Source organism: Myodes glareolus, chromosome 4 (genome assembly GCF_982192425.1).
Source record: "Myodes glareolus chromosome 4, mMyoGla1.1, whole genome shotgun sequence".
Classification (NCBI taxonomy): domain Eukaryota; kingdom Metazoa; phylum Chordata; class Mammalia; order Rodentia; family Cricetidae; genus Myodes; species Myodes glareolus.
Window position 1 is genome coordinate 120,632,482 of NC_142029.1, and position 72,089 is coordinate 120,704,570.

A 72,089-nucleotide genomic window follows, 5' to 3' on the forward strand; every position below is an offset into this window, starting at 1 on the left:
GATGTAGGGAGCCGCCTGGATGTGGCCTTGGCCAGATAGTGCCAGCATTCCTACAGCCTGGAGGTATACATATCCTTTGATGTTGCCGCCTTAGGCCGGTGTGCTGGAGCCTTGTTTTGCATTTTAAGAGACTCGGTCTCCTGACCTGTCCCGTGGCCTTGGATCCTAGTAGAATGGCATCAACCAATCAGCATTCGAGCCTCTCACCCTAGAAAAGCGGCTGTCTTTGGATTTTTCGCTCTCTCTCGTCATCCCTGTTCCCCATTCCCCCATTCAAGCAAGGAGCTCTAATAAATTGTGATTGAGAAGGATTCTTGATTTTGTGACCGTCCATTCCTGCTGGTCAGGGAGCGCGTCGCATTTTGGTGCCGAAACCCGGGAATAGCTATAGCAGCTTCCCCCAGAGAAAGGATTTCTCTTGCACTCTTTACACTTAATTTTTTAATTCAAAATATTGCTGGAAAAACAGCAGCAGACAGGCATGCCCTGTTTGAAAGCTCTACAGAGCGAGATTTGGTCATGTGGAAGGATGTATTGATTAATAAATGGTGTGGACCGGATCAGGTAATTACCAGATCCAGGGGAGCAATTTGCATTTTCCCTCAGAATCGTGAAGATCCAATCTGGGTGCCAACGAGACTGACAAGAGAAATAAAGAAGAAAGATGATCCAGTGGATGCTGAGTGTCCTGCTGTGGAAGATTCGTGCGGAGGCAGCAGTGATGACCCTCTGGGCGGTGTCAAGAGCAACTGTTTCACGTTATCACCTTGAGCAGCACCCTGTGCAACCTCTTATCTCTTAACAATTTTCTGACTGACTCTATTCTGCCTTTCTCCCTCCTTGGGGATGGGTGGGAGCAGAGATATCCTTGGCATGCTGTGTCTAGGTGGAAGTGCTGTATGTCTTTGATTAGTGTGCTACCTGCTAGCCCAAGTGAGGAGGGACAAGGTCTTTGTGGCACAAGCCTTGGCAGTCTTGGAATGTGTATCCTCACCCCAGGTTTGGCTCTCAGCCTCAAAAGAGCTCACAGGCAATTAGCCATGCATAGCCTTTGCACCCTCTAGGGACCAGATAGTCCCACGGCACAGAGGAAGGTATGCATAGGCGGAGGGTGTGCAGACACAGCCCTAGCACTCCCAGGGAAGTAATTGTCCCATTGCACGGGAAGGGTGTGTCTTGCTTTTCTTTTCTTTAATCAGTCCACACATCATGAGGTGGGGACCAGATTGGAAAATAGTTTTGCCTTATTGCTCTAAAAGACAATAAAAGGAGGAGCTGTAGGGAGCCGCCTGGATGTGGCCTTGGCCAGATAGTGCCAGCACTCCTACAGCCTGGAGGTATACATATCCTTTGATGTTGCCGCCTTAGGCCGGTGTGCTGGAGCCTTGTTTTGCATTTCAAGAGACTCGGTCTCCTGACCTGTCCCGTGGCCTTGGATCCTAGTAGAATGGCATCAACCAATCAGCATTCGAGCCTCTCACCCTAGAAAAGCGGCTGTCTTTGGATTTTTCGCTCTCTCTCGTCATCCCTGTTCCCCATTCCCCCATTCAAGCAAGGAGCTCTAATAAATTGTGATTGAGAAGGATTCTTGATTTTGTGACCGTCCATTCCTGCTGGTCAGGGAGCGCGTCGCATTCAGAGACTTTCAGAATATGGCATTTAAAATGTTTTACAAGCTTAGGACTTTTTATGACTGTGAGACATGTCTGCTTCTGGCATCAGCAATCTACTTCAAGAGGATGATGGACATCCTCTTGTTAGTCATTTAGACAAGAAACTGGTGTTCCCTGGACTGTTTGATGCTATGCTGTGTGAATTGGAAATGCAGGACCCACAAAAAAATGATTGCTCAAGTTGCCAAAAGAAGGTGAGACATTCCTTTAGGGTTCTTGTTTCATGAAAAAGTCTGCCAGACTTTCTGCAGGATATAGAAGAAAGCAACTTTGCCATTACAAGGTAGAACAGATGTTTAAATTTCCTGCTTCATGGGAACATCTGCCAGATACTATGGGCCTGTGGTCTGAAGACTGGATGCCCCAACAATACAGAGGAACCTTGAGCAACTATTCAGGCAGCCAGATGTATCTGTCAATTCTATAGTTTTGGAAGTTGCCTGCAATGTACTTTCTGTTTACTTAGGTAATATTATATCCTTCTGGTGTCTTTGATAAAGTTGAAGAACAGATAGTTATAATTATAGTTTTCCTTAGTTATGATAAAAGATAAAGTAGATATACATGTTGTATCTGTAATTCTTGCTTGATAACTGTTTTGTTATATATAATGTTACTATGTTAAAGATAAAACATTTCTTTTTATTTAAATCAAAAAGGGGAAATAATGTGGGAAATCCTTCTGTATATGTGTTGCTTTTATTGGTTAATGAATAAAGAAAGTGCTTTGGCCTGTGGTAGGGCAGAATAGAGCTAGGCAGGAAAAATTAAACTGAATGCTGAGAGAAAGGAGGCAGATATTAAGGAAGCCATGTAGCTGCCACTATAGAAAGATTCACAGGAAACTTGCTGGTAAGCCACAGCCATGTGGTGATACACAGTTTAATAGAAATGGGTTAATTTAAGATGTGAGAGCTAGCTAGAAATAAGCCTAAGCTACTTTCCAAACAGTATTGCAAAATAATAGTTTCTGTGTGATTATTTTGAGAGTTTGAGCTGCTGGGAAATACAAATAGTCTCTCTCAGCATAACATCTTGCCTCTCATTGATTCTTCCTTTGGGTCAGAATATATGGTCAAGTCTTAGAGGTATTCCCCAAGTGTCTTAGTGTGTTGAGTGTAGGTTTCTTTCTCATGTAATATGTATGCAGTTCGTTGTGTAGTTCTATCAATGGCTTATTGTACAATCAAATGATGTTAATGGCTATATATACTATTTGTTTTTAATAGTGTATGGTATTACTTTGTGCCATTTTGGGACACATACACACACATATTTGAGACAAAATTTTACTGTATATCCCTGGGTGGCCTGAAACTCATAGGCTAGAAGGGAACTCATAGATTAGGCTGGCATCAAGTTCACAGAGAACTACCCTTCTCTGCTTCCTAAGAACTAGAAATAAAGGCATGTAGTACCACATCCTTTTTTAAAAAAGTAAATATTTACTTACTTTTTATGTATATGAGTATTTTGACTGTATGCATGTGTGTGTACTATATGCACAATCTGCTGCCTAAGAAGGCCAGAAAAGGGGTTATATCCCATTCAACTGGAGTTGGATCTCCTCTTACTTCAACATATGGTTGTGAGATGCCACATGAGTGCTGAAATTAAACCTGGGTACCCTACAAGAGCAGCTAGTGTTCTTAACTGCTAAATAATTTCTCTCTCTTTTACTTTAAATTTTTTTCCTCCCATCTATTATATATGACTTCAGTTTCCCTTCCATATCTTCCCCTCAGTCTCTCTCACCTCCACACTCCCCTCAGCCAAGAACAGGAATCCTAGGAATAGCAACCAAACATGGTATAACAAGCTACAATAAGACTGGGCAGATACCACCACATCTAGGCTAGAAGAGGCAATCCAGTAAGAATAAATAGGCAAAAGAGCCAGAACCAGTCCCTGCTTCCACTGTTAGGAATACTACAAGAACACCAAACTACTCAGACATAACACATGCAGAGAACCTAGGTCAAGCTCTACAGGCTTCCTGATCTTTGTGAGCACCCATGTTTCTTTGGGCCATGTTCTTGTGGCATCTCTTATCCCTCTTGTTTTTCTCACGCCTCCTTCGCAGGACACCTGGTTATCCACCTAATGTTTGGCAGTGGGATTCTGCATCTGCTCCCATTAGCTGCTGGATGAAGTATCTCTGGTATACCTGATGATGATTGTTAGGCTCCAGTCCCAGGATACTGCAGGCAGGACCAATGGTAGGTTTTGTGACTGGATTGATAGCCCAAAATCCCACTTAAGGCCATGTTTGATTACAAAAGATGGCCAATTCAGACTCCATGTCCCTCATTACTTGGAGTCTTTGCAAAAGTTACTCTTGTAGGTTCCACAGAGTTTGCATTGCAAGAGATTTCTATCTCCCATTCTTAAATGTCCCCAATTCCAGTTGTTCTGAGCCATTTCTTTAGCCTAGATTTTCTCATATTTTGTTATTATGTTTGCTTTTTTCTGTTTCATATTTTTTGATAATTAAAAGAAGTTCAGTCCAGTACTTGGCTGTTTATCTCTGCACCTGGGTCTACCAGTTGCTGGATGAAGCTTCTATGATGTCAATTAGGGCAGTCAACAATGTGATTACCAGAGGAGGCTGGTTCATTCACCTTTTCCACTATTGCTAGGAGTCTTAGGAAGGGTCATCCTTTGGATTCCTGGGAAGTTCCTTAGCACTAAGTTTCTTCCTAACCCCATAATGGGCCCCTCTATCAACTTATCTCTTCTACTTTTCTCCCTCTCCATCTTTCCTCCAACTCGACCATCTGTTTCCCCATGTTCTCATTCCCCATCCCTGTCCCTTCTTTCTCTCACCTCCAGTTTATCCAAGAGTTTTCCCCTTCTCAGGGTGATTCATGTCTGACCCTCTTAGGGTCCTTCTTATTACCTAGCTTCTATGTGGTAATGGATTGTAGCCTTATTATCTTTTGCCTTACATCTAATATCCACTTATCATGCCATGTTTGTCTTTCTGGATGGGGTTATCTCACTCAGGATATTTTTTTTTCTAGTTTTATCCTTTGTCTGCAAATTCCATGATTTCATTGTATTTTACAGCTGAGTGATAAGCCATTGTGTAAATGTACCACATTTTCTGTATCCATTGGTTAGGTGCAGGCCATCTAGGTTGTTTCCAGATTCTGTCTATTACAAATAATGCTGCTGTGAACATAGTTGAGCAAGTGTCCCTTTGATATGATTGCACATCCTTTGGCTATATGCCCAAGAGTGCTATTGCTGGGTCTTGAGGTAGATTGATTCTGAATTTTTTGAGAAAATGTCAAACTGATTTTCAAACTGGCTGTATAAGTTTGGACTCTGAGCAGCAGTGAAGTTGTGTCCCCTTTACTCCACATCTTCTCCAAGATAAGCTGTCATCAATGTTTTGATGTTAGACATTCTTACAGATGTAAGATGGAATCTCAGAGATGCTTTGATTTACATTTCCCTGGTGACTAGGGATTTTGAGCAATTCCTTAATTGTCTTTTGGTCATTTGAGATTCTTCTGTTGAGAATTCTATGTTTAGATCTGTACCCCATTTTTAATTGGATTGTTTGGTATTTTGGTGTCCATCTTCATGAGTTTATATATTATATATTATATCAGTCCTCAGTCATGTGTAGGGTTGGTAAAAATCTTTTCCCATTCTGTAGGGTGCTGTTTTGTCTTATTTACCATGTCCTTTGCCTTACAGAAGCATATCAGTTTCAGGAGGTCTCAGTTTCAGGCTGGTCTCAGTGTCTGTGCTACTGGCATTATAGTTAGGAAATGGTCTCCTGTGCCAGTGCGTTCAAGGTTGCTTTCCTACTTCCTCTTCTATTAGGTTCAGTATAACTGGGTTTATGTTGAGGAATTTAATTCACCTTGACTTGAGTTCTGTGCATGGCAATAGATATGCATCTATTTGCATTTTTCTACATGTTGACCTCCAGTTATGCCAGCACTACTTGAGGGTTTCTTTATTCCATTGTAAAATTTTGGTTTCTTTCTCAAAAATAAGGTGTCTATAGGTGTGTGAATTAATGTCACAGTCATCAATTTGATTCCATTGATCCATATGTCTTTTTCATACCAATGCTAAGCTGGTTTATTACTATAGCTCTATGGTAGAGTTTGATTTAAGGGATGGTGATGCTTTTGGAAGTTCCTTTATTGTATAGAATTGTTTTGGCTATCCTGTGGCATGATTAATAAAAACCCAGAAGTAGAAATTGGGGTTCAGCCTGAAGATTAGAAAAGAAAAACAGCCAAGCATTAGCTTTTACCTCTACCTCTGTCCAAAATGGTGATCCTGTCTCCAGGAATCTCAGAATAAGACTGTCTGTGAGAGCTGTCTCCTGCTGTATCTATTCCTCTCTAGTGCTGGGATTTAAGGTGTGTACCACTACTGCCCAGTTTCTTTAGCAAACTATTGTGGTTACTGGGATTAAAGGTGTGTGTCACCACTGTCTGCTCTGTATTGCTGTTTTTCTCTCTGAACTTCAGTTAGGCTTTATTTATTAAAATACAAATGAAATATCACTGCATTATTTTTGCTTTTGTTTTTCTATATGAAGTTGAGTATTGTTTTTTTGAGGTCTGTTGTAACATGAGGGGCCGGCTTGTTGGGGTATCTGTCCAACCCAGTACCCCACAGCCAGCAAGCCCCAAAGAAAATCACACACAGGACTCCATAAGATTATAAACTGATTGGCCCATTAGCTCAGGCTTCTTGTTAACTCTTATAGCTTATATTAACCCATTATTCTCATCTATGTTAGCCACATTTTCCAGTGGGGAAGGTTACATCTTGCTTCTCTGTGGTCTGGACAGGAATGGAGGAATGGGCTTCCTCCTTCCTAGCCTTCTCCTGTTCTCATTGCCCCGCCTCTACTTCCTGTCTGGTTTACCCACCTATACTTCCTGCTTGGCCAATCAACGTTTTATTAAAATACATGATTGACAGAATATAGATAATTCTCCTGCACCACACTTCCCCCTCTTTAAAAAATAGGAAAATATACATAGTCCATTTTTTTGGGAATCTGGGTATAGTGTTCCAAGCTACTTCCTGCTGACTGGGGACACTGATAATCTTATGGGGACCTAAAGAAAATTTAGAGTTATAATCAAGTCCTGACTGGAGTATCATGTGAGACCTGATCTCAGGCAGCATCTTGAATCTGTTCTGGATGTAGAACTCAGATATCTGGGCCATCTTTTCCTATCAGAGATTTCTCAGGTGGTCTTCCTTGATCAAATTATATTTTTTTTTAACTCAGAATGAATCCACAGCCTCTCATCTTCTGTGGAAACAAAAGCAAAATCTCTTCTCCAAAGTAACAAACCTTTTGACTTCAGTTTTGAAGCCAAGGTATTTTCAAAATACCTATCTTGGGTTAGTTCAGCAGCATTTATAAATAAAAGTCTCTTCAAGGTGTCCCAGATTTCTAGGATGCTTGTTTTAGATTTTTTTTGGAATTAATGTTTCTTTAACCAATGAATCTATTTCCTCTATCGTATCTTCAATACCTCAGATTTTTTCTTTCATCTCTTGCATTCTGTTGGTTATGCTTACGTCTTTAGTCCCTGAATGTTTACTCAGATTTTCCATTTTCAGAGGTCCCTCAGGTTGTTTTCTTAATAACCTCTATGTCAACTGTTAAGTCTTCAACTATTTTCTTTACCTGCTTTATTGTTTTTTCTTGAATTTTTTAAAGGGATTTATTAATATCTTCCAATTTTTTGTTTGTCTTTCCCTCCATTTCTTTTTTTTTAGGTAATTTTATTAAATTATAAAAAGTTTCCATTTACGCCCCTCCTCCCAATGCCCTCCCACTCCCCCCTCCCTCTCCTCCTCCCTCTTTGTCCCCAAGGGAAGTCAGGGTCTCCTGCCCTGTGGGAAGTCCAAGTTCCTCCCCCCTCACTCCAGGTCCAGGAAGGTGAGCATCCAAACAGACTGGATCCCAAAAATCCAGTATATGCAGAGGAAACCAGTCCCAGTGTCATTGTCAATGGCTTCTCGGAAAGACTGCAGGCCAGCCACATTCAGAAAATCCGGCCACATTCAGAGAATCTGGTTGGATCACATGCTCGTTCAGTCACGGTCCATCTGGCCATGGTAAACTCTCATTAGATCCGACCCCTTGTATCAGTGGGTGATAGTATTCCTCGTAGTCCTTCGTCATTTTCTTCCTCCTTCTGCTCCTCATTTGGATCTTGGGGGGCTCAGTTCGGTGCTCCAACGCGGGCCTCCATCTGTATCGTCATCCAACGCCAGATGAGGGATCTATGGTGATAAGCAAAATATTCATCAGTATGGTCACGGGCCAAGGCCGGTTCAGGCACCCCCTCCTCTGTCCAGAGAACAATCTGGGGATCTCTCCTTGGACCTGGGATCCCATATATAATCAAGTTTCCTGTAAACTCTAATATGACTCCCTTAGTTGAAATATATTCTTCCCTGATCCCACATTCATCCTTCCTCCCTTCCCCCCATCCCGGTCAACCGAGCTTTCTCCATTCCTCCCCTACTCCCTTCTCTCTAACCCTCTCCCCTTCCAACAACCCTCCCACCCCCCCCATGCACCCAAGGTTACCTGGGACTCTTGACTATTTCCTACCTCCTGGCGGATAGGTAAATAATCTTCATCAGGGTCGTCTTCTTATTTAGCTTCTCTAGGATCACGAATAATAGGCTCAAAGACCTTTAATTATGGTTAGAATCCACTTATGAGTGAATACATACCGTGTTCCTCTTTTTGGGTCTGGCTTACCTCACTCAGTAAAGCGTTTTCTATGTCCATCCATTTGCATGCAAAATTCAAGATGTCATTATTTTTTACCGCTGAGTAAAACTCTAATGTGTATATGTTCCACACCTTTTTTAACCATTCTTCTATTGAGGGGCACCTAGGCTGTTTCCAGGTTCTGGCTATTACAAATAGTGCTGCTATGAACATAGTTGAACAAACGCTTTTGTAGTATGTTTGGGCATCTCTAGGGTATATTCCCAAGAGAGGAATTGCTGGGTCCTGAGGGAGGTTGACTCCCAGTTTCCTGAGAAACCGCCACACTGATTTCCACAGTGGCTGCACAAGTTTGCATTCCCACCAACAATGGATGAGTGTTCCCCTCATTCCACATCCTCTCCAGCATAGGCTATCATTGGTGTTTTTAACTTTAGCTATTCTGACAGGTGTAAGATGGTATCTCAAAGTGGTTTTGATTTGCATTTCCCTGATCGCTAAGGAGGTTGAGCATGACCTTAAGTGTCTTCTGGCCATTCGAAGTTCATCTGTTGTGAATTCTCTGTTCAGATCAGTACCCCATTTTTTAATTGGGTTAATTAGAGTTTTAGTGTCTAGTTTCTTGAGTTCTTTGTATATTCTGGAGATCAGACCTTTGTCTGATGAGAGGTTGGTGAAGATCTTCTCCCAGTCAGAAGGCAGCCTTTTTGTCTTACTGACAGTGTCCTTTGCTTTACAGAAGCTTCTCAGTTTCAGGAGTTCCCATTTGTTTATTGTTTCTCTTATTGTCTGTGCTACTGGGGTCCTACTTAGGAAGTGGCCTCCTGTGCCTATATCTTGTAGACTACTTCCCACTTTCTCTTCTATCAGGTTCAAAGTGGACAGATTGATGTTGATGTCTTTAATCCATTTGGACTTGAGTTTTGTGCATGGTGATAGATATGGATCTATTTTCATTCTTCTACAGGTTGACATCCAGTTATGCCAGCACCATTTGTTAAAGACGCTTTCCTTCTTCCATTGTATACCTTTAGCTCCCTTGTCAAAAATTAGGTGTTCGTAGGTTTGAGGGTTAGTATCTGGGTCTTCTATTCGATTCCATAGGTCGACTTCTCTGTTCTTATGCCAATACCAAGCTGTTTTCAATACTGTAGCTCTGTAATAGAGTTTGAAGTCAGGGATAGTAATGCCTCCAGAAGTTCCTTTATTGTATAAGATTGTTTTGGCTATCCTGGGTTTTTTGTTTTTCCATATAAACTTGATTATTGTTCTCTCAAGGTCTGAGAAGAAGTTTGATGGGATTTTGATGGGGATTGCATTGAATCTGTAGATTGCTTTTGGTAGAATTGCCATTTTTACTATGTTGATTCTCCCAATCCAAGAGCAGGGGAGGTCTTTCTATTTTCTGGTATCCTCCTCAATTTCTCTTTTCAAAGGCTTAAAGTTCTTGTCAAATAGGTCTTTCACATCCTTGGTTAGAGTAACCCCAAGATATTTTATGGTGTTTGTGGCTATCGTGAAAGGTGATGTTTCTCTGATTTCCCTCTCCGTTTCTTTATCCTTTGTGTATAGGAGTGCCACTGATTTTTTGGAGTTGATCTTGTATCCTGCCACGTTACTAAAGGTGTTTATCAGCTGTAGGAGTTCTTTGGTAGAGTTTTTGGGGTCGCTTATGTACACTATCATATCGTCTGCAAATAACGAAAGTTTCACTTCATCCTTTCCAATTCGAATCCCCTTGATCCCCTTCTGTTGTCTTATTGCTATTGCTAGAACTTCAAGCACTATATTGAAGAGGTATGGAGAGAGTGGACAGCCTTGTCGTGTTCCTGATTTTAGTGGAAAGGCTTTGAGTTTCTCTCCATTCAATTTGATGTTAGCTGTCGGCTTGCTGTATATTGCTTTTATTATATTTAGGTATGATCCTTATATCCCCAGTCTCTCCAACACCTTTATCATAAAAGGGTGTTGAATTTTGTCAAACGCTTTTTCAGCATCCAATGAAATGATCATATGATTTTTTTCTTTCCGTTTATTTATATGATGGATTACATTGATAGATTTGCGTATGTTGAACCATCCCTGCATCTCTGGGATGAAGCCTACTTGATCATAATGGATGATTTTTCTACTGTGTTCTTGGATTCGGTTTGCCAGTATTTTATTGAGAATTTTCGCATCGATGTTCATGAGTGAGATTGGCCTGTAATTCTCTTTCTTGGTTGTGTCTTTGTGTGGTTTTGGTATTAGGGTGACTGTAGCTTCATAAAAGGAGTTTGGCAGTGACTTTTCTTTTTCTATATTGTGGAATACATTAAGGAGTATAGGTATTAGCTCTTCCTGGAAGTTCTGGTAGAATTCTGCATTGAAACCATCTGGTCCTGGGCTTTTTTTGGTAGGGAGATTTTTGATAACAGCTTCTAGTTCTTCACGACTAACAGGTCTATTTAGATTGTTCACCTGGTCTTGGTTCAACTTTGGTATATGGTACTTATCTAAAAAAATGTCCATTTCTTTTACATTTTCCAACTTTGTGGCATATAAACTTTCGTAGTAAGATCTAATGATTCTCTGTATTTCCTCTGTGTCTGTGGTTATGTCCCCCTTTTCATTTCTGATCCTATTAATTTGCAAGTTCTCTCTCTGCCGTTTGATTAGTTTGAATAGGGGTTTGTCAATCTTGTTAATTTTCTCCAAGAACCAGCTTTTTGCTTCATTGATTCTTTGAATTGTTTTCTGTATTTCTATTTTGTTGATTTCAGCCCTCAGTTTGATTATTTCCAGTCTTCTACTCCTCCTGGGTGAATCAGCTTCTTTTTTTTCTAGAGCTTTCATGTGTGTTGTTAAGTCTCCAATGTGTGCTTTCTCTGTTTTCTTTAGGTGGGCACTTAGTGCTATGAACTTTCCTCTTAGCACTGCTTTCATTGTGTCCCATAGGTTTGAATACGTTTTGTCTTTGTTTTCATTATATTCAAGGAAGACTTTAATTTCTTTCTTTATTTCTTCCTTGACCCAGGGGTGATTTAGTAGTTGACTGTTCAACTTCCATGAGTTTGTTGGCTTCATGGGGGTACCATTGTTGTTGAATTCTAATTTTAATCCATGGTGATCTGACAAGACACAGGTGGTCACTAATATTTTTTTGTATCTGTGGAAGTTTGCTTTGTTACCAAGTATGTGGTCAATTTTCGAGAAGGTTCCATGAGCTGCAGAGAAGAAGGTATACTCTTTCCTATTTGGGTGGAGTGATCTATAGATGTCTGTTAAGTCCATTTGATTCAGTACCTCCAGTAAATCTCTTATTTCTCTGTTAGGTTTCTGTCTGATTGACCTGTCCATTGGTGAGAGAGGAGTGTTGAAGTCTCCTACTATTAGTGTGTGTGGTTTGATGACTGCCTTGAGTTCTAGAAGAGTTTCTTTTACATATGTGGGTGCCTTTATATTAGGGGCATAGATATTCAAGATTGAGACTTCTTCCTGATGAATTGTTCCTGTTATGAGTATGAAATGTCCATCTCCATCTCTTCTGATTGATTTTAGTTTGAAGTTGATTTTGTTAGATATTAGAATGGACACACCCACTTGTTTCTTAGGTCCATTTGCTTGGAAAACCTTTTCCCAACCCTTTACTCTGAGTAGGTGTCTGTCTTTGTGGTTGAGGTGTGTTTCTTGTAGACAGCAGAATGTTGGATCCTGTTTTCGTATCCAATCTCTAAGTCTGTGCCTCTTTATAGGTGAGTTGAGACCATTGATATTAAGTGATATTAATGACCAGTGATCGATGACTCCGGTCATTTTTTGGGGTAGTAGCGTGTATGTGTTTTCCTTCTTTGAGTTGTGCTTGTGGAGGGTCGCTAGATGTCTGAGTTAATGTAGGCAGTGTTGGGAATGTTGGATTCCTTGGGTTGTGATTTTCCTTCTAGTATTCTCTGTAAGGCTGGATTAGTAGCTACGTATTGTTTAAATTTGTTTTTATCCTGGAATATTTTGTTTTCTCCGTTGATAGTGAACAATAGCTTAGCTGGGTAAAGTAGTCTGGGTTTGCATCCATTGTCTCTTAGTTTCTGCAGTACCTCTATCTAGGACCTTCTGGCTTTCATGGTTTCCATAGAGAAGTCTGGTGTAAGTCTGATAGGTTTACCTTTATAAGTTACTTGACCTTTTTCCTTTGCAGCTTTCACTATCCTTTCTTTAGTCTGAATGCTTTGTGTTTTGATTATTATATGACGAGGGGATGTTTTTTTCTGATCCAGTCTATTCGGTGTTCTGTATGCTTCTTGAACCTTCATAGGAATATCGTTCTTTAGGATGGGAAAGTTTTCTTCTATAATTTTGTTGAGTATATTTTCTGGACCTTTGAAATGCAATTCTTCTCCTTCTTCTACTCCTATTATTCTTAGATTTGGTTTTTTTATTGTGTCCCACAGTTCCTGAATGTTTTGTGATGAGAATTTGTTGGATTTGCTGTTTTCTTTGGACAGAGTGTTTAATTTCTCTATGGTGTCCTCAGAGTCTGAGATTCTTTCTTCTATCTCTTGTATTCTATTGGTTAAGCTTGTTTCTGATGTCTCTGTTCGTTTACCCAGATTTTCCATAGCCAGCCGGCCCTCGGTTTGTGATTTCTTCATTGACTCCATTTCAGTTTTCAAATCTTGAACTGTTTCTATTACCTGTTTGATTGTTTTTTCTTGGTTTCCCAGAATTTCATTTACGGATTTACTCATTTCTTCAAACTTTTTGGTATATTTCTCTTCCATTTCTTTACTCATTTCCTCAATTTTTTTGTTATACTTATCTTCCATTTCTTTACGGCTGATTTTTACCTCCTGTTTAAGTTCCTCTATTATTTTCATAAAGAAGCGCTTAGAGTCGATTTCTTCTATTTCTTCTGGCATAGGGTGTTCAATTCTTCTAGTTTCAAGCTCCCTGGATTCTGGCGATGTCATGTTGCCTTTCAGGTTGTTGGAGGAATTCTTGCATTGGCGCCTGCCCATCTCCTCCACTCTGGATGAAACTCCTCAGCACTTTCTGGATAGAACTCCTCAGCACTCTCTGGGTAGGACTTCACAGCACTCTCTGGATAGAGCTCCTCAGCCCTCTCTGGGAAGAACTGCTCAGCAGGGCAACAGGGCTAGCTGGTCTTCCCAGGACTCAGGAGACAAAGGGCCCGCAGGAATCGGGGGAGGGGAGGGGTCCCTTGAAACACCGAAGACCCTGCCGCAGAGCTGGGGGGGGAAGGGCTGTGCTCCTTTCCCGGACAGGCAGGCAGGCTGCCCAGGCTAGCACCCACTCACCTCTCTGGGAAGAACTGCTCAGCAGGGCAACAGGGCTAGCTGGTCTTCCCAGGACTCAGGAGACCCCTCCATTTCTTTAAAGGAATTTTTTATTTCCTCTTTTAGGGCCTCTATCATCTTCAAAAATTTATTTTTAAGGTCTTTTTCTTCTTTCTCATCGGTTTTGGGATGTCCAGGTTTTGCTGTTGTAGAACCACTTGTGTCTGGTGGTGCCATATTGCTCTTTATATTACCAAATATATTCTTACTCTGGCATCTGTTAAGGAGAGGGTCATTGTTCACCACACCTGCCCAGAACTGAAATACTCAAAGAGAAGTAATTAATTAAACCACTGCATGGTCCATGAGCTCTAGCTTCTTATAGGGTAACTTTTACATATGAAGTTAACACATTTATATTAATCTGTGTCTTGCCGCATGGTTGTAGTTTACTGGCTAAAGTTTTGTCTTGCTCCAGTGGGGCTACATGGCTTCTCTTTGACTCTGTCTCCTTTCTTCCAGCATTCTTTTTAGTTTCCCCTGCCTAGCTTTGCTCTGTCCTGACCTGCTATGTGATAATTCATTAATGGTAATCATAGCATACAGAGGAAAATCCCACACCATCCATCTGTTGTGCCCAGATTATGACCCCCAGAGAGACCACCAGAAAGGCCCAGACTATAATAAGCAAGGTTTACTTAGTGTAATATGAACTAGTTTGGAATTTGTCTCCAGTCCCTGCTGCAGTGAGGAAGAGAGGAGTGGAGAATATAAGACTCTCACCCCTTATTCTCAAAGGGGCAAAAAGAAATTTCCTAGCAGAATGTTTTAAAAATAGAAACCCAGACTAGCTTGTTCTCAGGAAGATAGTGGCTTTCCCCCTCCCACCCATGAAATTAAACCTAGTCACCTGGTACAGGTTGATAAAGATGGCCTGACTGAGGAATAGGGTGGCCTTGCTCTAAGAACAAAGTACTTGCTGACACAACAGAATGGGACAGAGAAAAAGAACTTGTGCCCATGCCAAAGCAGCTTCAAAAGGCCTCTTTGTAGTTATACCTGTAAAAGCTTACCCCACAGAGGAGCTCAAATTCCTCTCTACCTCACTGCAGCAGTGGTTGGAGACGAGTTCTGAACTAGTTCATGTTACACTAAATAAACCTTGCTTGTTACAGTCTGGGTCTCTCTGGTGGTCTCTCTGGGTGTTGTAATCTGAGCAGAACAATCTACCCATCTAGGTTTTGGGTAATTCTAATACAGGTGTTTTTCTTCCTCCAGTCAGTACAGGTGGTGCACATGCCTCTGGTCGTCACTCTTCCTAAATTGTTTCAGATGGTGTCTGTGCTTTAGGGCTGTTTTTCCTCTAATCAGTGCAGGTGGTGCCTGAGCCTCTGACAACCTCTTCTGACTGGCTGCTGGTGCTGTGATGGGTGTGGGGGGTGACATGGTATATGCCCTGGAGTCTAGGGCCTAGAGATGGGGCTTTTCAGCTGTGAGATCAGTTGCTTATATCTTCCACCAATCAGGACAGGTGGATTCTGTGCCTCCAGGGGCCTCTGCTGACCAGCTGCTGGGGATCTAATGAGTGGGAGAGGGCCATTGGGGTGTGACCAGGGGTCTATGGCCTAGATACTAGTGCTTTCCAATCAGGAAACTTCCTCCAATCTGTGCAGGTGAAGTCCATGTCAAATAGTCACATCTTAAGGTGATCTGTAATTAGTCATGTCTTAGAGCATGAGAAACAAGAGGATTTTTATCATTTTCATATATTTACTTTTTTGTTCATTTAATGTGAGTGGGAAAAGGTCTTAGATGTGGGGGTTCCTCTGTGTGCTGTAATTACCATTAATGACTAAGTAAACCACCCCTGCCTGTTGATAGGGAAGAACTCAGGCAGGGAAGATGGAACTGAATGCTGGAAGAAAGAAAGACAGAATCTGGGGACGCCATGGAGCTGTAGCCACCAGAGACAGAAGTGCTGAAAATTTGCTGGTAGGCCATGACCTCATGGTGATGCACAGATTAATGGAGATTGGTTAAATTAAGATATAAGAGTTAGCCAGTAAGAAGTTAGAGCTAATGGGCCAACCAGTGTTTTAATCAATATAGTTTCTGTGTGGTTATTTTGGTTCTGGGCAGCCGGGATGAAGAAGTAGCTCCTCCCTGCAATATCTTAGGGGTTTTATTCCTGTGGAGGCACACCATGACTGCAATGACTGTTATGAAAAAGAACATTTAATTGAGGTGTCTCACTTACAGTTTCTGAGGTTCAATCCATTATCATCATGGCAGAGAGCATGGTAGAAGGCATCAAGACATGGTACTGGAGAAGTAAATGAGATTTCTTACATATTGCAAGCAACAAGCAGTCATCTGACTCACTTAGCAGCATCCTTATCATAAGAAACCTAAGAGACAACCTCCACAGTGACACACTTCCTCCAACATATCCACAACTCCTAATAGTGCCACTCCCTATAAGATTATGGGGTGCAATTACATTTAAACTCTCAAAGAGAAGTTCTTATGTTATGACCCTGACTGGCCTAAAACTTTCTATGAAGACCAAGCTGGCCTTAGACTTACAAGATTCAATTGCCTCTGCTTTCTGAGTACTAGGATTAATGTTGTGTATACTTAGCCTTTTACCTATGTATTGAAAACTCAGTTTTTCAATGTTTTTATATTCACTTAATATTCTAAAAATAATATCATTTGTTAATTATTAAAATATTTATTTTTTCTTCTTTTTATTCTATGTGTGTATGCCATGTATGTATTATTGCCCAAAGAGGCTAGAGAAAGGTGTCATATCCCTGGAAGATAGAGTTATAGGTGTTTGTGAGCTGCCTGAAATGGATACTGGATTTGATTCTTCTGGAATAGAAGCAATACGCTCTAAATCACTAAGCCATCTCTCCAACACCTAATAAGTTATTTTTTTTGGGGGGGTGAAGGTGGGGTATGTTTATTATAAAAGAAAAAAACCCAAAACTCCATTGGATTCCTAAGGAGGAAATGAATATTCTGCTGGTAGAGAAGACACTGGGATACAACATGACAAATGTTTTAACTCCAGGCCTGTCCTTAGTTCCTCCAAGAACAAAGTGGAAGGAGACACTGACACAAGCAGGCAATTCTGCAAAGTTAGAAACCCTACCCTACAAAGTTGATTAAAGGCTGAACTTGTTTTGCTTTACAAAATTTAATATATCAAAAAGCCTGCTTTAGTGACAGGCTAGTCCCACCCAAAAATAATTCCCACTCACCCTCATCAGTAACAATGTACAAGTTGACCAGCCAACTTATACTTCTAACTCATGTGTGGATACATATGCATCTTAGCCTGAGCATGGGGACTGGTGGTGGCAAGCACTGGCATCCCACCTGCTACCTATCCAGTATCTGCTCCTGCAGAGTGGACAGGGAAACCCTATGTAGTAACAAAGAAGCTGAGCCCCAGATTACCAACATTCCTAGTACTTCATCCCCATCCCTGCTCAAGAGATCCTTACTTCTAATCAAGATCTTCACTTAAACTTGGCAAACCCAGTGACTAGCGTGTTTTTTTCAATTAGAAATACACATATATCCATATGTGTGTGTGTGTGTGTGTGTGTGTGTGTATATATATATGTACCTTTTTTGTTTTTACATTTAAATATAAAAATACTACTCTGCTCTTTGTTATAAATGGAGGACCAAGAACTAATACCTTTTCTTCTGTTATAGTAGGGCTGTTCATCAAGTGATATGCTGAACTGTCTTCATGAAGGGCATAAACTCCCCCAAGCAAGGGAAACATGGTACAAGGGAACAGTCTCCAACTGCTCCTCACCTAACATCCTTTCAGAATAGAAAGTTGGTTTTACCTGAAGAACTAACAGCTCTCTGCCAACAGGAAATTGTCAATCCAAGTAGTGGACCTGCACTTTCAACTATCCTGAAGAAAAATTCCTCTTCCATAAGTACACCCGCTCTGAGACAGCTATGCATTCTGGACATGCATTCCTGATGAGATGAAGCAGTGGTTACTTTCCCTTCCCCTCTCCCCCACTAAAGCTAGATAGAAAAAATTTGAGGGTTGGATATGCAGAGGTTAAGAACTTGACCCTTCTATTCTGACCAATAAAAACAAGATTAAGTGGACATGAAGAATAAAAATACCTTGATAATCTATCCTTTTAGTTAGAATGGGGACAACTGGGACAGGAAAGAGTTGGAGAGGAATAATTTGGAAGGGCTCAATATCACTCAAAATCTAGTTCACTTAGTTCTTGTATTGGAAGGGCTCATCGCCAGTCTTGTTGAGAAGGCAAGTACGGACAATGGCTTCTGTCACAGCAGAGGGGGTCACAGTTGGCAGAAGGACGATCATCTTCACAGTAGCCCTTCTCCTGGCTGACAGTCTGGGGAATGCGGATGCTGGCACTGCGTTTGGCAACGCCAGCAGAAAAATTGATATTCGAGGATCAAGGAATCCAGTCAGATGCCAGGCATTGTCCAGGACCCTTTAGAGATTCTAGGCCCGAATGTGCTACTGGTGTCGCTTGTTTAGTTTCTCAATGACCGCCTCAAAGTACCTCAGACTGTTCTCCTCCCGCATGGCTTTGGTGCTAAAGTTGGTATGGCAGCCAGCACCATTCCAGTTCCCAGGAATGGGCTTGGGATCAAAGGTTGCTATCACCCGAGTCTTCACATACATGATGCAAGATGAAACGGGCCACCCAGAGGTGATCTCTCGTGTGGATTCCTTCACAGGGTCCTATTTGGAATTTCCACTGGGCAGGCATGACCCAGCATTTGTTCCTGTAATCTTGACTTCAGCATACAAGCAAGTCCAGTAGTGAGCCTCTATGATATCCCTGCCATAGGCTTTGTCTGCTCCCACACCACAGTAGCATGGACCATGGGACCCAGGGAAGCCATTGGGAGGCCAACCGAAAGGGTGTCCATCTTTTCCCATGAGAGTTTATTCCTGATACATTCCAAACCAGGGGTGCTGGTTGCTTGCATGTTCATTATTCATTTACATGTGTATCTTAAATTGGTCTCTGAAGGTTTCCGGTTATTCTTGAAAACTGCAGAATACCAACTTGTTGGGCTCTTTGTGGAAGGGGTACTAAAACATGGCAACAAGGCTGAGATACATATCACTGTTGGAGCCCTCAGACTGAAAGGTGATAAATCCATCAAAATTCCAGTCAGGTAGCTCTTCTATACACTTGAGCTCACAGTCCAGGGTGCAGGTCTTGCAACCATCAACCCAGATATACATGGCCTGAACTTTCTCACCCTGGGGTAGGGACATGTACATTTGCTTGATGCTTTTGTTCAGGTGGGAACTTGCTGAGGTGGCCATGGTGGAAAGTGTTCTGAGCAGTTGCCGGCAGAATAATGGATAGGGTGGACAGGCCACGAGAACAAGGCAAAGAAAGCAGAGAGGAGATTGCTGTGGGAATCAGACAGTGCTCTCTACTCCCATTCTTGAGTCTCACCTAATAAATTATTGTTAATTACAGTATTAATTAACATTATTAAGAATAATATTAATGTATATACATTAATTCTTAATGTATATTAAGAATAATATTGAAGTGGGGTCCAAAGGATCAAGTCACTTTATAGTTTTCAGAGAGGCGATAAGAAAGTGTGAAACTTATTTTTAATAGAAGTGAGATTTTAAAAATCTCACTATCTAATGTCTTAAGAGCTTTAGGTTATTTGTCTTTGTAAGGATGTAGATTAGTGAATTTAGTACACCAATTTGACTGGGTTAGAGTGTTTATAGACCTTTGGACAAATCTTATTCTGGATATGTTGTGTGATGATATTATTGGATGAGATCAACATTTGAATTGATAGACTAAGTCAAACAGATGGTCCTCATACATGTGAGTGCATATGCAGAGACTGCTCGTTCATTTCCCGGATGCCCATACCCAAAACGATCACACAGAAGCTATATCAATCAAAATACTGCTTGGCCAATAGCTTAGGCTTCTTATTAAATAACTCTTACATTTTAAATCAACCCATCTGCATGAATAGTGTATCGCAGAATGCAACCGGTAAGATTCTGTCTTCTTTTCTCCTTTATTTCTGCTTTGAATTCCCACTTTTCTCTGTTCTGCACTGCCAAAGAACCAAAACAGTTTCTTTATTAAGCAATGGTAATAAAACATATTCACAGCATACAGAGGAGAATCCCACATCATGCGTGGTCTTCATCATGTCAACTGAAAATCTGAATACAACAAAAGGTGTGAATCCTGCTTTCAGAAGTCATTCAGCCAAAAGCTTGGCCTTTTTACTTGTCTGTACTAGACACTGATGCATTGAATCTTTCTGAGTCACATGCTGATGACTTTTTAACTGATATAACACCTGGTTTCCTAGGTAGTAATCCTTAGCTTTTAAGACTTGAGATGACACTAAGATGGCCTTACCCAGCCAGGTCTCTAACTCAAGACTTCTCAGATTCAATAATTATATGAACCAATTCCATAGAACATCTCTAAATTTAGAGAAGCTTTGTTAGTCCTCTATAAAAGGCTTAATACCTGTATGTATTGAAAGATGGTAAAATCCTATATAGATATTCTATAATGAATAGGCACATGTAGAAAAACATAAACATTTCAATTAGATTTAAGTTCATCACTTACTATTTATCATTTGGCAAGAAATTTGGATTTGGGGTCCTTTAATTTTCTCATCTGTATAGCAAAACAATTATCACAATGAGCAAATGAAATGAAAAAAGCAAATAAATCCAATATTCAACTTATAGTGTTTAGAGACAGCACATCATATTTAACCAGGGATTACTTTGTAAATTTCCTTGCTTATCTTTATTAACTCTAGGGTCCCATTATTACTCCACCCTACATGTAAGGAAACTGAAGCACCAAGTACTTCACACAAGGTGGCATACCTAGAAACTGGAAGTAATAGAATTTAAACCATAGAGTTCTGAATGTGGAACAGCACTCCTGATACTGTACAGGACTGCTTTCTGCTCAAAGCAAATGCTACCTTCCTTTCCTGTCTTCTCTCATTCTATCTCCAAGCTTTGAAATGCTGCAAAGAGGATAAACACCCCAATCTATTAATCTATTCCCTTTTACATTGCAGCAACAGGCCTAGCCCTTGTGTGTTATCTGACATAAACCAATATGAAGATAGAGATCCAGAGACAATGACATCAAGAAAGAAACAGGAGCCCTACACAACTTCTTTTTCTTGTTAGGTTTGCTTAATGTAGCATCTTGGCAAATATTTACATAATGAAGGAAATTACTTCCTTGAGAAATTGGAATCTGCCCTGCAGCTACTGACCATGTATTTGCTCAATAGGAATTCAGTATTTATTTTTCACTAGCTGAAGATCCACTGTACATAGTACTCAAGTCTTAAATTTTCATAGTGCCTTAGGCAGCTTACTTTTTGGATCAAATCTTAGCCTTGGTACAATTAGAACAAGTGCTTCTATTTTACCATTTTGATTTCCAGAAGATATGTTTTAATTTCATGCATAATGGTAATTTTCCACCTTAAATGTTTTGTTTCATTTTAACAGGAGCCTAAGGTAAATTGTTTGTGAGTTGCAGCATGTTAACTTAATGGGGAAATGGCTCACTTTAAAAGACAATGTAATTGAGTTAATTAGAGTTTTTGTGTCTAGTTTCATGAGTTCTTTGTATATTTTGGAGATAAGACCTTTATCTGATGAGGGGTTGGTGAAGATCTTCTCTCAGTCAGAAGGTAGCCTTTTTGTCTTACTGACAGTGTCCTTTGCATTACAGAAACTTCTCAGTTTAAGGAGGTCCCATTTATTCATTGTTTCTCTTATTATCTGTGCTACTAGGGTTCTACCTAGGAAGTGGTCTCCTGTGTCCATGTCTTGTAGACTACTTCCCACTTTCTCTTCTAGCAGGTTCAATATGATCAGATTAATGTTGAGGTCTTTAATCCATTTGGACTTGAGTTTTGTGCATGGTGATAGGTATGGATCTACTTTCATTCTTCTACAGGTTGACATCCAGTTATGCCAGCACCATTTGTTAAAGATGTTTTTTTCTTCCATTGTATACTTTTAGCTACCTTGTTGAAAATCAGGTGTTCATAGGTTTGTGGATTAATATCTGGGTCTTATATTTGATTCCATAGGTCGACTTCTCTGTTGTTATGCCAATACTAAGCTGTTTTCAATACTGTAGCTCTTTAATAGAGTTTGAAGTCAGGGATGCTAATGCCTCCAGAAGTTCCTTTATTGTATAAGATTGTTTTGGCTATTCTGGGTTTTTTGTTTTTTCATATAAACTTGATTATTATTCTCTCAAGGTCCGTGAAGAATTTTGATGGGGATTGCATTGAATCTATAGATTTCTTTTGGTAGAATTACCATTCTGAACTGAACAGAGAATTCTCAAAAGAAGAACTTCGTATGGCCAAAAGACACTTAAGGTCATGCTCAACCTCCTTAGCAATCATGGAAATGCAAATCAAAACAACTTTGAGATACCATCTTACACCTGTCAAATAGCTAAAATCAAAAACACCAATGATAGCCTATGCTGGAGAGGTTGTGGAGTAAGGGGGACACTCATCAATTGTTGGTGGGAATGCAAACTTGTGCAGCCACTTTGGAAATCAGTGTGGCAGTTTCTCTGGAAACTGGGAGTCAATCTACCTCAGCACCCAGCAATTCCTCTCTTGGGAATATACCCAAGAGATGCCCTATCAAACTACAAAAGCATTTGTTCAACTATGTTCATAGCAGCCTATTTGTAATAGCCAGAACCGGGTAACGGCTAATCAGTCCCACACCAGTTATGTTTTAAGGGGTTATTTATGTTGGCGGGTAAAACTTACATACACCATAAACCGTCAGGATGGAGCCTAGTCGCTGGAGCAGGAGCCGGGAGCAGGAGCCGGGACCAAGAGGCCCGAGCCGAGATCTGTGGCTATTTTAAAAGAGAAATATACCACACCCCAGGGGACTGGTATTTCAGCGGCTATTGACTGACAGAGCAGAAGGTACTCCCGCAACACCTCCCCCTTTTGTTTAAGTAAGAGAGTTCTAAGCCTACTACAAAATTATATACAGTAAGTACAAACCTACACAATTATATACAATAAGTACAAATATCCTATTCTAACTAGCTAAAGTCTTGTATAATAAATAACTTGGCCAAGTCATGAAAGGAAAGTAGCTACATTTATCTAATCTTCAACCCCATAGAAGATCCGAGACGGGAAATAATGTTACCTGAGTAATTAGGAAGTGCAATCAAAGAACTTTAAAAACATGCAACAAATCACAGAGACAAGTGGCTACCTGGGCAATCACCAAAGACCTGTTTGCAGCGTTGAAGCACCCAACTTTGACTAAGACCTAGAATAACTGACAGATTACTTTTAACAGGCAAGAGATTTTTCAAAACCATCTTACCCTGTCTTGGCAACATTTAACAGTTCTGTTTATCCATTTCGGATTTTATCCATTTCCAGATTTTAACAGGCAAGAGATTTTTCAAAACCGTCTTACCCTGTCTTGGCTAGATTTGACAGTTCTGTTTATCCATTTCTGGATACCGTGTATTTTTCAGTAGTTGAGGTATGGGCAGTTCCTTACCCAGAGGCCAGTTTTGTCAAGAAGACAAGCTGCAGGTGGAGTGTCTTTGGTGCTCAACAATCTCTCGAGAATAGGTCGGTGTTGCCAGGAGTGATTGTGTCTCACTACACAGAACTCTAAGATTAAATTAAATGCCATTTTCTACAGCTCTTCAAAGAAGTTGAAGACTATTTATATATAATCTCTATGTATCTAAAGAACCTGATTAGTCTAACCATAAATATGACAGACATAGATGACTATTGATCTACAATTCTTAACATGTATCTAACTTAAAGACTAAGAGAATAAACAACTGTGCAATAAATGAGGACAATAACCTCCAAATGGAAACAATAAGTATCAATACATAAACAATATATGAGTATCTTAATCAGAGGTAGAAATGTACAGTGCAATATGGTATACATATATCAATACAATATTTATCAATACATAAAAATGTTTTAAACAGGTAGAAGCATGCTTACATACAATATTCAATATATGCCGATGTAATTATCTATAAACAATAACTCACAAATACCATTATCATCTATCCAATTATCCCCCCCTTTTTTTTCCCAAAAGATCACTGAGCTTATAAAATTCCTTTCCCAACTCTCAACCATATACTAATTATAATCAATCCCAAAATATTGTTGCTAAACCTGAGGACAAACTTTGCTGAGAGAGGGGATATCGTCCTCTAGAATTACTTTCAGCTGTCATGGGGGTAAGGTTCTTTCTGGAGGATCCTGTGAAACTAAAATAATGGTTAAATTTCAAGGTCAATGTCTTTTAAAATTGCAAATAGTCTTTGAGTATTTGGTGGAGTTCTGGCCAGAATGTTGTACAAGATGTGCACCATTTCAGCTAACCAAGTTGGAATCATCTGTGCAGCTGATACCCGGAGCAGGACTTGTAGTAGCACTATCAGTATCATGACGTCATATCAACCGAGTGGAGTTGTTGTTATGTTGTTATGGGGGTCCCATCTTCTTCCTGGAAACTTCAAATTTCAGTGCAGAAAGAACTCATTGTGGAAAACTTCAACATTAATTATATAGACATATACAAACATATATTCAATGAAAGGTATGATAGACATATTCAATGAAAAGTATGATAGACATATTCAATGAAAAGTATGATAGATATGAAGAAAAGCAAATATGTTTTCTAAACTCATATTTCTTTCTGTCTCATATCATGGCTCTTGACATAAGACAGAAACTCCAAAAACTCTGGGTTTTTCTCCTCACAACAGGCTTGGAATTAGAGAGGGACCGAGCCAAGAGTCCAACTCCAAAACCAGCTCTATAAATTCAGAAATATGATTTAGTATATTCCAGAGCTTCATACTCACAGAACCTATTCAGTTTTCTTGATAATCCATATTGGGTAGTTATTTTTCCATCTGTCAGTATTCAAACATCCAGGGTCCTTTGAATTTTTCAAAGATGAGTGTTTTCCTGTGGAGACAAGAACAGAATCCTGCCCCCATTTTATGTTTTTCTTACCACCTGTATGGTCATCATCATTGTAGAGGCTGTCATTTCTCCGTTCCAAGAGGTTTCTTCTCTTCAGATCTAACCTTTATTAATTTTGATGGTATCCACAATTTTTCTTCTACTGTGGAAACAAGAGCAAAACCCCTTCCCCAATGCAGCACATCTCCTGGCTTCCACTGTGAGGTCAGCACATCCTTGAAATAAATTGGTTGATTTAATTCAGCAGACTTTTCTAATATCCAGTGTCTTTCTGCAACCGTTGTCGCATTCTCATTAGCATTGAGAAAATTCAAGGTTAATAAAGCATTATGTAACCTATTCCTGGGGGTATTTTCCACCCCTTTCTGTTTGTTCAACATAACTTTTATAGTTCGATTTGATCTTTCTATAACTGCTTGACCTGTAGGATTGTATGGTATACCTGTAACATGCTTAATATTACAATAAGCAAAAAATCGTGTCATTTTCCTAGAAACATAAGCTGGACCATTATCCATCTTTATCTGTGTAGGTATACCCATGATGGCCATAACTTCTAATAAATGAGTGATTACTGAATCAGCTTTTTCTGAGCTTAAAGCAGTTGCCCATTGGGAACCTGAGTACGTGTCAATGGTGTGAAGTACATATTTTAATTTGCCAAATTCTGGAAAGTGAAAGACATCCATCTGCCAAACTTCATTCCTTTTAATACCCTTTGGATTAGTCCCTGCAGTCAATGGTGTTTGGTTATAAAAAGAGCAAGTAGGGCATTTCTTTACAATCTCCTTAGCTTGTTGCCATGTAATAGAAAACTCTTTTTTCAAGCCTTTGCTATTGACATGATGTTTTTTATGAAATTCAGATGCCTGCAGCACACTACCAATCAATAATTGATCAATATCTGCATTACCTTGTGCTAGAGGACCTGGCAGACCCGTATGGGATCGGATATGCATTATATACATAGGGCAGAGCCTGTTTCTGATCATGTCTTGTACCTGGATAAACAATGAGGTCAGTTCTGTATCATCAGGTATAAATTCAGCAGTTTCAATATGCAAAATAACTCTTTCTGCATATTGTGAGTCAGTAATAATATTAAGAGGTTCTTTAAAATCCCTAAGCACCATAAGGATGGCATATAATTCTGCCTTCTGGACAGAATCATAAGGACTTTGTTCCACTTTACTCAATTCTTCTGATTTGTAACCTGCTTTCCCTGATTTATTAGCATCAGTATAAAATGTACGGGCTCTGGTTATTGGAGCATCACGGACAATTTGAGGGAGGATCCATGAAGTTCTCTTTATAAAGTTAAGTCTCTTGCTTTTTGGGTAATTGTTATTGATTTCTCCCAAAAAAATAGCACAAGCTCTTTGCCATGGTTCATTGTGTTCCCACAACTTTTTTTTTTATCTCATCAGCAGTGAAAGGCACTAAAATTTCTGCTGGGTGTATACCTGTTAATTGACGAAGTCTCAATTTTCCTTTTATAATGAATTCAGAGACTTTTTCCGCATAAGTTTTAATTTTTTACTTGGTTTGTGTGGTAAAAAGATCCACTCTAAAATAGTATCTTCCCTCTGCATTAAAATTCCCATAGGAGAAATTATGGAAGGCAATATGACTAGAATGCAACTAAGATTTGGATTCACCCTATCTACATGTGCCTCCTGTAATTTTTCCTCAACCATCGTCAGTTCCTTTTCTGCTTCAGCTGTTAACTCTCTGGGACTATTTAAATCTTTGTCACCATCTAAGGTATGGTTTAAATGAATTATTAGATCAGGTGTTTGTAGGGGTCGTCCTTCCACGCCACCCACATCCCACGAGTTCCATATTGTCCTAGGGGTTAAAGCACAAGACCCACACACACAGATACAGAGTTCCAGTCATCCTCAAGAAGAGAATGCCTCTTTATTCAACTAAATCCAGGGTAAAATACCTTTGGCCCCAGTAAGGAAAACTCCTTCCACCCAGAGGGGGCTGGGGAAACTGGCCTCTGTGGGAGTTTTTCCCCAGGCAGGTGGTCGAGGGTTCAAGGCAATGTCAGACAGGATAGATGGGCCTTGGCGCCTGAGCTTCTTTGAGGCAGGTTGAGAAATTACCATTTTAAAGTAAAATAGATCCCTCAGGCTAATGTACCAGGCTGTAGCAGAACCAAGGACGGAACTAGCAGGAAGCTTAGCTGGTTACCGTAAACATTATTTGCAACCAGTATTTTGGTCTCAAGGATCAGGGAGGACAGGGTCCCACAAGTCCCCCTTTTATATAAAATATGATGACTAGCACCTTTTCTTAGGTGGTGATGGCCAGGCAGACTTTTTACCCATCGTGGAAAAAGTATTTCAGGTCAAAATACCTTTCTGTCTTAGGTCAGAGTCCCCTCCCATTCAATCCTTACCCATCTTTGGTTACTAGTCATACATTGAGTCCAGCCAGATTATGCTGAAAGATATTTTGAGGCGAATGCCAAAAGGACTTGACCTGAGTAGTCCTGACTCCAGCTTCATGAGATCATGAATGGAATGTCATGCTCCAGCATATACAAGCATTCCCAAAGGAGATTGTGCTTTGGCACAATCCTGAAAACTCTGCTCAGAATAGAGCCCCTTTAAGTAAGGTCTCAATAGCACTGGTGTAAGGTCCCTGGAAAGCTAACTAGAATAAATGACAGCCAATTAGTAAATTTTGTATTTCAGGGACCATGAAAAACAGTAAAAATCCTATTCTGTGACCAGCAAAGATCAAAAAACCATATCTAATCTGTCAAGATTAAAATCAGTATCCAATTCTTAATTTGAACAACCATGGCATTTAGCAACCTGCCTTGAAGATACCCATAGTGCTCAGCAGAAATAGCTGACAGGATAAGAAAAACTGATAGCAAGCAATAACTGACAAATCAAGGGGAAATCCAGCAGTACAGCAATTGTACAGCAATAACAATATAGCAATGTACAGCAATAACAGTACAGTAATAACTGATAGAACAAAGGTAGGAGCTGGATCATTTTTCAGGAACCCGCCAGCTCCGCAGCAATCAGGTTAGACAGCTCCATAGCAGAAGCTTTGTCCTCAGGCCTCTGGACAGATGAATCCACATCATGAACAGTACCCAGATGCATGTCAGCATTCCTAGAAAAAACATAAACAAAACTCTTCTCCCAAATTAACATTTAAGAGTACTAAAAAACTCAGTGTAAAAATTCAGCACAGTCAGTACTGGAAGTAGGCTGGTCTTGAACTTAGAGACCTGAAGGTCTCTGCTCCAAAGAGCAAATTCTATTGGCCTGTGCCATAGCAACCGGCATAAATATTGGCCTGAATTAGCCAACCTTAAAACATCATTTTTTATTGGCCTGCACCATCATAGCAGGTCTTGAACTGGGCTGAATGGTCAGCCTCAAAACATCTTTTAGAATTAGTTCTGCCTGGAACTTTTCCAGGGGCAGAAAATAATTTTCTGATCCAGTACATGAGCACTTACACAACTGGACAGAATTATAAAAATTGTTACCTTAATGGGGGCACATTGCCTCCCGCCAACATTAGAGAAATAATAGGATCGACATATCTGGCTACAGATTTGGAAATCTTTGTCAGTCATCAATCCATATAAAAAATATTAGGACTCCATAAATTAGTCCTCCAAAGAGCAATTAATCAAATAAAAATATATGTAACAAACCTAAACTGAAAACTCTCAATAGACAAACTTAAAATGACTGAAAGACATTTAAAAAATAACATCTTTAATCATAGGAGAAGTGTGAATCAAAATAACTCTTGACTCTATCTTATCCCTAAAACATGATTAAGATCAAATACTGTCCATAACTTTTACTTAAGAGAAACTTCTCCACCACTGGTGGAAATGCAAACTGGCACAGTTTGGATTTTTAGAAAATTAGGCAACAAACCATCCCAAGATTTAGCTAACCTCTTTTGGGTCTGTAAAACCTTTGAATCTATTACAGTCTCCACTTTAAACTGCTGAAGCTGCGCTGCACAGAGGGGGGGTGGGACACAGACCCCTTTGCTCTATTTGCAAACTGTCACCTGAGTTTAGGCGGGCGGATTTTAACTATTCTTTGTACCACCAAGGCCTGGCTATTGTCGCTTTTCGTGGGCTGTGTGCCCATGTCTCTCCGCCCTCCTCTTGGGGCACGTGTCCAGCGCTCCCCTTTCTGCGTTGCCGCTTGGCTAGTGCAAGTTCATCGCGCCCCCATCACCGTCGGCTGCCTCGGCCGCTGTGAGAGCCCGTGCACTGTTCTGTGACCTGCATTCAAACATGCATGGGAGCTTTTAAATCTCCCTGAAAGACAAGCTCTGTGAAGCTGTTCTTTTGTTACTCAAAAACTTTTAATAGAACTCATAAACATATCTTTTGAATCCTCTCTCAGCCCGTTCTCCTCAACCAAAATTAAAGCCCTGTGCTAGCAAAGCCAGGGATTGAATTCTATCATAAAAATCAGGCAAAATATCACCTCAAGAAGCAAACTGTCTTAATGAACTCTCATGTGGTGCCGTCTACCTTAAAATATTGGTGCTTCTCCAAAAGCACTGTCAATTGACCTCAATAGGCCTCCCAGTTCCGAACAAGAACAGAGATACTTACATTTCAAAATCCCAATACACCCTTCTGGCTAACCTTTTTCCTTTCAGGGTGACCCCATAGGTTTACCTTTCCAGAAACTCGTGACTGCTTCTTCTTCGTATCCCAGCGGGGTCTCCATCTGTAGGGGTCGTCCTTCCATGCCACCCACATCCCACGAGTTCCATATTGTCCTAGGGGTTAAAGCACAAGACGCACACACACAGATACAGAGTTCCAGTCATCCTCAAGAAGAGAATGCCCCTTTATTCAACTAAATCCAGGGTAAAATACCTTTGGCCCCAGTAAGGAAAACTCCACCCACCCAGAGGGGGCTGGGGAAACTGGCCTCTGTGGGAGTTTTTCCCCAGGCAGGTGGTCGAGGGTTCAAGGCAATGTCAGACAGGTTAGATGGGCCTTGGCTCCTGAGCTTCTTTGAGGCAGGTTGAGAAATTACCATTTTAAAGTAAAATAGATCCCTCAGGCTAATGTACCAGGCTGTAGCAGAACCAAGGACGGAACTAGCAGGAAGTTTAGCTGGTTACCGTAAACATTATTTGCATCCAGTATTTTGGTCTCAAGGATCAGGGAGGACAGGGTCCCACAGGTGTTATCCCAACAGCTGGTCATAGACTGGAAATGTCTCCTAAAAATCTTTGAAAGTCATTAAGGGTTCGTAACTGGTTTCCCCTAATTTGTGCCTTTTGAGTTTTAATTCTTTGTAAACCTATTTTATAACCAAAATAATTAACAGAATCTCCTCTCTGAATCTTTTCAGGAGCAATTTGCAATCCCCACCCATTTAGGTAATACTATTTTTACTTCTTCAAACAGCCTTTCTAAAGTGTCTTTGTTTTGATCAGATATCAGGATATCATCCATATAGTGGTATATTATGGACTTAGGAAATTGTTTGCGTATAATTTTCAATGGTTGGCTTACAAAATATTGGCAGAGGGTGGGAGAGTTTAACATTCCCTGTGGGAGGATAGTCCACTGGTACCTCCTTGCAGGCTGAGAGTTATTATAGGTAGGCACTGTGAAGGCAAACTTTTCTCTATCTTTTTCTTGTAATGGTATAGTGAAGAAACAATCTTTCAGATCAATAACTATCAAAGGCCATCCCTTTGGTAACAGGGAGGGAAGAGGAATTCCAGATTGCAGAGGGCACATAGGTTGAATAACCTTGTTGATAACTCTAAGATCTGTCACCATTCCCCATTTACCAGATTTTTTCTTAATAACAAATACAGGAGAGTTCCAAAGGCTGGCAGATTCTTCTATATGTCTAGCATCTAATTGCTCTTGTACCAGCTGTTCTAAAGCCTGTAACTTTTCCTCAGCTAAAGGCCACTGTTTAGTCCATATTGGTTTCTCAGTCAACCATTGTAGAGGCCTGGCTGTTGGTACCTCTGAAGGGCCATCAATTGTGTTGTGTTCTTGTATAGCTCTAATGGCTGGTTTCCACCATCTGTAATATCTTGTAATATTGTCCTTAGAAATATAGGCTCTGGAAGCAGCAGGAATGTTAATTTGGGTATTCCATTGCTGCAATAGGTCACAGCCCCATAAATTCACTGCAATATTTGCTACATATGGCCTTAGTTTTCCTATTTGTCTGTCAGGACCTATACAGTTGACTCATCTCGTGCTTTGTCTTACTCGAGACAGGGTTCCAATTCCTAAGAACTGAATATCTACCTCCTGAAGAGGCCAATGCAGATGCCAAGATTCTGGAGTAATGATACTTACATCCGCACCTGTGTCCAATAAGCCAGTAATAAATTTGCCATTTACACATACTCTTAGTTGTGGTCTTTGTTCATTTATAGAGGTCTGTTAGAATATGCGTTTACTTTGTCCTCTTAGATTTCTTGATTTATTCACCACATTTAACTCATCCTTCAGGCCGTTATTGCTTTTAACAGCAGGCATGGGGCATTCTAATTTCCCTGAAGAGGCATGTTCTCTGCAGTGATCGGAAATGACTGGACCACATATGCCATGGGGGCCTGTGTGAGGCCCCTCATTGAGTTTCCCAATGGCAACGGGTTGCCCTGTTTATCTCTTGTTGACCTACAGTCATTCGTCCAATGCCTGCCCTTTCCACATCTCCTACATAAACCTGAAGCCTGAGTCCTCCTATTCCTGTTATTCCTAGAAGAGGCATTATTCCTGGAAATCCATTATCTACAGTCCCTTTTCCTGTGTCCCATTTTGCCACAATGAAAGCATTTTGTAATCTGATGTCTCCTTTTACCTTTGGAAATTGCTTCTTGTACCCATGTTTCATTGCCATAATCAAATGTATCAACATTCATTGTATGTAAAACCCATTCATCCAAAGGTGCTGATCTGATCTTTAAAGGCCCCATGATCCTTTTGCATTCTACATTGGCATTCTCATAAGCCAAAGACTCAATTACTATATTTCTTGCTTCTGGATCAGGTATCCCTATTTGTACAGCCTTAGTTAGTCTTTGTAAAAAGTCACTAAAGGGTTCTCTCTGACCCTGTTTGACCCTGATATACGATTCTACTCTCTGACCTGAGTCTTGAACCCTGTCCCAGGCCCTTAGCGCTGCTGTAGCACATATGGATAAAATGTTTTCATCATAAAGAGCTTGTTCCTGAGGATCAGAGTAAAGTCCTTCCCCTAGAATTTGATCTAGAGAAACCTCAATTCCTTTCGCTGATTCTTGTTGTAAAAGTCTGGCCTCTTGTTTGAATAGGCATTTGAAATGCCATAAAGGTCCGTTCTTGAAGACAGCTGACATTAATTGATTCCAATCTTGAGGGGGGCCCTGCTGCTCACAGCCCAGGATTTTAACATCTACCTGACAAAGGATGAATGTAGTCCATAATTCACAATTGCTTGTTTAAATTCTTTCAGATCATTCATATGTATAGGCTCCCATGTATGTTCTTTAATGACCTTAGGGTTTTTTGAGCTGGTTATCTTTTCTGATGTCATTACTGGAAAGGCAGGTATAACTCTATGTAGACTGAGAGTTTTTTAGGTGAATGTTGCCTTTCTACCTTTTGCTCCTGTTCATCAGAGTCTATGATTTCCTCAATCTTATTAAATCTGCTCACCATTGCCTTCTGTAAGTCCTGAATCTCCTGTCCAGTATTATGCTCCAAAGCCTTCATTAACGATTCTTAGGCATGGAGCTTGTCTGTCAGAGACACCATTTCCTCCTTGGACACAATCCTCATGGCATGTACTGTGCCTTCTTGTATGGAAATCCTGTCAATTAATCTATCATACCCTTTTGACAAAGTCCGATTTTCACATTCAATGGTTATAATCCTCTCAGCTAATGTTTCAGCACTTACAGTCATGGACTGGAGATTACAAGTCATTTTAGTTGTCCCCTCCTCCAGAGCAGTGAAGCTCCCTTCTAAAGAAGCAATATCAGACTGTACCTTCTTGATATTTTGATCAGTCGACTGAGTCATATCAGACAAAGATCTAGTCTCCTGCTTGAAAACTCCGAACTCTGATCTAGTCTCCTGCTTGAAAACTCCAAACTCTGATCTATTCTCCTGCTTGAAAACTCCAAACTCTGATCTAGTTTCCTCCTTGAAATCTCCAAACTCTTTTTTGAGGAGGTTGGTATCAGTCTGAATTGTTCTTAAGGTTTTAATCTCTGCCCTCAGCATTGTAGATTCAGTCTGTAAGAACTGTATCTTTCTTATAAAATAGCCAAACACCAGAAAAGCAACAGATCCCAGGAATAACAAAGTAAGAGGAATATCAGAGACATCCTTCAGAATATCCTCCATAGTGCAATTAAAAAAACCATTGAACTTTTGGATAGTAATATTTTCTGACATTTTCAATCAAAAGAAATTGTACTTGTTTGTATGTATGTATTTTCAACCGAAAAGAAAAATCTTACCTGTAATGACCGTTGCCTGCCAGTAGGAGGTGGGGCGCACCTGAATCCACGTGGCAATGACATTGATTCAGGAAGTAAACTCTAGAATATATACGCTCACATCCAGAGATTAAATTCACAGATCACAAAAGGTCAGAGAGGTTCTAGTGTACAATAAACAAGGCAGCCTGGCCTACCCTGACCGGGCTCTCTTGCCCTGCCACTCTGTTCAACCCGATGCAGAGGGTCGTGACACAGCCACTGCGCTGTTGCTAAAGAGGCCTAGTGCTTTGGGCCCCGTGTCCCTGTGCTGGGATTAAGGGTCAAGCTGCTTGCAGCACTCCCAATCAGTTATGGCGGATGGCAGGGGTTTCAAACAGCTTGCTGGAACTTCAAAGGGAGCTTGTGCTGTGAGCTCTTTGACTCACATTGCAAGGAAAAATTTAAAAATCCATCCAGAACAGGGCAAAGTAGGCTGGCAGAGACTGTCTGGACCTGTGTATCCTGGGAGGCGTGAAGGTTATGGCTGAGGGAGGGTTAGTGCCAAGCCGAGCTGGAAAAGCAGAGCTGGCGGCAGTTAGACAAGCCAGAGGCTGAACTTGGGGTGGGGGGATGGGGTGGTTCTTCAATCAAATGCTGGGCGCCAAATAATGGCGAATCAATCCCACACCAGTTATGTTTTAAGGGGTTATTTGTTTTTGGGGGTAAAACTTACATACACCGTAAACCGTCAGGAAGGGAGCCTAGTCGCTGGAGCAGGAGCCGGGAGCAGGAGCCAGGACCAAGCGCCAGAACCAAGAGGCCCGAGCTGAGATCTGTGGCTCTTTTTAAAAGAGAAATATACCACGCCCCAGGGGGCTGGTATTTCAGCGGCTATTGGCTGACGGAGCGGAAGCCCCCCCCCCCCCGCAGACTGTGTGCTCATGCTTCAGTGACTATTGGCTGAAGCAGTGGAAGATACTCCTGCAACAACTGGAAAACAACCTAGGTGCCCCTCAATAGAAGAATGGTTAAAGTAGGTGTGGAACATATACACATTGCAGTTTTATTCAACGGTAAAAAAACAATGACATCTTGAATTTTGCAAGCAAATAGATGGAAATAGAAAACACTTTACTGAGTGAGGTAACACAGACCCAAAAAGAGGAATATGGTATGTACTCACTCATAAGTGGATTCTAGCCATAATTTAAGGACATTGAGCCTTTAATTTGTGATCCTAGAGTAGATAAATAAGAAGGTGAACCTAAAGAAAATCATATAGTTATCCTCCTGGATATTGGAAGTAGACAAGAATACCAGGCAAAAACTTGGATGCACGGGGGTGTGGGGGTGAATGTAAGGGGAAATGGTTAGAGAGAAGGGAGAAGGGAAGGATTTGGGAAAGCTTGGGGGAATGGAATGGGTGGAATGGAGGAAGGGTGGATATGGGAGCAGGGAAGTAAATATCTTAATTAGGGGAGCCATTTTAAGGTTTTCAAGAGACTTGATTCTAGAGGGGTTCCCAGGTCCAAGGAGAGGTCCCCAGGTTGTTCCTTGGGCAGCAGAGGAGAGGGTGCCTGAACTGGCCTTGTCCCATAGCCACACTGATGAATATCTTGCATATCACCAAAGAACCTTCATCTAGTGATGGATGGCGATAGAGACAGAAACCCACATTGGAGCACTGGACTTAGCTCCCAAGGTCCAAGTGAGAGGCAGAAGGAGGGAAAACATGAGCAAGTAAATCAGGACCTTGAGGGGTGCGTCCACCCACTGAGACCCTGGGACAGATCTAATGGAGCTCACCTAGGCCAGCTGGACTGGGAGTGATGGAGCATGTGATCAAACTGGATACTCTGAATGTGGCTGGCAATGAAGGCTGACTGAGAAGCCAGGGACAATGGCACTGGGTTTCGATTCTACTGCATGGACTGACTTTGTAGGAGCTTGGTTTGTTTAGATGCTTACCTTTATAGACCTGGATGGAGGGGGGAAGACCTCAAACTTTCCACGGGGCACAGAAACCTGACTGCTCTTAGGACTTGTGAGGGAGGAGGAGGTGGAGAGAGGGAAGGTAAAGGGAGGCGGGGAAGATGTGGAAATTTTAATAAATAAATAATTAATTTTAAAAAAAGGCAATGTATATCTTTTCTCCAAGACTTTACTGATGATTTCAGTCTCTGAGGAGATTAGATAGAAACTTATAAATTTGTGCTTGCACTGGAAAGGTAAATTAAAAGGAATTATTCCTTTTAATATTTATTGTTGAGTTATTTCTTTATTGCCTTGGAGGTTCGGATCTTATTTTATTGAAATTACAAAAGTTCACCTGAGAGACAAAGTGAACAATGATGAAAATTTTATTTTTCTGATATGATCATTATTTGGACTATACGATAGGCAAATCCTACAGTAAATATATTTAAAGTTCATTAATACTACAATTAAGAATTATTACGTTTATAATAGTTTGTTCTGATTCTATGCTAAAAAGAAACATGGACTCATTAGGTCATATATTCAATTAACTTTACTCCAAATAAAATAAGTAAATGTGCTTCAAAAAACCACCAAATCCATAGATACTGACTTTTCTGAGTTAGGAATTGCTAGTATTCTCCTTTCCCAGAGAAATAAAAGACATTTCATATTGTTTATTTTGTTGTTGTGGGAGTAACTTCCGCTGCCTCAACCAATAGTCGCTGAAATACGAGCCCACAGTGCAGCGGGGAGCGACTTCCGCTCCGTCAGCCAATAGCTGCTGAAATACCAGCCCACTGGGGCGTGGTATATTTCTCTTTTAAAAAGAGAAGCATATCCGGAATAGGCTCTCTTGGTTCCGGCTCTTGGTTCCGGTGCTCGGTCTCAGCTGCTGCTCCCGGCTCCTGCTCCAGCGACTAGGCTCCCTTCCTGACGGTTTATGGTGTATGTAAGTTTTACCCCCCGCCAAATAAATAACCCCTTAAAACATAACTGGTGTGGGATTGATTCGTTAATATTTTGTATCATCTATATACATTTCCTTGTGTTTAGAAATCCTTTCATTGTGGAAATTCATTGATCTGAAGAACTATCTAACAACTTGGTGTGGTAAAATATGGAGGGAAAGAGAAAGCTAATATAGAGACTTCAGAATATCACAAGCTGTATTGTTTCCATGTGCTTATACAATCAGGAATCATTGGTGTAGTGATGACCACAGTAGTTGCATACAAGAGATACACTAAAGTCTTCAGTAGTTGCAACAGAGATAGCTGGCTGGCTAATAATAAATGCTTTTTATCTACAAAACAGCTAGACATAACCAAAGAAACGTATAATATGATAGTAATAAGACAATATCTCAAAGTTTTAATTCTTATTACCCATATTGCTAAAGCTGTTGAATACTTTATAGATTATTATTCCTTCATTTTCTTAAGTCTCTGCTCAGACCCATAAGCCATTTATAAATATGTCACTTATTTTATTGGTTCTTTGTTATATTCTAGATACTAATTTCCTATCAAACATGTAATTGGCAAAACAATATAGTCATTGAATTCACCCTTGGCTACCTCTCAGAACTTGAAGGTTGATGGAGACAGCACACACTTCAGACTTGGAAGAATCAAACTCAAATTGACCTGGAAGTCTCCTAGATGGAGACTAGCTCTCATAGTATTCAAAGGTACCATGCAAGCTTCCAAAGAAGAAAAGCAATTAAAAGTGTTATCCATCTTCAACACCGATGAATCACAATGATCAACACAATAAGATATCCCCAAGGTAGCAATAGTGGCACTTACATCTTTTGAGTAATCAACAACTATCCAGTTGAACTTCAGGCCTGATCAATAGAAGAGTATCCATGCTTGGAACTATATATACTGAGATAGATCATGGGGTCTAGATGAGAAACTACTGCTGCCACTTTCCTAAGACAGTATAACTTGTAACTGCATTCCAAAGTTTCTTTTCCACAGCCTTACTGCCATTACTGTCCCTCTTACTGCCATTAAAGATGTGCCTGCTTTTTTTCCAGTAAAGACCTTTGTAAAAACCTACAACTGGTCAAAATGAAGAGAATCATTGACCATGGGACAAAGCCCATGTAATATATCTACAGCACAGTCTCTACTCATAAGAGTCAGGAAACATCATAGAAGAAGGAGCAGAATGATGGTAAAAGCCAGAACAGGACATCTGCTAAAGATAGTGTCTTTTATTTCTAACAGGCACCTTTACCCATAAACCCTCTACAGACACATAAATAATACCCATGCAGAGACAACATTTCAATGTAAATCAGGGAATCTTAAAGGTCTCTACCCTGTATGAAGAGCTATAGGAAGTTAATGGCTTTAATGAGAAGGGGAATCAGTCTTCTCCAGGGATATGCTTCCTGATAGATTATGCAACACCAAGTGGTCAGCCTTAAACACATACACAGCTATAACAACACTGAACAGATTTTCAAAGTTAATTTATATATACATACATAATTAAAGAAGAAAAAGTCATGAATTTGAGAAGTGGTGAGGAAACAAGGGAAGAAGTAGGAGTGGATGGAAAGAATGTCAATACAGTACTCATGTATGAGATTCTAAAAAGGTAAATAAAAAGTTTCTTTTACTGTACATTTAATACCACTTAAAATGTAATGAAAAATTAGATGCATATAAATTTATTATAAAATCAAAATGAAAAGTAAAAAGGATGTTAAATACTAATTTTGAATACTGCAATTTTAAAAATAAAGTTGCAATGTTTTCAAAATGAAGGAAAATGTGATTTAGTGGAAAGATTAATAAATTAAAAATCAGTTAATTCTAAATTCAAGCCAGTGTTTTTCATGTGTTGTCTCTATAATTTTTAAGTAAATTTCTGAATGTATCTGAGACTCTATAGCCCTGTATTTTAACTGTGGGTTATAATACCTATCTCTCATAGTCCTAAGTGCATATTAGATGAGTAAAGTGTAAGAGAAATCCCTGTATTATTAATATTAGGTGCATACACTCCTCTTTCTCCTTTTTTATTTAGAATATACAGCCTTAGGCAGTTTTAAAATTGATTATGTAATAAAAATAAGTGTTAATTATCAATCATAATCCTTCCTACACAATCCTATAAATCACATCTGAAGAATAGAACTAATAAATTATGGTGACTCATCTTGATGCTAATATTGGTATTAGTGTAACTGCTTGTTTAGACTTTAAAATTATTGACATTTTTAATTAAAAAGCTTTCTTGAATTATAGTGAGGATGCTTACTCATGTCAAGTAATTTACAGAGATCCCTTCTAACTGCAGATGTTACAGCTTCATTTTCATAGTGGAGTAGTAGGTTGCACCATATAACTCATGATCAATATAGAGTAAAGTGTCTCCTACACATTACTATAACTTAAATGTGATTAGGTTCCATATTGCTAAGGACACAAATGCTAAAATAAATACATTTTTCTTTTATGGAAAATATATTTTCTTTTCACATAATATGTTCTGTTTCTGCTTTACCTCCCTCTACTCTCAGCTACTCTCCATCTCCTTTCTCATCTTTACCTATCTGCTTTCTGTCTCTCTCTTGAAAACAAATAGATTTCTAAGAGATAATAATAAACTAAAATATGGGTCAGAGCCAGAGACTGCTGAGGGACCAGACATAAATCTGGGACCTTCAAGGGAGTAGACCTAAGCCAGGACGCCTGTGGGTCTAGGCCTGAGTCTAGGACCTCCCAAGAACTAGGACTGAGTCAGGACCTCAGCCAGTCTGGGCTCTAATCTGGGACCTCCATGGGAGTAGGCAAGAACCAGAGATCTCGGCAGAGCCAGGAATGAGTCTGGGACCTCAGAGGGAGTAGGCCTGAGCCAGGACCTCTGTGGGTCCAGGCATTGGTCTGGGACAACAAAGGGAATCGGCAGGAACATGTAACCTCTGTGGGTCTAAGTATGAGTCTGGGACCTCTGAGGGAGTAAGCCTGAGCCAGGTCCTGTGTGGTTCTGGTCATACCTAAGCCAGGAAACTTCAAGGCAGTAGACCAGAGCCAGAAACATTTGCAAAATCAACTTCAAGTCAGGGACTTCTGCAGGAGGGAATCCAGATCAGGATTTAGAGAAACAGGTCAAAGCCAGTAACCTAGGCCAAAGTAGACCTGAGATAGCAAACTCCAAGGGAGCAGAGCAAAGCACAGGAGTGCTGAGTTATCTCCAGGAACACAGAGTAACCAATGGAGTAACTAAAATTATGGCAATTGCTGAACCATGAGGAACAACCGTCTAAGCTTTGGATTTACTGGCACCTAGATTATTCACCAGATTCTCAGACAGCCCCAACCACGTCAATTAGAGCAAAACATGAGTAAAAAAGATAAGAATACACACAATACCACAAAGAGCAATACAACACCAGTAAAACCTAAAGACTTTAGAAGAGCAAGACCTGAACAAGCAAATAGAGATGAAGCAGAATAAAATGACCTAAAAATAACTTCAAGAGAATGTTTGAAACTCTGAAAGAGGAAATGAGAAATTCTCTTAAAGAAATGGAGGAAAAGACAAACAAAGAATTGGAAGATATCAGCAAATCCCTCAAAGAAAACCAAAAAATAGAGATCAGACATAAAAAAAATTCTTCAAGATCTTAAAACTGAAATAGAGAAAATAAAGAAGCTGATAGAATTATAGAAATAGAAATAATGAGAAAATTATCAGGAACTACAAATGCAAGAAAAAACAGCAGAATACAAGAGATGGAAGAGAGAATCTTAAGAGCTGAAGATACAACTGAGGAAATAGACTCATCATTTAAAGAAAACATTCAATCCAACAAAAGCTTAACCTAAAATATTGAGGAAATATGGGATACCATGAAAAGGCCAAATCTAAGAATAATAGATATAGAAGGAGAAAAAGTTCAACTCAGAAGCACAGAAAACAAATTTAACAAAATCATAGAAGAAAACTTTCCCAACCTAAATAAAGATATGCCTATGAAGATACAAGAAGCTTACAGAATACCAAATAGACTGGATCCAAAAAAGTCCTCTCACCACATAATAATCAAAACACTAAACATACAGAGTAAAGAAAGAATATTTAGAGACGCAAAGTAAAAAGACCAAGTAATATAGGTAAACCTATCAGAATTACACCTGACTTCTCATTGTAGACATGAAAGCCAGAAGGTCATGGTCAAGCATTATGCAGACATTAAGAGAAAATGGATGGCAGCCCAGATTATATACCAGGCAAAACTTTTAATCACAATAGAAAGACAAAACAAGATATTCCATGACACAATTAGATTTCACCAATACTTAGCCACAAACCCAGTTCTACCCAAAATACTAAAAGAAAAACTCCAACCCAAGGAAGTGGGTTACACCAACAAAACACAAACAATTGATGGTCTCATAGCAGCAAATCCCAAAGAAAAGAAAAACACACAAAGTAACATCACCAACAATAAAAACTAAATTTACAGGCGATAGCAATCACTGGTCATTTATATCCTTTAATGTAAATGGACTCAACTCACCTATAAAAGGCACAGGCTAACAGACTGAATACAAAAACAGATGTCATCATTCTTCTGCATACAACTTCAAAGACAGACATCATCTCAGATTAAAGGGTTGGGATAAAAACTCTGCCAATCAAATGAACCTAAGAAATAAACTGGGTTAGCTATCCTAATGTCTAACAAAATAGACTTCAAGCTAAAATCAGTCAAAAGAGACAAAGAAGGTCATTTTATATAAATCCAGGAAAAATCCATCAAGAGTAAATCTTAATACTGAATATCTATGCCCCAAATACAAGGGCACCCTCATATGTAAAAGAAACACTTCTAAAGATTAATTTATATATTAAACCCCACACACTAGTAGTGAACAACTTTTAACACTCTCTCTAACCACTAGACAGGCCAGTTAGACAAAAAATGAACAGAGAAATAAGGGAACTAACAGTTGTTATAACTAAAATGTACTTAACAGACATCTATAGAATATTCCATCAAAACAGAAAAGAATATACCTTCTTCTCACCACCTCATGGAACCTTCCCAAAAGTTGACCACATACTCAGTAACAAAACAAACCTCAATAAAGTAAAAAAAAAATGGAATGACCCAATATACCTTATCAAATCACCATGGTTTAAAACTAGAAGTCAATAGCAATACTAATTCCAGAAAAACCACAAACACATGGAAATTAAGCAACGCTCACCTGAATCATCATTGGATCAAGGAAGAAATAAAAAGAGAAATTTAAGACTTCCTAATATTCAAAACAAATGACCACACAACATATCCAAATTTATGGGACACAATGAAATCACTGTTAAAAGGAAATTTCATAGCACTAAATACCTACATAAAGAAGCTGGAAAAATCCCACACTCATGAATTAACAGACCATTTGAAAACTTTAGAACAAAAAGAAGCAAACTAACATAAGAGAACTAGATGGCAGGAAATAATCAAATTGAGAGCTGAAATCAACAAGATAAAAACAAAGAAAACAATACAAAGAAGCAATGAGACAAAGAGTTTGTTCTTCAAGAAACCAACAAAATAGACAAACCTTTATCCAAACTAACCAAAATACAGAGAGAGAGAGAGAGAGAGAGAGAGAGAGAGAGAGAGAATATCCAAATTAACAAAATCAGAAATGAAAAGGGAAACATAACAATAGACATGGAGGAAATACAGAGAATCATTAGGTCATATTTTAAAAAACCTATTTTCCTAAAAACTGGAAAACTTAGAGGAAATGGACAACTTACTGGACAAATATTGCTTACCAAAATTAAATCATGACCAGATAAGCAAATTAAACAGACCTATAAATGCTGAAAAAATAGAAACAGTCATCAAAAATCTCCCAACCAAAAAAAAAAAAAAGTCCAGGACCACACTGGTTGACCTCAAAATCCTTTTTTTTAACTAATTTATTTATTAAAAATTTCCACCTCCTTCCCGCCTCCCATTTCCCTCCCCTTCCCCATCTCCCCCTTCCTCTCTAGTACTAAGAGCAGCCAGTGTTCCCTGCCCCATGGGAAGTCCAAGGTCCTCCCCTCTCCATCCAGGTCTATAAAGGTAAGCATCTAAACCAGTCTCTCACAAAGTCAGTCCATGCAGCAGAATCAAAACCAAGTGCCTTTGTTCTTGGCTGCTCAGTCAGCCTTCATTGCCAGCCACATTCAGAGTGTCCAGTTTGATCACATGCTCCATCACTCCCAGTCCAGCTGGCCTTCGTGAGCTCCCATTAAATCAGACCCAACGTCTCAGTGGGTGGATGCACCCCTCGTGGTCCTGATATCCTTGTTCATGTTCTTCCTCCTTCTGCTCCTCATTTGGACCTTGGCAGCTAAGTCCAGTGCTCCAATGTAGGTCTCTGTCTCTGTGTCCATCCATTGCCAGATGAAGGTTCTATGGTGAAATGCAAGATATTCATCAGTGTGGCTATGGGACAAGGCCAGTTCAGGCACCCTCTCCTCTGCTGCCCAAGGAACAATCTGGGGACCTCTCCTTGGACTTGGGAAGCCCTTTAGAATTAAGTCTCTTGATAACCTTAAAATGGCTTCCTTAATTAAGATATTTACTTCCATGCTCCCATATCCACCCTTCCTCCATTCCACCCATCTCATTCCCCCAAGCTTTCCCGAATCCTCCCCTTCTCCCTTTTCTCTAACCATTTCCACTTACATCCACCTCCACACCCCTGTACACCCAAGTTTTGCCTGACAGTCTTGTCTACTTCCAATATCCAGAAGGATAACTATATGATTTTCTTTACGTTCACCTTCTTATTTATCTTCTCAAGGATCACAAATTATAGGCTCAATGTCTTTAAATTATGGCTAGAATCCACTTATGAGTGAGTACATACCATATTCCTCTTTTTGGGTCTGTGTTACCTCACTCAGTAAAGCTTTTTTAATTCCATCCATTTGCATGCAAAATTCAAGATGTCATTGTTTTTTTACCACTGAGTAAAACTCCAATGTGTATATGTTCCACACCTACTTTAACCATTCTTCTATTGAGGGACACCTTGGTTGTTTCCAGGTTCTGGCTGTTACAAATAGTGCTGCTATGACCATAGTTGAACAAATGCTTTTGTAGTATGATAGGGCATCTCTTGAGAATATTCCCAAGAGTGGAATTGCTGGGTCCTGAGGGAGGTTGACTCCCAGTTTCCTCAGAAACCACCATGCTGATTTCCAAAGTGGTTGCACAAGTTTGCTTTCCCACCAACAAACTCCACATCCTCTCCAGCATAGGCTATCATTGGTGTTTTTGATTTTAGCTATTCTGACAGGTATAAGATGGTATCTCAACGTTGTTTTGATTTGCATTTCCATAATCACTAAGGAGGATGATCACGACTTTAAGTGTCTTTTGGCTTTTCAAAGTTCTTCTGTTGAGAATTCTGTGTTCAGTTCAGTACCCCATTATGATCTCGTAGGCTTCTTCCCAGAGATGCAGGGCTGGTTCAACATACGCAAATCTATCAATGTAATCCATCATATAAATAAACAGAAAGAAAAAAAACCCATATGATCATTTCATTAGATGTTGAAAAAGCATTTGACAAAATTCAACATCCCTTTATGATAAAGGTCTTGGAGAGATTAAGGATACAAGGTACATTCCTAAATATAATAAAAGCTATTTACAGAAAGCCACAGCCAATGTCAAACTAAATGGAGAGAAACTCCCAGTGATCCCATTGAAATCGGGAACAAGACAAAGTTGTCCATCTTTCCATATCTTTTCAATATAGTTCTTGATGTCCTAGATAGAGCAATAAGATACCAAATGGAGTGCTGAGGAGTTCCATCCAGAGAGGTGAGCGTGTGCTATCCGGGGCGGACTGTCCCGGAAGAGAGCACAGCCCCCCCCCCAGCTTCTGCGTCAGGGTCTTCGGTGTTCCACTGGACTCTACCCTGACCCCACAGTTGACCTTTTGTCTATGGTGTCCTTGCAATACCAGCTGTCCCTATTTCAGTGCTGAGGAGTTCCATCCTGAGGGGTGACTGTGTGCTATCCGGGGCGGACTGTCCTTGTAGAGAGCACAATCCACCTGCCCAGCTTCTGCTGCAGGGTCGTCTGTGTTACACTCGACTCTGCCCTGCCCCCACGGTTGCCTTTTTGTCTCCTGTGTCCTTGGAATACCAGCTGCCCCTATTTCAGTGCTGAGGCGTTCAATTCAGAGGGCTATCCCTGTGTCTGTGCTGAGGAGTTCCATACAGAGAGTGCTGAGGAGTACCATCGATAGGGACAGGAACAGTTCCTGCTCCTGCACTGAAGAGATCCACCCAGAGTCAGTAACAGCAAAAACTGAACCAAGACACCAAGACTCTCCTGGCTCCATTTGAAGGAAGAGATGGGCAGGCACCAATGCAAGAATATCTCCAATAACCTGAAAGGCAACATGACATCACCAGAATCCAGAGATCACGAAAATAGAAGAATTGAACACCCTATTCCAGAAGAAATAGAAGAAATCGACTCTAAGCAAAACTATATGAAAATAATAGAGGAACTTTAAAAGGAGGTGAAAATCTGCCATAAAGAAATGGAAGAGAAATATAATAAAAAGATTGAAGAAATGAGTAAAGAAATGGAAGAGAAGTATAACAAAAAGTATGAAAAAAATGAGTAAATCTGTAATGACACCCTGCGAAACTAAGAAAAAACAATCAAACAGGTAATGGAAACAGTTCAAGAATTGAAAACTGAAATGGATGCAATGAAGAAGACATAAACCGAGGGCCGGCTTGCTATGGAAAATATAGATAAAGAAACAGAGACTTCAGAAACAAGCATAACCAATAGAATACAAGAGATAGAAGAACGAATCTCAGACTCTGAAAACACCATAGAGGAAATATACACTCTGACCAAATAAAACAGCGAATCCAACAAATTCTCATCAGAAAACATTCAGGAAAAGTGGGACACAATAAAAAAAATCTAAGAATAATAGGGGTAGAAGAAGGAGAAGAATTACAGATCAAAGGCCCAGAAAATATTTTTAACAAAATTATAGAAGAAAACTTTCCCAACCAAAAGAACGATATCCCTTTGAAGGTTCAAGAATTATACAGAACACCAAATAGACTGTATCAAAAAAAATCCCCTTGCCATATAATAATCAAAACACAAAACATTCAGATTAAAGAAAGAATATTAAGAGCTGCAAAGGAAAAAGGTCAAGTAACTTATAAAGGTAAACCTATCAGACTTACACCGGACTTCTCTATGGAAACCATGAAAGCCAGAAGGTTCTTGATAGAGGTACTGCAGAAACTAAGAGACCATGGATGCAAGCCCAGACTACTATACCCAGCCAAGCTATCATTCACTATCAACGGAGAAAATAAAATATTCCAGGATAAAAACAAATTTAAACAATACGTAGCCACAAATCCAGCCTTACAGAAAGTATTAGAAGGAAAATCACAACCCAAGAAATCCAATATTGCCAACACTGCATACAATAACTCAAACATCTAGCAATCCTTCACAAACACAACTCAAAGAAGGGAAACACACACACTGTACTACCCCCACCAAAGAAAGAAAATATTTAGAGTCAAAAACCACTGGTCATTAATATCACTTAATATCAAAGGACTCAATTCACCTATAAAAAGGCACAGACTTAGAGATTGGATATGGAAACAGGATCCAACATTCTGCTGTTTACAAGAAACACACCTCAACCACAAAGACAGAAACCTACACAGAGTAAAGGGTTGGGAAAAGGTTTTCCAAGCAAACAGACCAAAGAAACAAGCAGGTGTGGCCATTCTAATTTCTAACAAAATTGACTTCAAACTAAAATCAATCAGAAGAGATGGAGATGGACATTTCATACTCATAACAGGAACAATTCATCAGGAGGAAGTCTCAATCCTGAATATCTATTCCCCTAATATAAAGGCACCAACTTATGTAAAAGAAACTCTTCTAGAACTCAAGGCAGTCATCAAACCACACACACTAGTAGTAGGAGACTTCAACACATCTCGCTCACCAATGGACAGGTCAAACAGACAGAAACCTAACAGAGAAATAAGAGAATTATTGGAGGTATTGAATCAAATGGACTTAACAGACATCTATAGAACATTCCACCCAAATAGGAAAGAATATACCTTCTTCTCTGCAATTCATGGAACCTTCTTGAAAATTGACCACATATTCAGTAACAAAGCAAACTTCCACAGATACAAAAATATTAGTAACCACCTGTGTCTTGTCAGATCACCTTGGATTAAAGTTAGAATTCAACAACAGTGCCACCCCCAGGAAGCCAACAAACTCATGGAAGCTGAACAGTCGACTACTGAATCACCCCTGGGTCAATGAAGAAATAAAGAAAGAAATTAAAGTCTTCCTTGAATTTAATGAAAATAAGGACACAACATACTCAAACCTATGGGACACTATGAAAGCAGTGCTAAGAGGAAAGTTCATAGCACTAAGTGCCCAATTAAAGAAAATGGAAAAAGCACACATTGGAGACTTAACAGCACACCTGAAAGCTCTGGAAAAAAATGAAGCAGATTCACCCAGGAGGAGTCGAAGACTGGAAATAATTAAACTGAGGGCTGAAATCAACAAAATAGAAACACAGAAAACAATCCAAAGAATCAATGAAACAAAAAGCTGGTTCTTGGAGAAAATCAACAAGATCGACAAACCCCTATCCAAACTAATCAAACGGCAGAGAGAGAACATGCAAATTAATAAGATCAGAAATGAAAAGGGGGACATAACCACAGACACAAAAAAAATTCAGAGAATTATTAGATCTTACTGCAAAGGCCTGTATGCCACAAAATTGGAAAATATAAAAGAAATGGACATTTTTTAAGATAAGTACCATATACCAAAGTAGAACCAAGACCAGGTGAACAATCTAAACAGACCTGTAGGTCGTGAAGAATTAAAAGCTGTTATCAAATATCTCCCTACCAAAAAAAAACCCCAGGACCAGATGGTTTCAATGCAGAATTCTACCAGAACTTCCAGGAAGAGCTAATACCTATACTCTTTAATGTATTTCACAATATAGAAACAGAAGAGTCATTGCCAAACTCTTTTTATGAAGCTACAGTTACTTTGATACCAAAACCACACAAAGACACAACAAAGAAAGAGAATTACAGGGCAATCTCACTCATGAACATTGATGTGAATATTCTCAATAAAATACTGGCAAACTGAATCTAAGAACACATTTGAAAAATTATCCATTATGATCAAGTAGTCTTCACCCCAGAAATGCAGGGCTGGTTCAACATACGCAAATCTATCAATGTAATCCATCATATAAATAAACTGAAAGAAAAAAACCATATGATCATTTCATTGGATGCTGAAAAAGCATTTGACAAAATTCAACACCCCTTTACGATAAAGGTGTTGGAGCGATTGGGGATACAAGAATCATACCTAAATATAATAAAAGCTATTTATAGAAAGCTGACAGCTACCATCAAATTAAATGGAGAGAAACTCAAAGCCATTCCACTAAAATCAGGAACACAACAAGGCTGTCCACTCTCTCTATACCTTTTCATTATAGTGCTTGAAGTTCTAACAATAGCAATAAGACAACATAAAGGGATTGAGGGGATTTGAATTGGAAAGGAAGAATTAAATTCTCATTATTTGCAGATGATATGATAGTATACATAAGCGACACCAAAAACTCTACCAAAGAACTCCTACAGCTGATAAACACCTTTAGTAATGTGGCAGGATACAAGATCAACTCCAAAAAATCAGTTGCCCTTCTATACACAAAGGAAAAAGAAGCAGAGAGGGAAATCAGAGAAGCATCACCTTTCACGATAGCCACAAATAGCATAAAATATCTTGGGATAACTCTAACCAAGGAAGTGAAAGACCTATTTGACAAGAACTTTAAGTCTTTGATGAAAGAAATTGAGGAGGATACCAGAAAATGGAAAGATCTCACTTGCTCTTGGATTGGGAGGATCAACATAGTAAAAATGGCAATTCTACCAAAAGCTATCTATAGATTCAATGCAATCCCCATCAAAATCCCATCAAACTTCTTCATAGACCTTCAGAGAACAATAATCAAGTTTACATGGCAAAACAAAAAACCCAGGATAACCAAAACAATCTTATATAATAAAGGAAGTTCTGGAGGCATTACCATCCCTGACTTCAAACTCTATTACAGAGCTACACTGTTGAAAACAGTTTGGTATTGGCATAAGAACAGAGAAATCGACCTATGGAATCGAATAGAAGACCAGATGTTAACCCACAAACCTATGAATACCTGATTTTAGATAATGTATACAATGGAAGAAGGAAAGCATCCTTAAAAAAAGGTGCTGGCATAACTGGATGTCAACCTGTAGAAGAATGAAAGTAGATCCATATCTATCACTATGTACAAAATCAAATCCAAATGGATTAAAGACCTCAATATTATTCTGACCACTTTGAATCTGATAGAAGAGAAAGTGGGAAGTAGTCTACAAGACATGGGCACAGGAGACCTCTTCCTAGGTAGAACCCCAGTAGCACAGACAATAAGAGAAACAATAAACAAATGGGAACTCCTGAAACTGAGAAGCTTCTGTAAAGCAAAGGACACTGTCAGTAAGACAAAAAGGCTACCTTCTGACTGGGAGAAGATCTTTACCAACCCCTCATCAGACAAAGGTCTGATCTCCAAAATATACAAAGAACTCAAGAAACTAGACACTAAAACTCCAATTAACCCAATTAAAAATGGGGTACTGAACGAACAGAGAATTCTCAACAGAAGAACTTCGAATAGCCAAAAGACACTTGAGGTCATGCTCAACCTCCTTAGCGATCAGGGAAACACAAATCAAAACAACTTTGAGATACCATCTTATACCTGTCAGAATAGCTAAACTCAAAACCACCAATGATAGCCTATGCTGGAGAGGATGTGGAGTGAGGGGAACACTCATCCATTGTTGGTGGGAATGCAAACTTGTGGAAATCAGTGTGGCTGTTTCTCAGAAAACTGGGAGTTACCCTACCTCAGGACCCAGCAATTCCACTCTTGGGAATATTCTCAAGAGATGCCCTATCATACTACAAAAGCATTTGTTCAACTATGTTCATAGCAACACTATTTGTAATAGCCAGAACCTGGAAACAACCTAGGTGTCCCTCAATAGAAGAATGGTTAAAGTAGGTGTGGAACATATACACATTGGAGTTTTACTCAGCGGTAAAAAACAATGACATCTTGACTTTTGGATGCAAATGGATTGAATTAGAAAAAGCTTTACTGAGTGAGGTAACCCAGACCCAAAAAGAGGAATATGGTATGTACTCACTCATAAGTGGATTCTAACCATAATTAAAGGTCTTTGAGCCTATAATTCGTGATCCTAGAGAAGCTAAATAAGAAAGTGAACCTAAAGAAAATCATATAGTTATCCTCTTGGATATTGGAAGTAGACAAGATTGCCAGAACCTTCATCTGGCGATGGATGGAGATAGAGACAGAGTCCCACATTGGAGCACTGGACTTAGCTCCCTAGGTTCAAATGAGGAGCATTAGGAGGGAAAATGTGAGTAAGGAAGTCAGGATCACAAGTGGTGTGTCCACCCACTGAGAAGGTTGGACTGATCTAATGGGAGCTCACCAAGGCCAGCTGGACTGTGAGCGATGGAGCATGTGATCAAACTGGACAATCTGAACGTGGCTGGCAATGAAGACTGACTGAGAAGCCAAGGACAATGGCATTGGGATTTAATTCTACTGCGTGGGTTAACTTTGTGGGGGCCTGGATTGTTTGGATGTTCACCTTTAAAGACCTGTATGGATGGGGGAGGACCTTAGATTTCCCACGGGGCAGGGAATCCTGACTGCTCTTAAGTCTAAAGAGGTAGGGGGAGATTGGGAAGGGATGGTGGGTAGGGAGAGGTGTGGAGGGGGAGGGAAAAGGGAGGCAGGGAAGAGTTGGAAATTTTTAATAAATAAAGAAAAAAATACTCAAAAAATAATAAGATACCAAAAGGAGATCAAGGGGATACAAATCAGAAAAGAAAAAGTCAAACTCTCACTATTTGCTGATGATATGATAGTTTACATAAGCGATATCAAAAATTCTACCAAGGAACTTCTAAAACTCATAAAGACATTCAGTAATATAGCAGGATACAAGATTAACTAAAAAAAAATCAATAGCCCTCCTTTTCACAGATGATAAAATGGCTTGGAAAGAAATCAAAGAAACAATACCCTTCATAATAGCAGCAAATAGCATAAAATATCTCGGAGTAATTCCAACCAAACAAGTGGAAGACTTGTCTGACAAGATCTTTAAATCTTTGAAGAAAGAAATTGGAAAAGACATCAGAAAGTGGAAAGATCTCCCATTCTTTTGGGAAGGCAGAATTAACATAGTAAAAATGGCAATCTTACCAAAAGCAATCTAGAGATTCAATACAATATCCATCAAAATACCAGCATAATTCTTCACAGACCTCTAACGAACAGTACTCAACTTCATCATGGAAAAGAAAAAAAACAAAACAAAACAAAAAGACAAACAACAACAATAACAAAAAACAGGATAGTTAAAACAGTCATGTACAATAAAATAACTTCTGGAAGTATCACAATCCCTGACTTCAAACTCTACTACAGAGCTACAGTAATGAAAAGAGCCTGGTATTGGCATAAGAGCAGACAGAAGGACCAATGTAACCAAATAGAAGATCCGGATATTAATCCACACACCTTTGAACCCCTGATTTTTGACAAAGAAGCAAAAAATATCACGTGGAAAAAAGAAAGCATATTTAACAAATGGTTCTGGCATAATGATATCAACATGTAAAAGAATTAAAATAGACCCATATCTATCACCATTCACAAAACTCAAGTCCAAATGGATCAAAGACCTCAACATAGAGCCAGTTACACTGAACCTTATAAAGGAGAAAGTGGCATGTACACTGGAATGCATTGGCACATTCTAAATTAGTGCATTTAGGAGTGCACTTTTTAAATATAACCCCAGAAGCACAGACACTGAGGGAAGCAATTAATTATTGGTACCTTCTGAATCTGAAAAGCTTCTGTAAAGCAAAGGATATGGTCAATAAGACAAAATGGCTGCCTACAGAATAGGAAAAGATCTTCATTAACCCCACATCAGACAGAGGTTTGATCTCCAAAATATACAAAGAACTCAAGAAATTGGTCATTAAAAGAACAAATAACCCAATAAAAAATGTAGTACAGACCTAAATGGAGAACTCTCAACAGAGGAATCTAAAATGGCTGAAAGACACTAAAGGAAATGTTCAACAACCTTAGTCATCAGAGGAATGCAAATCAAAACAAGTCTGAGATCCCATCTTATGCCTGTAAGAATGACCAAGATCAAAAACACTGTTGACAACTTATACTGGAGAGGTTGTGGGGAAAAGGGAACACTTCTGCATTGCTGGTGGGAGTGCAAGATGGTACGGTCCCTTTGGATGTCAGTGTGGTGTTCCTCAGAACATTAGGAAACAACCTTTCTCACGACCCAGTAATATCTCTTCTGGGTACATATCTAAAGGATGCTCAATCATGCCACAAGGACATATGCTCAATTATGTTCATAGCAGCTTTGTTTGTCATAGCCAGAACCTAGAAACAACCTAAATGTCCCTCGACTGAAGAATGGATTAGAAAAGTGTGGTACATTTACACAATGGAGTTCTACACAGCAGAAAAAAATAACGACATCCTGAATTTTGTAGGAAAATGGATAAAGCTAGAAAACATTATTTTGAGTGAGGTAACCCAGACACAGAAAGACAATTATCACATGTACTCACTCATAGGTAGTTTTTAAACAAAAAGCAAAGAAAACCAGCCTACATACCAGAATCTCAGAGAATTTAGACAAAAATGAGGACACTGAGAAATACATAGATCTAATCTTCGTGGGAACTAGAAAAAGAGAAGATCAGATCTCCTGAGTAAATTAGGAGCATGGGAACCTTAGGGAGAGTTGAAGGGGGAGGGAAGAGACAGGGAGGAGAGCAAAGAAATATATAGAGCTCAATAAAAATCAATAAAAATATAAATAAACTAAAATATGATATAATAAGATAAAGGAAAAATAAATATGCTGGGATAGTAAACAAAAAAGAAATTAAGAAAATGTCAGAAAACAGATATAGACTCACTCATTTCTATTCTCAGGAAGACCTTAAAAACACAAAATCAGAACTATCTTGTCTTGGAAACCAGGTGACCCAGCCAGTGACCCCTGCAGGAGCAGGTATGAAGGAGCCACTGTTGAGAGAGAAGGCCCAAGCCAGAGACCTCTGCTGGGACTGTGCCTGAGCTATGCAGGACCTGACCCAAGCCACCAGTCTTTGCTGAAGCAGGTATGAGAGAGCGACCTCTTACGGAGCAAGTTTGAGGTAGCACCCTCCAAAGGACCAGGCCTGAACCAGGGACATCTGAAGGGACCAAGCACAACAGGCACAAGCCAGTGACCTCCATTGGAGTAGGCCAGGATAGTGAGCTTCACATGACCAGGTACAAGGGAGCAGCTACTAAGGGAGCAGGCCTGAACCTCTGTAGGAGTGGGCCTGAGCCAGAGACATCTGTGGGACCAGGCCCGATTCAGGGACATGCACAGGAACAGGCCTAGCCAGTGACTTCTGTGGAAAAGAAGTGACCTCAGCTGGAGGGGGCCCAAGACAGCAACATCTGCCAGAGCAGTCATGAGAACTCTACCTCTGAGGAAGCAGTACTGAACCAGCACCCTCCTATAGACCAGGCCTGAGACAGTGGACCTTTGTGAGAGTAAGCCTGAGCCTGTGAACTCTGTGGGACCAGACTCCAACCTCCACCAGAGTAGGGCCGAGGCAGCACCCTCCTTGTTACCAGACCAGAGCCAGTGACCTCTGTGGTAGCAGACCTGAGCCAGCAACCTCTGCCTGAGCAGGCCCAAGTCAGAGACCTCCACTGGAGTGGCCTTTGAGAAAGCAAGCCCTATTCAGTGCCTTCCATGGGGCAAGGCCCAAGTTAGCAATCTCCATAGAAGCTGGTCTGAGCTAGCACCTTCCATGGAACCAGGCCCAAGGCCACAAACCAGTGACCTCAATGGGAACAGGCCCAAGCCAGCAACCTTTGCAGGAGAAGGTAGGAGGTAGTGACCACTGAAGGACCAGGCCCAAGCCAGGGATCTTCATGGGAGCAGGCCCAACGCAGGGACATTTGCAGGAACAGGCCCAAGCCAGTGACCTCTGTGGAAACGGCCTGAGTCAGCGACCTCTGCCATAGCAGACCCAATGCTATGTTCCACTAGAGCAGGGCTGGGCTAGCCATCTCCGTGGGACCAGGCCCAAGCCAGTGATCTTAATGTGAGCAGAACTAAGCAAGTGCCCTCCATAGAAGCAGGCCCAAACAACATCCGTGATTGCACAGTGACCTTTGGGAGCACTGAGTGACCTCCTGGAATGCTAAGTGAACTCATGGTGATTGGAGCCATGGACCTGACAACATCATAAAGAGAAACCATCTGAGCCTTGGATCCACTGATACCTGGAAGGTTGATCACAAGAGACAGAGCTCCAACTATGCTACTCAGAGGAGAAGATAGGTAGACAAGGTAGGAACACACTTAACACCACAAAAGCAACATGACACCCCAAACCCATTGCTCTATGACAGCAAAACTTGAACACCCCAATATAGATGAAACAGAAGACAATGACCTAAAAATAACTTTAGGAGAATGTTTTAGGTCCTTGAAGAAGAAATGAAAAATTCACTCAAAGAAATGGAGGAAAAGACAAGCAAAATAATTAGAAGATATCAGCAAATTTCTTAACGAAAACCTAAAAAAGCAATGAAACAGATGAAAGAAATGATGCAAGACTTGAAAACTGAAATAGTGACAATAAGGAAAATACAAACTGAGGGAATTCTGTAAATGGAAAATATGAGAAAATGATCAGGAACCACAAATGCAAGCGTAAATAGCATAATACAAGAGACGGAAGAGAGGATCTCAAGCAATGAAGATACAACAGAGAAAAGAGACTCATCAGTCAAGGAAAACATTGAATCTAACAAAAGCTTAATACAAACTATCAAGGAAATATGGGACACCATGAAAAGAACAAACCTAAGACTAATAGGGATAGAAGAACAAGAAGGTCTCCAGCTCAAAGGCACAGAAAATATGTTCAACAAAATCATAGAAGAAAACTTTCCCAACTTAAAGAAAGATATGCATATGAAGATAGAAGGAGATTACAGAACCCCAAATATACTGGAACAAAAAAGGGTACCTGTAGCACATAATAATTAAAACACTAAACACACAAAATAAGGAAAGAATATTAAGAGCTGCATAGCAAAAAGGTCAAGTATCATATAAAGGCAGATCTATCAGAATGATACCTGACTTCTCAATGGAAACAGTGGAAGCCAGAATGTCCTGTTCATGTAATATGCAGACATTAAGAGACTATGGATGTCAGCCCAGACTACAATATCCAGTGAAATTTTAATCTACCCTAGTTGGGCAAAACAAGATATTCCATAACAAAACCAGATTTAACCAATACCTAACCACAAACCCAGGCCTACTCAAAGTACTAAAAGGAAAACTCAAACACATGGAAATTAGCTACATATAGAAAAACAAACACAATAGATGGTCTCACAGCAGCAAATACCAAAGAAGGGAAAATTATACAGTAACATCACCAACAATAAAAACAAAATAACAGGACTAGCAATCACTGGTCATCAATATTCGTTAACATAAATAAACTCAACTCACCTACAAAAAGACACTGGCAAGTATATTGGATACAAAATCAGAATTCTCTCCTCTGCTACATAGAAGAAGCACACCTCAACCTCAAAGACAGACATCACCTCAGAGTTAAGGATTGGGAAAAAATTCTCCAATCAAATAGACCTAAGAAACAAGCTGTCATAGCTATCCTAATATCTAACAAAATAGACTTCAAGTACAGATCAATCAAAAGAGACAAAGGAAAATCATTTCATATTTGTCACAGGAAAAATCCATTGAGAGGAAATCTTAATACTGAAGGTCTATGCTTCAAATACATGGGTACCCTCATATATAAAAGAAAGACTTCTAAAACTTAAATCACACATTAAACCTCACACAATAGTGGGAGACTTCAACACCCCATTCTCATTACTGGATAGGTATTCCAGACAGAAACTTAACAAGGACATAAGGGAACTAACAGATGTTATGACTCAAATGGATGTAACAGACATCTATAGAACATTTGATCCAAACATAAAAGAATATACGTTCCTCTCAGGACCTCATGGAACCTTCTCAAAAATTGATCACATACTAGGTAAGAAAACAAACCTCAACAGATACAAAAAATTGGAATAATCCAATGTATCTTATCAGATTACCATGGCTTAAAACTAGAATTCAACAGCAACACTAATTTTAGAAATCCCACAGATACGTGGAAATTAAACAATGCTCAGCTGAATCCCTAATGGGTCAAGGAGAAAATAAAGGAAAAAATTAAAGACTTCCTAAAATTCAGTGAAAATGACCACACAATATACCCAAATTTATGGGAGGCAGTGAAAACAGGTAAGTTCACAGCACTACATGCCTACATAAAGATGCTGGAAAAATCCTACAATAATGAATTAACTGAACACCTGAAAACTCTAGAACAAAAAGAAGCAAACTCACCCTGGAGTACTAGATGGCAGGAAATGATCAAATTGAGAGCTAAAGTCAACAAAATAGAAAAAAGAAAACAATACAAAGAATGAATGAGAAAAAGAGTTGATTTTTTTGAAAAAATCAACAAAATATACAAACTTTTATCCAAATAATCAAAAGGCAGAGAATATTCAAATTAACAAAATCAGAATTTAAAGGGGAACATAACAATAGACATGGAGGAAACCCAGAGAATCATCAGTTCATACTTCTAAAACCTATACTCCACAAAATTGGAAAACTTAAACAAAATGAACAGTTTTCTGGATAAATATCACTTACCAAATTTAAATCAAGAGCAGATAAGCAAATTAAATAGATGTATAACTGCTAAAGAAAAAGAAACAGTCATCAAAAATCTCCTAACCAAAAAAGCCCAACCCAGACTGCTTCAGTTCAGAATTCTATAACATTTTCAATGAAGAAATAATACCAATACTCTTCAAATTGTTCCACAAAAGAGAAACATAAGGAACATTGCCAAACTTTTTTATGAGACGACAATAACTAAGAAAGAGAATAACTAAGATGGCATTACTAAGAAAGAAAATTACAGACCAATCTCCCTCATAAACATTGATGCAAGATTGCTCAATAAAATACTGACAAATCATAGGTTGTTTTTATGTTTTATGTTTTTATGTTTTAAACATAAAGCAAAGAAAACCAGCCTGCAAACCACAATCTGAGAGAAATTAGACAACAACAATGACACTAAGAGACAGTTACATAGATCTAATCTACATGGGAAGTAGAAAAAGACAAGGTCTCCTGAGCATGGGGACCTTGGGGGAGGGTTGAAGTGGGAGACGAGTGGCAGGTAGGGGAGTAGAGAAAAATGTAGAGCTCAATAAAAATCAATTAAAAATTCTGGCAAATCAAATCCAAGAACACATCGGAATCATCATCCACCATGACCAAGCAGGGTTCATCCCAGATATGCAGGAAAGATTCAACATATAAAAATCTATCAATGTAATTCACCATATAAACAAATTGAAAAATAAAATCCACATGGTTATCTCATTAGATGCTAATAAAACATTCAACAAACAAACTTTATCATGAATATCCCTTCATGATAAATGTCTTGGAGAGAGCAGGGTTACAAGGAATATATTTAAACATAATAAAGGCAATATACAGCAAGAAAACAGCCAACATCAAACTATATGGAGAGAAAGTCCTAGCGATTCCACTGAAATCAGGAACAAGACAGGTTGTCCACTCTTTCCATATCTATTCAATATAGTTCTTGAGGTCCTACCTAGAGAAATAAGACATGAAAAGGAAATCAGGGGAAAGAAAATCGGTAAAGAAGAAGTCAAACTCTAAATATTTGCTGATTATGTGATAGTTTACATTATATAATGTAAATGTTACAGAACATCAAAAATTCTCTCAAGGAACTTCTACAATGCAAACACCTTTAGCAATATAGCTGGATACAAAATTATCTAAAAAAAAATCAGTAACAGTCCTTTATGCAGATAAAAATGGGAATGAGAAAGAAATCAGAGAAATGTCACCCTTCACTATAACCACAAGTAACATAAAATATCTTGAAATACCTCTAACCAAGGAGAGGAAGTGGAAATTTTTATAAACAAATAAATAAATAAATTTTAAAAAAAGGAAAAAAAAAGAAATACCTCTAATCAAGCAAGCGGAAGACCTGTTTGACAGGAAAAAATAAAGAAAGAAATCGAAGAAGACTCCAGAAAATGGAAAGATCTCCCATGCTTTTGGACAGGTGGAATTAACATAGTAAAAATGACAATCTACATTTTTGGTAGAATGATTACCAAAATCAATCTACAGATTCATTGCAGTACCCATAAAAATCCCTGTAAAATTAATCACAGATCTTGAAAGAACAATACTCAACTTCATATAGAAGAACAAATAATCCAGAATAGCCAAAACAATCCTGTACAATAGAGGAACTTCTGGAGGCATATTCATCTCTGACTTCAAACTCTACTACAGAGCTATAATATTGAAAACAGCCTGATATTGGCATAAAAAGAGACAGGAGGTCCAATGAAACTGAATTGAAGACCCAGATATTAATCCACATACCTACAAATACCCAGAAAGTATAAAATGGAAAAAAGAAAACATATTCAACAAATGATGCTGGCATAATTGTATACCAACATGTAAAAAATGAAAGTAGATCCACATCTATTGCCATACACAAAACTAAAGTCCAAATGTATCAAAGACCTCATCATTAAATCAACTACATTGAAGCTCATAGATAAAATGAATGTAAAGAACACTTGAAAATTTTGGCACAGGAGACCCCTTCCTATGTATAATCCCAAGAGTCCAGACACTGAGAAAAACAATTAATAAATAGGATCTCCTGAAACTGAGAATCTTCTGTCAAGCCAAGGACACAGTCAACAAGACAAAACAGCAGACTACAGAATGGGAAAAGATCTTCACCAATCTCACGTTGGACAGAGGGCTAATCTTCAAAATACACAAAGAACTCAAGAAAGTTACCATCAAAAGAACACATAATCCAACAAAATATGGAGTACAGACCTAAACTAAAGCTCTCAACAGATGATTCAAAAATGGCTGAAAGACACTTAAGGAAATGTTCAACATCATTAGCTATCAGGGAAATGCAAATCAAAACAAGTCTGAGATTCCATCTTACCTCTGTAAGAATGGCCAAGATCATAAACACTGATGACAGCTTATGTTGGGTATGATGTGGGGTAAAGGGAATACTACTACATTGCTGGTAAGAATACAAACTGTTCCAGCCACTTTGGAAATCAATATAGTGGATTCTCAGAAAATTAGAAACAACCTACATCAATACACAACCATACCACTTTGGGGTATATACCCAAAGGATACTCAATCATGCTGTAAGGACATGGGCTCAGCTATATTCATAGCAGCATTATTTGTCATAGCCAGAATCTGGAATCAACTTCAATGCCCCTCAATCAAAGAATGGATAAAGAAAATGTGGTACATTTACATAATGGAAAAATACAAAGTGGAAAAAATTAGCGACATCTTGAAATTTGCAGGCAAATAGATGGGTCTAGCAAACATCATATTGAGTGAAGTAACCCAGACCCAGAAATACAAATATAATGTGTTCTCACTTGTAAGTGGCTTTTAGACATAAAGCAAAAAAAAAGTCTACAATTCATAATCCCAGAAAACCTAGACTTGAAAGAGAATTTTGAGAGAGACATACATGGATGGAAGCTATACAGGAAGTAGAAAAAGATAAGATCTCCTGAGTAAATTGAGAGTGTTGGGATCATGGGAGAGGGTAGAAAGGAAGGGGTTGGAGAAAAATATATAACTCAAAAATTTAGAAAACTACAAAATCAGAAGCCATAATGTTTACACGAAAAAACCTCTGGTGTGTAAAAAGAAAGATAAAATGTAAATGTAAAAGTAAAAAGAATAAAATTTTAAAAAGGAAAAAAGGAGAAAGAAAAAGAAAAGGCCTTGACATGACATTATGAGAGAAGGAACTTTCATAGATGCTGTTGACTTCATTTTTATGGTCTTTCTACTGCTGGGCATGCAGCCTACCTTTAAGAGTAGTTTGTTTCCCAAGTAAGACTACTTTAGAGAAAATTAATTTTTTATTTGTACATGATTATCAATTGGAGATAGATTCTTTGTTAGACATGATGGCATGTGTTGACTTTTCTTTTCAATTCTAGGACTGTGTCTTGTCCTGACCCTTGTAGGTCTTGTGCATATTGTCTCAGTCTATCTGAGTTCATATGCTCATTAATCTTGTTGATTTAGGGGTTTTTTTCCCTTGGTTTCCTCTATCCTCTCTGGATCTTACACTATTTCTGCCTTCTCTTCCTTGGAGTTCACTCAATTCTTAGGAAAGGGATTTAATGGAGACATTTCACTTAAGGCTTATTCCACTAAGGCTGCTCACTCTTTGTCTGTATTTTGCCTGGCTGTGGGTCTCTGGATTTGTTCCCATCTGCTGCATGTGGAAGCGTCTCTGGTAATAACTGAACAAGGTACTCATTTACGAGTATAGTAGAATGTGGATAGATATCTCTTTTTTGCCATATTACTTTATGGAATCTGAGTCACTGTTCTATCTAGTCTCTGGTTCTTAGTCACCCAAGTTTCATTGAGTATTTGTTCCATCTCATAGAGTGGTTCTTATGTCAAATCAGATATTGGTTGGTTACTCACATAAACTTTCAGCCACTGTTACATTAACTTATCTTGCAGGCAGGACGCAACTTGGTTGGTGTTTATATTTCTCCTTTTGTAGCTTGCAAAGTATCTTTTAGTACCAAGAACATTAGCCAGTAAGGGAGAAGACTTTACTTATTCATCAGTTCAACTTGTCCTTGTTTGGTGATTTGTGTAGGTGTTGTCTTTAGCAATTGGGACTTGCTGTCCATCTGAGAAGAGTAGCCTGCCCTGGTGATGCCCTGAGGGTTTTTTTTATTCCCATGGGACCTTTTTGGCTAATAGCACAATTAGATGTATTGTATTATATCCTAGTATTAGAAGCTTCATTTGATAAGAGTTGTCCAGTTTTGATTTTGTCTCCCCCATTATTTAATGATTTTTTTTCAATCTTTCCATATGTGCATTTTAGAAAATTTTGGCTACTACATACTGCCGCTTAAATGATTCCTAGTTTTAGATGTCTCTCTTCATATTCCTTCTCTTATCCTCTTATTCAAATAATATCTCCATCCACATTTGATCCTTCAGTTCCAGTCTACTCACTACCCATTAATAATTATTCTATTTCCCTTTTCTAATAAGACTTATCTGTTCCCTCAGACCCTTACTCAATATCTAACTTGTGATTATATGGATTAAAGTTTGCTTAATGGAGACTTAACAGCTAAAATCCACATATAAGCAAACACATACCACATTTCTCTTTCTGGGTCTGGATTGCCTTACTAAGGTTGATTTTTTTTTGTAGTTTCATACATTACCTGCATATTTTATGAATTCAATTTTTAATTCACTGAGTAATATTCTGTTCTGTAAATATGCCACATTTTTTTTACCAATTAATCTACTGAAGGATATCTAGATTGTTTCCAGTTTCAGGTTATTATGATTAGAGCAACAGAAAACATATCAACTGTCTGTACTAGGATGAAGTGTCCTTTGGGTATATAGGTCCAAATGGTATGGCTAGATTTTGGCATTGTTTAGCTCTCACCTTCATGAGTTCCTCAGTTAAAGATTCTATTGCTGTGATGAAACACCATGACCAAAAACAAATTTGGGGGAAAGTATTTATTGGGCTTATTCTCTAACATTGCTGTTTATCACTGAAGGAAGTCAGGACAGAAACTCAAACACGTCAGGATCCTGGAATATAGGAGATGATGCCAAGGCCAGGAAGGGAAGTGCTTGCTGACTTGTTTCCCATGACTTGCTCAGTCCACCTTCTTATACAACCCAGGACCACCAGTCCAGTTATGGAACCACATACCATGGACTGGGCCCTCTTCGTGATGTGGGAGAATTGTCTGTATTCTGTCAATCATGTTTTAAATAAATGCTGATTGGCCAGGCAGGAAGTATATAGGTGGGTCAACCAGACAGGAAGTAGAGGTGGGGCGATGAGAACAGGAGTATTCTGGGAAGCAGGAAGCTCCCCCCGCAGTTCTACCCAGGTCACCAAAGAAGCAAGATGTGAGCTGCTCCGCTGAGAAAGGTACCGAGCCATGTGGCTAACATAGATAAGAATAATGGGTTAATACAAGCTATAAGAGCTAATAAATACCTGAGATAATGGGCCAATTCATTTTATAACTTATGGAGATCTCTGTGTGATTTTCTTTGGGGCTTGTCGGCAGTGGGGAACTGGTCAGAACATAAACCCCCAACAAACAGACCCCCTAATGATACATATTATTAAATGAAAAAGATGCTTATAGCTGGATTTCAAGGAAGTATTTTCTCAACTGAGGCTCCTTCCTCTGATGACTCTAGCACATGTCAAGTTGACACACAAAATAACCCAGCATAATGAGGAGCTACCATAATGATTTTTATAGTGACTATCTCAGTTTGCACTCTCGCCAGCAATGGATGAAATTTCCCCTAACTCTTCATCATTGCCGGTATGAATTGTCATTTTTATTTATTTATTTTACTCATTCAGATAGGTAAAATCTCAAAGTAGTTTTGATTTGCATTTCCATGATGACTAATGATGCTAGATATTTCTTTATCAGCCATTTGAATTTTTTCTTTCAAGAATTCTCCTTTTGGATATGCACCCCATTTAAAAATTGGGTTATTTGTTTTCTTAATATCTATTTTCCTACTTTTTATATATCTTGTATATTAGTCCTCTATCAGATGTGTAATTGGCAAAAATACTTTCCATGTTGTTCAAATGACAGGATTCCTTGCCATACAGAAGCTATTCAATTTCATGACATTCCATTTATTAACTGTTATTCTTAGTGCCTGTGTTAATGATATTCTGTTCAAAAAGTCTTTTTATATGGCAATGAGTTCAAGGCTATTCTTGACTCCCTCTTTTTAAAGGAGGGAGTTTAGGGTATTTGGTTTTATATTGAGGTATTTCATCCATTTGCAGTTGATGTTTGTTGAGAGTGACAAGTATAAATCCATTTGCATCCTTTTACATGCAGACATCAAATTTGACCAGCACCATTTGTTGAAAAGGCTATGTTTTTCCAGTGTATGATTCTTACCTCCATATTTTAATCAGGTGTCCTTAGATATGGGAGTTTATTACAGGGTCTTCAATTTAATTCCATTGATCAATATGTTAGTTTTTATGCCAGTTCTATTGTGTTTTTATTACTATAGTTCTGTAGTACAGTTTTAGGTCAGAGACAATCATGCCTCCGGGAGTTGTTTTATTATTCAAGATTGTACAGCTTTTGTTTGTTTGTTTTGTGTTTCTATATAAAGCAGAACACTGTCTTTACTGTGAAAACTGGTGTTAGAATTTACTGAGAATTGTATTGTATCTGTAGATTGCTTTTGGTAGGAGGACCAGTTTTGCTATATTAATCCTACTGATCCATAAGCTCATGAGGTTTTTAATCACCTGATAACATCTTCAATTTTATTTCTTTTATTAAATGTCTTAAAGTTTTTTTTATAGGTTTTTCTATACAAAGTTGATCATGCTTTGTTCATTTTGGATGTGATTTCTTCTTTTGATTGTAGAGCTTCCAGGCGTGCTGTTAAATTACTATTATGAAATGTACAGATTTTGAAAACATAGTCACTTAGTGTGATGAACTTGCCCCTTAGAACAGCCTTCATTGTATTTCATAAGTTTGGGTATATTGTGTTTTCATTTTCACTCAATTCTAGAAAGTCTTCTACTTCTTTATTAATTTCTGCACTGACATACTTTTCATTCAGTAGTGAATTTTTCAGTTTTTATTAGTTGGCAAGATTTCTGTTGCCTTTGTTGTTGAAATTCAGTTTTTAATCCATGGTAGTCAAACAGAATAGTGTTATTTCTATTTTACTGGATCTGTTGAGAATTGTTTTGTGTCTGAGTATGTGATGAAGTTTTAAAAAAGTTTCATTAGGTGCTAGGAAGAAGGAATGTTTAGTTTTGCATATATGAGAAGTCTATCAGAGAAAGTGCAGTATTTAAATCTCCCACTATGAATGTGTGAGGGTTGGCATGTGCAATGTCCTCTTAGATATTTTACTTTGATGTGTACATAAAGTACTTCTCTATATCATTTTATTAGGTTTGATTTGCAGTAAATTTTGTTGAATATTAAAATAACTGCGCTGGTTTGCTTCTTAGGTCCATTTGCTTGTAATAGCCTTTCCCATCCTTTTAGTCTATGTGATGTTTATAGATAATAATAAGGTGTGTTTTTTGGATGCACCAGAAGCATGGATCCTATTTTCACACCAATTCTGATAGTTTGAGTCTTTTTATGGGGTATTTGAGGGCATTGATAGTGAGTATTATCAGTGATCAGTGCTTATTCTTTTTATTATTTTTTTTGGTGTATATGTTCCCTATTTTGATTTGATTTGAGAAGATTATTTATTCCTTGTGTTTTCTTGGTTGTAGTTAAACTCTCCAAGTTGAAAATTTCTGTTGTGGGTTATTTGTGCACTGTGTCAAAATGTATTGCTGTGATTGGTGTAATAAAAAGCTTAATGGCCAATAGTTAGGCAGGAAGTACAGGTACGATGTTTGGTCAGAGAGAGAGAGAGGAATTTAACCATGTGTCAGATGCCAAGGAGACACGGAAAGAGTTGGACATACAGAACAAAAGAAAGGTAAAAATTGCATGAGTCAAAATGTAGACTAACATAAATGGGTTAATTTAAGTTATAAGGACTAGTGAGACAAGACTAATTAAGGATGAGCATTCTTAATTAATAGTAAGTCTTTGTATCATTATTTGGGAACTGGCTGGTAGTTGATAGGGGAGTTCAGCCAATCACATTTTGTCTGTTGGGCATGTTGCCCGAAGGCAAAAGTTTACCTATAAACCTGGCGGGTGCGCTTCCCCTAGCTCTCTCACCTGGCTCCTGCATCCGGATGGATCGTTGGGATTCTGGTGTAAGTATTCCTTCTGTTTATTAAAGCTGTATATTTTGTATTAAGCTACTCTGGCAGATTATTAATTACCGATCGCACTGCACCCCTTTGGGTAGTAACGAGAAAGACTCACTACAGATGGTATCTAATGTCAGGGCAGGCACACAAAGCCCACTGCTTTCAGTATAGAGAGGCTTGTCTCTTTTTTTTCTTTTTTTTCTTATTTTATTTTATTTTTATTTATTTATTTTTTTAGTAATTTTATTAAATTATAAAAGTTGATTTTTTTGATTTTTGAGACAGGGTTTCTCTATAGTTTTTGGTGCCTGTCCTGGAACTAGCTCTTGTAGACCAGGCTGGCCTCGAACTCACAGAGATCTGCCTGCCTTTGCCTCCCAAGTGCTGGGATTAAAGGTGTGCGCCACCACCGCCCAGCCTTGAGGCATGTCTCTTCTAAGAGGCTATGCTGATCAGCAGAGCACTTGAATAGCTGGTGAGTTAGATAAAAAACATCTGTAAATAAATTCACCAAATTTTAAAAGCTGAGGTGGTAAATGGAGCCCCTGCCCTGTTCTACAGATACGAGACTAGGCCCTCAAGGAAGAGATGGGGTGGAGCCAGCCACTTAGAAGTTTAAGATTTGGCTTACATGTCAGAGAATGCCAAAATGTTTTGTAAGGTCAGGTCCAGGATAAGGAAACATTTGAGCAGGTATAGCATGAACACAAATGTGATTAGAAGTTAAAAAAAAAGAAAAGGAAATGGGTATAGACAGTAATGAAAATAATACTTTTAAAATAATAATGAAAATAATTCTTTCTTTAAATAAAGAATAAGGTACTACTGACCATGAAAAGAATAAGCCACATAAAGATGGGAAATACACAGAGTATTACAATCTTTTCGGGGACTTCATTGACTTTTCATTTTTTAAATGCTAATGTAACAAAAGCAATAGATGCTGAGAGGCATTTTATTATGTAAATTGATAAATAAGACTAGCCTTTCTATTTTAAAATGTCTTAACTTCAAAATGAAAGTCAGAAAATGTGTTTCTTTGGGAGAGAGGCTATGCCTCTGTTTTCATAGGAAACAAAAATTGTGGTTCTCTTCAAAATTAATAGGATTCAAAATTTATTGGGTGAGAAATCCTGAGGATCTTGACTACAGTCATGAAGAAAAAGCCAAGAAATGCTAAAATGATGGGTAATGTGTAAGTTGATCCCTCAGCATAAGGATAGATAGATTGAGATATGATAAATCTTATTGGTTACAGAGTCCTCATGACTTATTTTCACATGTCATCCTTTCATATGGTATGGGTAGATATTCATGTTACATTTTGATTATACAGCTTAAACGGACTTGCAGATAGATGCCTTTTGTTTTGAGGCCCCACTAGTCAGAGACTGCAGTGTATCATGACCTAGAAGCTTTCCTTTTGCTTGACTTGGAGTATTCCTTCGACTACTCCTTTGATAGCAGGGTTACCTGAACTCTACCTACTCTTTTTTTTCCTTTTTGGCTTTGAAAGATGGGGTTTCTCTGTAGCTTTGAAGCCTGTCCTGGACTTTGCTCTTATAGACTTGGCTGGCCTTGACCTCACAGAGATCCTTTTGCCTTTGCCTCTCAAGTGCTGGGATTAAAGGCATACACCACCACCACCCAGCTCTGCCTGCTCTTATTTGGAAAAGGTGTCTCTGCCTGGAGGCCAGACCTTATGTGAAAGCTATCCATAAGCCTGGATGTCTAACTTATCTCTATTATGACCCTTAGCATGTTTCCCTGCAACAGCTATCCCCCTGCTGCTCATATGTTTTGTTGTTTTTGATTTTGTTTTTCGATGCAGAGTTTCACTGTAACTTTTGAGCCTCTCCTGGAACTAGCTTTTGTAGACCAGGCTAGCCTGAAACTCACAGAGATCCACTTGCCTCTGCCTCCCAAGTGCTTCAATTAAAGGCAGGTTACTACTGCCCAGACCTGCTCCCATATGGTAAATAGACATCATGCTAGTAGCTTTATGATAGGACCCTGCTTTCACATATGACAACTAAGACTTGTAGGAAGAGCTTAATGATAGGAATATGCTGTTTAATGCAAACTAGGAATTCCCCAGCTACCATCCTCAATTCTATATATTTCCTATTCTCTGGATTAAAACTGATAAGACTCACTGAAGCTACCTTATGGAGAGCTCTCTCCATCAACCAACAAGTCATCCATCTGACACTGCTCACTTGCTGTTGCTTCATTCCCCCTCACAGGCCAGCAGCCAGCAAACCCTGAGGAAGAAGGATAAAAGTTTCAAATAAAGAACAAAAAAATCATTTTTAACTCACTTATGGACACTGCATATTTCTTACTTGTGTTGTTGTAGATATATATGTTATCTTTAAATTTTTATGTGGTTTTCTTTTTTAAAAGTTTTTTTTAGTTATCCAAACCCAATCCAAGTTCTCTCCCATCCTCCCATTCCCTCCATTTACCCCCACACCCCACCCCTATCCACTCCTCAGGAAGTGTAAGACATATTGCTTTGTGGAAGGCCCAGCCCTTCCTACTACATCTAGGCCGAGCAAGGTATCCAAATTAAGAGAATAGGTTCCCAAAAAGCTAGTAAAAACACTAGGAATAAATCCTGGAGTCAATTCCCATCTGCCGCAGCTGTGCAACTGTCAACCCCAATCAGAGGGACTAGTTTGGTCCTACATTTGTTCCTTCCCAGTCCGACTGGAGCTTGTGAGCTCCTATTAGCTCTGGTAGACTGTTTCAGTGGGTGTACCCATCATGGTCTTGACCACTTTGATCATATCCTCACTCTTCCCACACTTCACCTGGACTTTGGGAGCTCAGTCCAGTGCTCTGATGTGGTTCTCTGCCTCTGTTTCCATCAGTTGCTGGATGAAGGTTCTATGGTGAGATTTAAGATATTCATCAGATTGACTACAGGGCAAGGCAAATTCTGGCACCCACTTCTCTATTTCTTAGGGTCTTAGCTGGGGGTCATCATTATTGATTCCTGGGAATTTCTCTAGAGCCAGGTTTCTTGCTAACTGCATAATGGTTCCCTCAATCAATATATCTTTTTCCTTGCTCTCATCTCTGTCCTTCCTCCTTCTTGACTATTTCATTCCCTCAAGTTCTTATCACCCCTCTTCTTTTCCCCTTCTCTTCAACTTTTACCTTCCCTTCTCCTCCCACCTCTTTGTTCCCAATTTTGTCAGGTAATCTTGTCTATTTCAACTTTCCAGGTGGATCTATACATGTTTTTCTTGGGGTTCACCTTGTTACTTAGCTTCTTTAGAAGCATGAATATCCTTTGTTTACAGTAAGTATCTACATATGAGTGAGTACATACCATATTCATCTGTTTGGGTCTTGGTTACCTTACTCAAGATGGTGTTTTCTAGTTTCATCCAATTGCATGTAAAACTCAAGATGTCATTTTTTTTAACTGCAGAGTAGTATGCTAATGTGTAAACGTTCCACATTTCTTTTTATCCTTTCTTTGGTTGAGGGGTATCTAAGTTTTTCCAGGTTCTGGATATTAAAAATAATGTTGCTATCAACAAAATTGAACATATATGTTTGTAGTATGATCGAACATCTTTTGGGTATATGCCCAGGTATGGAATTGCTGGATCCTGAGTTAGGTTGATTCCCCAATTTTCTGACAAACTGCTATACTCCACATCCTCTCTAGCATAAACTATCATTGGTACTTTTGACTTTAGGCATTCTGACAGGAGTAAGATGGAATCTGAGAATTGTTTTGATTTGCATTTCTCCGATGAATAAGAAGTTTGAACATTTTCTTAAGTGTCTTTGGCCATTTGAGATTCTTCTGTTGATAATTCTGATTAGTTCTGTACCCAATTGTTATTGGGTTATTTGGAATTTTTATATCTAGTTTCTTAAATTCTTTATATATTTTGGAGATTAGTCCTATGTTTGATATGGGGTTGTAAAGATCTTTTCCCATTCAGTAGGCTGCCTTTTGTCTTATCGAATGTGTCCTTTGCTTTACAGAAGCTTTTCAGTTTCAGAAGGTCCCAATTATTTATTGCTGCTCTCAGTGTCTGTGACACTGAGGTTATATTCAGGAAGTGGTCTCCTGTGTCCATGCATTGAAGGATACTTCCCACTTTCTGTTCTATCAGGTTCAGTGTGGTTGGATTTATATTGAGGTCTTTAATCCATTTTGACTTGAGTTTTGTGCATGGGAATAGAGATATGGATCTATTTTCATTCTTCTACAGGTTGACATCCAGTCATGCCAGCACAATTTGTTGAAGATGCTTTCTTTTTTCCATTGTATACTTTCAGCTTTTTATTTTGTTAAAAATCAGGTGTTCATACGTGTGTTGATTAATATCTTGGTCTTTGATTGAATCCCTTTGGTCAACCTTTCTGTTCGTTTGTCAATACCAGGCTGTTTTCATTACTGTAGCTCTGTAATAGAGCTTGATGTCAGGGATGGTGGTGGCTCTTGAGGTTCCTTTATTATGCAGGATTGTTATGATTATTCTGAGTTTTTTGTTTTTCCATATGCAATTGGTTATTTTTTTTCTCAAGGTCTGTGAAGAATTATCTTGGGATTTTGATGGGAATTGAATTAAATATATAGATTGTTTTTGGTAGGATTGCCCTTTTTATTTTATTGGTCCTCCTTATCCAAGAACATGGGAGATCTTTCCATTTTATGTCATCTTCTTCAATTTATTTCTTCAAACACTTACAGTTCTCAATGAATAATTCTTTTACTTCTTTGGTTAGTGTTACCCCAAGATATTTTATGTTATTTGTGGCTATTGTGAAAGATGATGTTTCTCTGACTTTTTTATCAGTCACTTTATTGCTTGTGTATTGAAGGGCTACTGGTTTTTTGCTGTTGTTGTTGTTGAGTTGGTCTTGTATCCTGCCACATTACTGAAGGTATTTATCAGCTGTAGGAGTTCCCTTGTAGTGCTTTTGGGGTCACTTATATATATTATCATATCATCTACAAATAATGAAAATTTGACTTCTTCCTTTCCAATTTGAATCCCCTTCATCTCCTTTTACTGTCTTATTGCTATAGCCAGACCTTCAAGAACTGTGTGGAAGAGACATGGAGAGAGTGGACAACCTTGTTCCTGATTTTAGTGGAATCACTTTGATTTTCTCTCCATTTAATTTGATGTTGACTGTCCTCTTGCATGTATTGTCTTTAATATGTTTAGATATGTTTCTTATATTTCTAATGTCTCCATGACCCTTATCATTAAGGGGTTTTGAACTTTGTTTAATGCCTTTTCAGCATCTAATGAGATGATCATATATTTTTTCTTTTAGTTTATTTATATGATGAATTACAGTGATAGATTTCAATATGTTGAACCATCCTTGCATCTCTGGGATGAAGTCGACTTGATCATGGTAGATGATTTTTTATGTGTTCTTGAATTTGCTTTGCTAATATTTCATTGAATATGTTTGCATCTATGTTCATAAGTGAGATTGGTTTATACTTCTCTTTCTTGTTTGAGTCTGTGTGGTTTCAGTATCAGGGTACATGTAGTCTCTTAAAAAGAGTTTGTCAAGGTCCCTTCTGTTTCTATTATGTGGAACACTTTGAGGAGTATAGGTATTAGCTCTTCTTGGAAGTTGTTGTAGAATTCTACACTAAAACTCTCTAACTCTGGGATATTTTTGGTTAGAAGACTTTTGATGACAACTTCTCTTTTCTTATGGTTTATAGTTTTTTTAATTGTTCACCTGGTCTTGATTTAATTTTGGTAAATTGCATCTATCCATTTCTTTTACATTTCCCAATTTTTTAGAATACAGGTTTTTGTAGTGTGACCTAATGATTCTCTGAATTTCCTTAGTGTCTGTTGTTATGTATCCCTTTCCTTTCTGATTTTGTTAATTTGTGCATTATTTCTCTGCCTTTTGAGTAGTTGAGAAAATGATTTGTCTATCTTGTTGATTTTCTTAAATAACCATCTCTTTGTCTCGTTGATTCTTTTTATTGTTTTCTTTGTTTATATTTCATTGATCTCAACCCTCAATTTATTTCCTGTCTTCTACTCTTCTTGGATGAGTCTGCTTCTTTTTGTTCTAGAGCTTTCAGGTGTGCTGTCAAGTCATTAGTGTGAGCTCTCTCCACTTTCTTTATGTAAGCACTTAGTGCTATGTACTTTTTTTAAAATCACTGCTTTCATAGTGTCCCATAGGTTTGGATATATTGTGCCTTCATTTTCATTGAATTTAATTGTTTAATTTCCCTCTTTATTTCTTCCTTTACTGTTCAATTTCCATGTGTTTATAGGCTTTCTGAGAGTAGTGTTGTCATTAAATTCTAACTTTAAACCGTGGTGATCCAATAAGATACATATGGTTACTTCATTTTTTTTTGTATCCGTCGACATTTGCTTTGTAACTGAGTATGTGATCAGTTTTAGAGAAGGTTCCATAAGGTGCTGAGAAGAAGGTATTTTCTTTTGTGTTTGTGTGGAATTTTCTATAGATATCTGTTAAGTCCATTTGAGTTATGACAACTGTTAGTTCTCTTATTTCCCCATTAAGTTTCTGTGTGGTTGACCCGTCCATTGGCGAGAGTGAAGTGATGAAGTCTTCTACTACTAGTGTGTGGGGTTTGATGTGTGATTTAAGCCTTATTTGTGATTCTTTTACATATGTGGGTGCTCTTTTATTAGAGGCATAGATGTTCATGATTGAGATTACATTTTGATGGATTGTCCTGTTATGAGCATAAAGTGTCCTTTTCCATCTCTTCTGATTTATTGTAGTTTGAAATATATTTTGTTTGATATTAGGATAGCTTCATTCATTTGTTTTTAAGGTCTATTTGAAAAACCTTTTCCAACTGTTTACCCTGAGGAAATGACTGTCTTTGAGGTTAATGTGAGTTTCTTGTACAGCAAAAGATTGGATCCTGTTTTCGTATTCATCCTCTTATCCTGGGTCTTTTCATAGGTGAATTGAGTCAGTTGATATTAAGAGATATTATTGACCAGTGGTTGATAATTCCTGTTAATTTTTGGTGGTAGTGGTGTATGTTTCACTTTGTGTGTGTGTTTTCTTTGTGGGAGTTTATCTGTTTTGTGTGTTTTTGTTAGTGCAGTTAGCTTCCTTGGGTTGAGGTATTCCTTCTAATACTTCCTGTAGGGCTGAGTTTATGGATATATATTGTTTAAATACATGGATTTGTAATGGAATAACTTGTTTTCTTCATCGATGGTGATTGAAAGCTTTGCAGGGTATAATAGTCTGGGCTCACAACCATGCTCTCTTAATGTCTGCAGTACAACTGCCCTGACCTTCTGACTCTCGTGGTTTCCATTGAGAAGTCGAATATAATTTTGTTAAATCTATCTTTATATGTTACTTGATCCTTTTCCTTTGCAGCTTTTAATATTCTTTATTTTAAATGTTTTATGTTTTGATTATTATTTGGC

At 38.9% G+C, this 72,089-nt stretch overlaps 1 protein-coding gene across 1 annotated transcript; it reads right to left on the bottom strand.

Annotated features, from left to right (window-relative positions):
• Nucleotides 1-17,956: 17,956 nt before the first annotated feature.
• Nucleotides 17,957-19,051, bottom strand: LOC125391481 (glutamine synthetase). Its single transcript, XM_085688569.2, is given in 7 exon segments — nucleotides 17,957-18,033; nucleotides 18,035-18,159; nucleotides 18,162-18,373; nucleotides 18,375-18,486; nucleotides 18,489-18,701; nucleotides 18,704-18,771; nucleotides 18,773-19,051. Coding segments are annotated over 7 exon segments (1,083 nt in total). The 5' UTR covers nucleotide 19,051; the 3' UTR covers nucleotides 17,957-17,958.
• Between the last annotated feature and the right edge of the window lie 53,038 nt (nucleotides 19,052-72,089).